The sequence below is a fragment of the Amphiprion ocellaris genome, chromosome 3 (assembly GCF_022539595.1).
Source record: "Amphiprion ocellaris isolate individual 3 ecotype Okinawa chromosome 3, ASM2253959v1, whole genome shotgun sequence".
NCBI classification, from domain to species: domain Eukaryota; kingdom Metazoa; phylum Chordata; class Actinopteri; family Pomacentridae; genus Amphiprion; species Amphiprion ocellaris.
The window spans coordinates 35,389,655-35,448,749 of NC_072768.1; the positions used below are offsets into that span (position 1 = coordinate 35,389,655).

The 59,095-nt window shown below is 37.0% G+C and overlaps 3 protein-coding genes across 3 annotated transcripts; 2 read left to right on the top strand and 1 right to left on the bottom strand.

Annotated features, from left to right (window-relative positions):
- Positions 1–2,184: 2,184 nt before the first annotated feature.
- Positions 2,185–20,277, bottom strand: uba2 (ubiquitin-like modifier activating enzyme 2). The gene is made up of 17 exons (XM_023270433.3): positions 20,056–20,277; positions 14,938–15,021; positions 14,747–14,817; positions 14,595–14,659; positions 14,406–14,506; positions 12,998–13,119; positions 11,072–11,139; positions 10,843–10,964; positions 9,925–10,024; positions 8,411–8,562; positions 8,026–8,119; positions 7,799–7,911; positions 6,901–7,056; positions 6,496–6,592; positions 5,036–5,141; positions 4,802–4,944; positions 2,185–3,380 (listed from the first exon to the last, which is right to left on the bottom strand). Exons 1-17 carry the CDS (start codon positions 20,194–20,196, stop codon positions 3,178–3,180), a joined length of 1,938 nt encoding a protein of 645 aa, XP_023126201.2. The 5' UTR covers positions 20,197–20,277; the 3' UTR covers positions 2,185–3,177.
- A 5,530-nt stretch (positions 20,278–25,807) lies between these two features.
- Positions 25,808–38,844, top strand: lcat (lecithin-cholesterol acyltransferase). The gene is made up of 7 exons (XM_055009366.1): positions 25,808–26,344; positions 31,058–31,214; positions 31,516–31,631; positions 33,371–33,466; positions 35,300–35,524; positions 35,670–35,865; positions 37,825–38,844. Exons 1-7 carry the CDS (start codon positions 26,197–26,199, stop codon positions 38,186–38,188), a joined length of 1,302 nt encoding a protein of 433 aa, XP_054865341.1. The 5' UTR covers positions 25,808–26,196; the 3' UTR covers positions 38,189–38,844.
- Positions 38,845–42,290: 3,446 nt separating this feature from the next.
- On the top strand, positions 42,291–58,521 carry pla2g15 (phospholipase A2, group XV). The gene is made up of 7 exons (XM_023291812.3): positions 42,291–42,580; positions 45,656–45,812; positions 48,369–48,487; positions 50,363–50,461; positions 53,604–53,828; positions 55,572–55,684; positions 56,674–58,521. The coding sequence occupies exons 1-7, from the start codon at positions 42,442–42,444 to the stop codon at positions 57,073–57,075; spliced, it is 1,254 nt and encodes a 417-aa protein (XP_023147580.2). The 5' UTR covers positions 42,291–42,441; the 3' UTR covers positions 57,076–58,521.
- Positions 58,522–59,095: the final 574 nt, after the last annotated feature.

Sequence of the window (59,095 nt, forward strand, 5' to 3'; positions counted from 1 at the left end):
TAGCTGAATTTTGAGAACATAAATCTAAATAAAGCCAGCTACAATATTTTTTTTTTCATTTTGTTTACTTATTAGAGCCTGGGGTATTTACAGAGGGGATTTTTGGATGTCTTTGGAGTAACCATTGTGAACAAAGTGTTGGGTTGAAGGAGCAACCATAGACTTAGGGAGATGCTACAGGTGAATAGGATAAAGGTATCACTATGAAAATTCAACAGTTGATTGCTTGCAATAACACTATATTTTTTCGTGTGTGTTTAAGTTTTCTGGGATTTCATGTTTATATATAGAAATTAGGCATTAGATATACAAAAATGGCTGAAATTACTGAAATTTCCAGAGCATAAAGCCAGCTACAAAAATTTAATTTCATTTTGTTGCAGAGATTTATGATATCTTTGGTGGTAAAAAAAAAAAAAGTGGTTTTAGTTGAAGCATGAAACGGTTAAAAAGAAGACCATAGACTGGTGAAAAGGACATAGATATTGTTATGAAACCTGAAACTTACAATGAGGCAATGTTTATAGTATTTTGAGTTGTTTTGAAATTGTATGTTTATATATGGAAATGAACCACTACATATCTAAAAATTCCCAAATTTGCAGACATTTTTAGAACAGAAATCTGAAAATTACATGGAGCCAGCTACAGATTTTTTGTCTTGCTTTGTTGAAAAGTTAGAGGTAGGTTTTGGATGTCTCTTTCTATCGCACCATAAATCAGATAATATTGTCAGCAGTCAGGGAAGAAAGAATTCAGCATGTGAAAGCTTATTAAATTCTATCCATTCTATTTGAAACAACAAAATAAGATTTTTTTGGACTAACACACTGCATCGCTGCAAGAGTCATCAGTCAAGTACACACTGAGCTGTATATGATAAAGAATGAGGTCAAGGAACAAATAAGAAATCAGTAACAAGTGTGTTCACTATTTACATCATGTACAGCTGTACATATAGAACACAGAGTTAATGAGTATAAAGGAGTTAAACTCAGCGTCACTTCAACCAGTTAGAACATCTTAATGCTGTTTACGCCTTGATGCAGCAGGAATAACAGTCTGAAAAGGTCACATTTAATAATATATCAGTCACAGGAGTCATTACAATACTTGTATTTGTTATGTTTTAAGTGATAGCATGTCTGTTTTTACTGAGGCAGTTATTTTAATTGAATATGAACATTTTATTTTTTGCATAATTTGATTTCAGCAAGTTAAACTTTCATACATTCTATATTCTTGAAACATAAAGCAAAATCTTCAAGCCTTTTTTTGTTTCAGTTTTGACGAGTATGGCTTCTAGTTCATGAAAATCAAAAATCAAGTAGAATATATGCTATGAAAAATATGTGCAGGTATGCTGAGTCTTCACCATGACTGTCTGCATGTGCTGAACAAGACCTGAGAGATATGCTGTATTTATGTTTGAATAGTAATTTACGCAAACTGTAAATGAAATATTCTAATAATTTGAGACACCAGATCTCTGATTTTCATTATTTATAAACCATAATCTTAAAAATTGTACCAAAATAAGGCTTGAAATATTTCACTTTAAATAGAATAAATACAGAATGTTTGAAAGTTTACCTTTAGGAACTAATTTCCCCCCAAAAAAGAACCTTTTCATAATATTCCAATTATTTATGTTGCACCTAATCTGACTCAAAGCACCCTTCTGTATGTTTATTATTATTAATTATATTATGTATTGCTATACTGTATTAGGACTTTTTAATACTCTTTATTATTGTACCAGCACCACCTTGTTCATTTCTTGCACCTTAACTTGGTTCTTCGACAGAATTTCCCAAAGATGAATTAAGAGTCTGTCTGTCTGTCCACCTACCTACCCATCTATATATCAATCCATCTACCTATCATCTATCTGTCTGTCTGTCCATCTATCTATCCATCCATCCATCCGTCTGTCGATCTACCTATCTATATATCTATGGACCTGTGTTTGGTCCTTTTTTATGTCGACCAGACACTTAAACTCAACTTTTTTCTGCCTCCAACACATTAACTTCAAGAACTGACCCTTTCTCTGCTGCCTAACTTATCCTACCTCTTGACAGGTGTAAATATCAGTATATTAAATCTAAATCCTTGTACTCAACCACCTGATTCTTGCCAACTCACAGCCCAAACCAACAACAAACTACACCACACATGAAGCCTCGGCAATTATTGACTTTATTGTCTTCATCAAATTGGTCCAAAGGCATCTCATGGCCTTTCAACAAGTCAGATCACAATGAAATATGAAATTATGGACACTGATGGAGGGTCGGACTGGAGCAGACAGCAGCTGCTACACTTTATGTTACTGAAGTGCACGACTCCACTGCCTGAACCGGTCCAACCTCCACAGTATGAAACAGAACGAACCGGTCCAACCACCACACCACCTCTGGACAAACTGAACCGAGTCCTACGAATATAAAGCAAGTGTAACACTGAACTAACGCTAGCAGGGGTCTAAGCTGCTGGAGCTTAGCCTGAGCCTCGAACAGGTACAGTGCAGTCGCTTCAAAGGAGCCACATCAGCTCCTCCCCGTGACCATTTGAGTAACTTTTAATCTGATTTCCGAAGAGCTGGACGACGGATCTGCGGCCGAAACTTGTTAGTTCTAGAAAAGAGGTAGCAAACTATCGCCCCTTGGCACAATCGAGCTCCGCAGCAGCGCCTCTGTGCTTTACCGTCCAGATTCAGTCCCGATTATCACAACCCAATCAAAGTTTTTTGGTTTTTAAATCTCAATTCATTTTGATAACAAAGCACAAAAACACCCTGACTTGAGTAGCATGAGAAATACAGTACGTTTATAAAAAATACAAAAAAAGCACTTTTTTCCTTTACTTTTTTTTTTAAACCATCAAGAGAAGCATTTCATAAGGACCAGAAATGAATAAAAATAACAAGAGAAGTTGTGTGTATTTTTCAAAACCTTTTTTTTCTTTTTTAAAACGTAGAATCTATTTACAGCATCATGTCAGAGTGGAGGGAGTATGAAAGCACAAACACGTCTGGAGGGGGAAGGAAGTGACGAAACACGAACCGGGGCAGTAAATTGTTCTTCATGAAGGTGTTTTATTGGAGCCTACTGTTGGTCTGGAGTCAAAATGACAAGTGTTCAAAGAGTTCTCAGTCCTTCGGAGGGGGGGAAGTCAGTCCAGAGCGATGATGTCATCATCGTCGTCAGTGGGGGCAGCTGCTGACTGGTCCGTTCGAGGGCGTTTGCTGGAGGTTTCGCCGGTTTCTGCGTCCGGATGTTTCCTCTTGGTGCCGCTGGTCGCCGCCACAGAGCTGGACGCCGCCGCCTCCTCCTCATCAGAGTCGACGATCATGATGTCGTCGTCCTCCGCAGGAGCTGAAGACGGACAGAAGAAGATGTTCGTTTGTTTTCACAAAATACAACAGAAAAAAAACAACAAAAAAAACCCAACTAGCTGCAGCTGGACTCTTCAAAGTTACACAATTTAGTCAGACATTATAAATCAGCACTCTTCAATCTTTATTAGCACCACAGACTGGTTTCAAGCCAAATTTGTACGGACCAATCATCATGCACATAAATAAATTTCATTTATAATCGCCTGAGCATCAATCCTGATAATCATATCTCCTAGAAATCATTAAGGCTGGACCCCCGCTGTAATGTTATTGTCATTTTTTTCAATGAAGATAACATTAAATTAATCAGAAATACAGTCTAGACATTGTTAATGTGGTAAATGACTATTGTAGCTGGAAACAGCTGATTTTTAATGGAATATCTCCATAGGGGTACAGAGGAACATTTCCAGCAACCATCACTCCTGTGTTCTAATGTTACATTGTGTTAACTAATGGTGTTGAAAGGATAACTGATGATTAGAAAACCTTTGTGCAGTTATGTTAGCACATGAATAAAAGTGTGAGTTTTCATGGAGAACATGAAATTGTCTGGATGACCCCAAACTTTTCAACGGCCGTGTGTTTTTATCGTATTTTACTGTTTTTCTTCACTTTATACCCCAATATTCTATGCCTTTATTGAACATCCAACTTAATTTCCCTCCATAGATTCATAAAGTTGTGTAAGTTCGGAGACGTTTGTTCTTTATTAATTTTGGCAGAAGTTAGATTAACGGCTTCATTTAACGGCCAGGCATGACAACTGACAGAGTCAAGTATGGGAAACAAGCACAGATGGAAGTGATGGGAAGACAATCTAGTCATTTTTCAAAATAAAACACCCTGCAGACTCTGCTGGAAATAAAATAAAAAATAAAAAGTTTTATTTTTTCTGCATAGCCCGGTAGTTGGGGCCTGCTGCTGTAAAAACCAAAAGAATGGTTGGATTCTTAACTTTCCAGCCGTCCTTGAACTACTCTTCTGTTTAACGTCATTCTGTCGAGATCTTTAACCAAACCGAAGCTGAAAAGCATAACATTTAATTAACATCACTTCATTCTGAGTCTTTTTTATTCTATTTTACTCTAACCAGATTATGTCAAAACAAAATTGAAAAACATTTAATTCTGCACGCCTTGGTGCAACCATGAAGCTGTTAATAACTCAGCTGCAACCAGTTATGCCACAAAAAAAGTCTGCAGGCTGTGTTTAACACTAGCAACAATAGCTCCTGAGGCCAAAGGTGTAGGTACTTTTTCCACAATAGAACCTAACAATTCTTCATGTTTTTGTTTGTGAACCTCAAATGTTTACTTGTCCAAATATGTACAAACAAGCAACACCTCGTATTTATTTCATGCTCCTATATAACACAGAAACTACAGTGATGCTCACCTTTGGAGGACGTGGACGGCTGGGCGGAGTCCTTGTTGCCGTTGGTGATGCTGTTCACCTCTTCCTGGTTATTCTGAGGGGGCGGAGCTTTGTCTGGGGCCTCGCCTACGACCTCGAACTCCACATCCCGCTCCAGTTCCTCGCTGACGATGAAAAAGATATTAAATATGAGCACATCCTGCTGTTTATTTCAGTGGATTTAACTCACGTATTCATGCTCGCTGAGGTACATACGTGTGCAGGACGTTGATGAGGAGTGTGTAGTCTTGGAGGAAGTCGTCGGCTTGGAGACGGCTGCCGTTACGGATCCCAAAGTCACCAAGAAACTTGTTGTTATTCGCTGGGAAGAGACAAGACAGGAATATTATAAATATAATGACAATCCATCCATTGACACACCTTTCTTGATCTCTAAAACACCAATTATTAAGGACAGTAAACAGCATCGTTTTGCAAAGTTTAATAATATTTTGATTTATTACATTTATTGAACTGTGCGTCAAACTCTAAAATATATCTAATTTTGTCAGTATTTCATTCTCAAAATAGCCTCCAATTTAGCAGTAAGTGAAAATAGTACAGCAAATATTTATGTTTTATCATGTACATCCTTTCTAAAAGCACAGACATTCACAAATTGCTCTTTTCAATCTCCTGCTTGTTGCAAATGTTACTAGAGCGCCCTCTACTGTCCAAGTAGAGACTTGCTACACTTCACTTTTCATTCAAACCAAACCACCAATAATCCAAATAATCAATCTCTATTGTTTTTTATTTTACAATTAATTCCATCCGAAAGTTTCCCTTAATTCAGCTCTGAGCTTTGTTTTACTTCCTGCTTCTTCCAACCATCTGTCTTTCTCTCCTCAGAGACGCAGTTACAGTTCTGACTTTCATCATCTTCTACCTTCTGCTGTCTTTCATCTGACTTCAAACAGCTTTAACTCAAACTGGAAACATCTCACAGCAAAACAATAAGAGTTGGGATCAAGAAGTTCCAGGTCTGTGCCAATAAGAGAAAAAACCTTATCACTTATTATTCTGCCAAGGAATGCAGTGAAGTTATGTGACGATCGGCTTCTGTCTGTCTGTCCGTCCATCTGTTTGCAACATCACTCAAAAACAGACTAATTTGGATGAAATTTTCAGGGAAGGTCAGAAATGACACAAGGACCAACTGATTAGATTTTGCAGTGATGAGGCTTATAGTCTGGATCCATGGATTTGTTATAGATTTCTGTATCATTGCGAGATAGCGACACAGCGTCACTGTAACCATGACAACAAATGAACCCTACATCAGCTGCCTGCTGACGATCACATGATTGTGATCCTACTACAAATCGCCCGTTACGGACTTATCCGTTGGAAATGATACAAAGAACAACTGATGAAATTGTGGGGGTGTTTCTGAGTCCCATCAATCCATCAATTTGCCCGCTACATATTTAGGTCACGTGACTCTGTATCTGTACATAATGTGCACATGCATAGCACACGCCTGTGCTCAGCGCAAGGTCGTTTTTTTTATTAAAGATTCCTTCCATCAGAAATGATACAAAGACTGTACAGCCTTGGCAGAGTGTTGCACTCTGAGTGCTTTTCTTGTTCTTGTAAAAAAATACCTTGTAAAATAGATAAAAATCCTAACAAGACTGTAAAAGTTAATTGAATTTATGCCCTTAAACCCTTACCTTCTGTCTCTCCTTCCTCTGAGGAGATGAGGATGGTTCCTTTTCCGTCTTCTATTTGCACATCTGGAGCAACCATCCCAAACCTCTCCTTCAGAATCTGAGCAGAAAAAGACAAAAATAAACATGTGAGTAAGACAACAGTAAAAAGCGAACACCACTGCAGCATAATTTTGGTCCACAGCGATAACACAGAATTGCACAGTTCCATTATACACCTATTTAGTGCTACAAGGACATGAAAACAGAAAAAAATAACCAACATCCGGTAAAAACATCTTTGTGGAAATGACAGTTGTTGATTAACCAAACGTCCACTGCAGCAGCACTGATTTGGAAGCTGTGTTTACTCTTAGTAACTCTTAAAAGATGTAAAAATGTTGTAATAAGCAGCCGTTGTGACGTTACCCTGTCCTGCAGAGAGAGGACTGTGGTTTTCTGGACGTTGAGCTTCACTGTGACTTCAGGTTTGCTAGCGCAGACGTAGCAGTTAGCGCTGGGCGGGTCCAGGATGCAGGGGACCAGCAGCTTCTTCCGGAGGTTGGGACACTTGTTCAGGAAGATCTGGAGGCAAGAAAAACAAAAAAGGAACATGACACAAAGATTCTGCTCATTTTCTTTAGTGTAAACTCCACTTAGCTAACATTGAGCTTCGACTGCAACTGGCTTCTTCTTATATTAACCGGTTTACTGGGATTCATGGCTAAATCTTTATCCTTTCATTTTCTTCAAACTTTTTTTTTTTTTTTAAATCGCATCCCACCACTACTGCAAACACACTGTGACATGGTCAGATGGTAATTTAAATTTGTTGTCATAACAGAGTTTTGCTGCATTGAGAAAACTCAAAGAGTTTTTATGAATATTACAAGTGTCAAAATGATAAGAATTTTTGTAAATTTTTTACGTTTCTAACCAGTTTTGCTAATTGGGATTTCATTTACTTAAGCACTCCAGTAGACTCAAGGCACTTTTGTAACTTTTTAAAAAAAAAAACAAATAGCCAGAAATAACAGGAAAAGTTACTTTCTGTTAAATAATTTTCATCTATGGCTCATATATTAAATAGGGCTCATACTGAGCCAGGGAAAACTCTCCACACACTATACTTCTTGCTGGTATATTATAATATACAGGTGTCAAATATTAAAGTAAAAAGCGCTCCTTAATCAGCACATAGACTGAAAACCAAATTAGCTCTGAACTTGCAATCAAACTACAAAAATAAAAGCATTCTGGAGGGAAAAAACCCAGTAAACTCCTTAATCTTCAATGATTTTAATCTGTTACGGACACTAGAACTGACCGTGCGACAGGATTCCAGCTCCCCAGACAGAATCTTCAGCCCCTCCAGCACGATGAGTCCAGCGATGACGGCGTTGGTTGTAGCGATGGCTGGAATGATGTTACCGGCCATCGCTGGAACAAACAACAACTCATTAATAACTCATCCTCTTGACTGGAGACATCAGAGTGTAAATATGCACCACTATGTGATGATATAAACTATTCTGAATCATGTAAATAACTTACACTTCACATCAAAGCGACTCTTCATGTTCATGCTGAAGATGTGCATACGGAGGTTTGCTGCTGCCGTAACGAAGTCCATCGCTGGAGGATCGTCCTGACGGAAAGAAGAGGAAGATGAAGTTAGTCAGTTTTTATTTCACTGACTGACAAAGAAAACAAGAAAAGCACTCAGACAGCGCAGTACTCCACCGAGGCTGCTCGGTATTTGTATCATTTCCGACAGATGAAATCTTTAATACACATGAAAAACAAACAACTGAAGTCGTCTGTGTGATTCTAATCGATCACCGAAGCAGGTTACTATCTGTGTTTAACCAGCACATGAGAGGCAGAAAGCTTCCTCTCTTCCACACTCCTTCAATATTAAACCATTTGTGGGTCTCACCTTGTCCCAGACCAGCTCAGAACCTTCTCCTTTCTCCTGCAGCTGTAAGCGCAGAGTCTCCACGCTGTGCTGGAACAGCTGGCAATAACCCCAAACACCCAGAACCTGCTGATCCTTCAGACCTGAGGCTGGACTTTCCTCCTGAGGACGCACTGGGACACAACAACAAACGGAAATAAACACAAACACAGTCAAGAGAAACACACACGTAAACAATAATGTGGCAATCTTTGATAGTTAATGAACCTTTAAAGCAACAAAACATTTAGCAAATTAAAGTCATCTAATGTGACAATATACAGTGCAGTACTTGCTGCAAGGAAAAACTATGAAAGGTAAAGCTTGGCAAAGTTTGTGGACAAGGGAGTCCAAGTTGGCTTAATTTTTCCAAAACACTTAGACACACTTATCTGTACTAAATGTTAATAATTCAGTCACACAGAGACTTTGATTAAGACCAGTTAGCGTCAGGTCTGCAACTAACATTAATTGTCATTATTGCTTAAGCTGCAGATTATTTTCTCAACTAATGACTGATTTAATCTACAGGACATCAGAAAAAAGTGAAAAAATGTCCATAATCATTTTGTAAAGTACAACATGATGTGAAAAAAATGTCTACTTTTGTCTGATCTAGAAAAACATGTGCTTTGCTATAATTTAAGACAAAGGAAAGCTGCAAATTCTCACATTTTGGATCAAACTATTGTTATATTTGCGCAATTTTTAAAAAAAAAATTGCCTCATTATTGCAATCCTCGTTAGCTCAATTGCCAATTATTTCTCAAATTCTAGTGAACTATAAACCTAAATACATCCCTCCAATGTTAGAATGCAATGAAAAGCACAAAATATCTGCAAGCAGCTGCACTAAAACCTAATATTTCTTGCATGCATCATCTAAAGTCATTTCTTTTAACTGAAGATTTTTAAAGAAGATTTTTTTATATCCAAATTGTTTCGAAGCATTTTGCCTCCACTGAAAATCAGACGTGTTATAATAAGTTGCACGAACACCTGACTAGTGGTCTCCAGTTCATCAGAGGATATTTAGTGAGGAGAAAAAAATAAACGAATATTAAGGTTATAGAAGACAAGTTGCTCTCTTGTTAAATTTCAGCACATTGCTTCTGTGCTTAGAAATGTAATTATCCACTTGGTTCTATTATGTTTGTGAGGACATTGTTGACGTTTTCATGCTCAGTGTGCTGACAAGTGAGGAGTTTAACATGTTTAACTGTTATGAAATTAAACTATCACACATAGATAAATCTAACATATTGTTTTTACAGGAGAATTACTGGTGCAATATGCACCAGAGTCCACAATGCAGGTTTGTAATTTACAGAAACTCTGAGGAAACATCTTAGGAAAGGATATCTGGACACATATTCTGACAGACACTAGACAAAATACATGTTGTGAACACTAATATGCCAGTAAATGTAATGTTTACAGTCTGCAGAGAGTACACAGTCAGTGCGCTAGTACTACATATACTTTAAAAGACATACTGCTATTCTCTAGCTGCTGCCAGTCCAGAGGTATTGGTGCTTTCCTCTTCTTCCACAGCTTGTCCATGGTCAGCAGGTACATGATGTCATCTTTGAAAAGCTGCGTAAAAGAGCCAATCACAACCCTCCTGTTAATGTACATCAGCAGTGGTAATAAGCTAACACAGCAATGATTACAAACAGAGAGTAAAACCAGAAGTTTATAATATTTTCACTTACTAAATCCCATTCTAAACTAGTACACATGTTCTACTGGGCACCTCTGAGGTAAAGCACAAATAAAATTAGTGTTAAATGTGACTTTTGTTTTGTTTTTTTGAAGTGGGATATGAAGAAAAAGTGAGAGAATCACTGAGCTAGCTGACTGGCACGTAGCACGATAGTCAACAACAAATGTAGTCTTTGTATTTGGATGTCAAACTGTCATTTTTTACTGTGTGAACACACTAAATTAGTTTTTACAGAGTTTACAGTCAGCCCCAGGCCTGATATATAAAGAACTACACGAAATAACATGAAAATAGAAGGTGCTTCATGCTTTTTATTAAGTCCAAACTTTCTAATATTATACCAACGTCAAAACCAGTATCATCTGTTTGAAGTAGAACTATAATACAGATTTTTTTAAAAACAGAAACTGAACATTAACTTCAGTGTAAACTAAGTAAGAAGAGTATTTGCAGAATCACAGTATTCAGTATCCCACATTGCAGCAGTGGAAAATGTAGTAAATAAAGCCCACATTAACAAGGTCTTTTAAAAAAAACAAAACGCTGTTCCTACACGTAGAAACAGTTTATAACCACAAGCTGGAACCAACTAAGTCACTGTGTGCACATTTATTAAATAAACAGAAGGTCTGTGCATCCCACTCATTTATCAGTCTGCATCAGAACAGTGTTTTTCTGTGACTGCTACCTTGTTGAAGAGCTTGACTGAGTCGTATCCGGTGGATCGAGCCCATTCCTTGGTGGAGACTCGCTTGATGTCTCCATCCTTTTCTGAGGCTGTGGCTCGAGCTGCCGTGTCTTCAGGATTCCCTGTTTGCAGACCAAACAGCTTTAACACAGTGTGGGGTGATTTTCCTTTAACTTAACGCGCTGCTACAGATAACCGACTAGATACGATGGAAGGAAGTGTTGCTCACATGCAGCCTCTGGATCTGCTGTATCAGGCGACACCTCTTGATCTGCATCCTCTTCTCCAAACAGCTGACTAGAATAGCAACAGAAAAAACACAGATTAGACATCAGAAAACTGCTGCTTCTGAAATATCAGAGATGTTTTCTGACATTTTAGTACCCCTGCAACAGAATCATATAGAATCTACATTACTACTGACTGTACGACCAATCAAAATGAGTTTATATCCAGTTTGCAGCTAGCATGAATCTGCAATCTTTGTAAAGATAACTTAATTAAATGAGGTGAAATGCACATTAACGTAGGGTGTAAATGTACTCAACTCTGAATGTATATATACACAATACCCCTGTACTATACTGTATATGTACAATACCCTTGTATAATACCTCTGTACTGTACTGTATGTATCTAGATACAGACCACATATCAAAGGGGAGTTACTGTCCATCATGGCTCTGTTTACATTATTCGCTGCTTGAATGACGGTTGAACTTAATCCTATTCAAACATCTTTTCATCACAGCCTTCTTTCCATTCAGACAAAGGTCACATTTAATGTTCCTCACAGCTACTTTCAGACACAACAGGGACTAAAAGGGACACAATACAGGTGTGAAATTCGTCTTACGGTGCATCAGGTGACTTATGAAGTGACTAAAGACTAAATCTAAACTGATAGCAGCTTATTAACTAACAGCTTAGTGTATTTATCATTTCCCAAAGACTGAAAGTCCTTTCTATGTGTAATGTTTATCTACAGGGTTTCTGCAGAAATCAGCCAGTCAAATTTAATGCTTTTAAATGCCATTTTAAAGCTATACTGTAAAACTTACACAGAAAAATTACACGGGTTTGTTTTTTTGTAAAAGATGATCTTTATATGAAAACTGTCCCTACATTTTACTATTTCTGAAGCTGGAAACACTGCCTGGAACACTTCAGAAAGGCTTTCATTAGATGCGTATGAGTGGTGCTTCACAGCAGTGTTCAGACACCAGAGCACCTCCACCTGCAGCGTTGCATTCGACCCAAAAGATGCCCAAAGACTGCTGGATTTTCCACCGGTAGCGGCGGCTCCGGTGGTCACTACAGCTGCAGTTGTGCTGTTTGTGGTGGTTGAAGTAGATGCTGAAGACGTTACACTGTTGGTTACAGGAAAGTAACTAGCCACACTTAACCGCTGTCTGCCTCTCACAGCCAATTTGTGGCCGTCGGACTGCATGTGAGATTTCATGGCGTTGACACGCACTGTACCAAGCTTAATTATTATTTTTTTATAAGCACTGCACAATCCTTCTCCGTCTTGACCACCAACAGGCTGCAGTCATTCTCTGAAATCCACCTTTTCTAGCCATTTTTTCTGGAATTTGCATTTCCCCATTTCCCAGCTCTCCTCCACCTGGTCCAGTCTGCCGGCCACTTTCCAGACATCCAGTTTAACGGCAACTGCACCCGACCGGACGGAACAATTATTACAATGGTTCTGCATGTTTACACTGATATACATATCTGTCAAATCACAGTCTATAATTATATATTATTATTATTATTATTATTGTTATTGTTATTGTTATTATTATTATTATTATTATTATTATTATTATTATTATTATTATTATTATTATTATATATTATTAAATATTTTTCTTAAAAACTGCAGAAAGAATTTTTAATGCCACTGAGAATCAAATTTAATGATTTTTAATGCCATTTAAGGCCTGATTTTTTTTGCAAAATCTTGTGACTATTAATGCTTTTTAATGCCCTGCAGAAACCCTGATCTAAAATGTCTCTCTCTGGAGACTATATTATGGATCCTACTGCTGTAGGTATTTAATAAACTGGCACATTGAGTTGTTTTTGGATTAATGGAAAGGAGGGCAGGTTTAAAAGAGGCTTTAGTTATTGAGTTGAGAATGAGCCTTACTTGAAGAGATACTTGGCCCAGACGATGCAGTGGATGGGCTCAGACGGTGTGTTCCTTATGGTGCATCCTGGGAAGGTCTTCTGGGTGGGCTTAGGTTGGCACTCGTAGCACTCGGTCATTCCCTGTAGACAGAGAAGGGGAAAAAAGATGAGATAAAGTCTTAGATAGACCATTCTCCAACACTGTCAGAACTGGAGAAGGTTCTGGCTGCTCCATTTATCATTCAACTGTAAGGAAAATACGCTGTTTGTTTGTACTTCTTAAAAACAATCACAGTAGTCTTGGGTTGGGTTAGCTACCATGCTTCACATCATGATGCTGCCACCACCATGCTTCACATCATGATGCTGCCACCACCATGCTTCACATCATGATGCTGCCACCACCATGCTTCACATCATGATGCTGCCACCACCATGCTTCACATCATGATGCTGCCACCACCATGCTTCACACCATGATACTGCCACCACCATGCTTCACGTCATGATGCTGCCACCACCATGCTGCATAGTGAGACTGGTGTGTTTGTGATGATCTGCAGTGTTTGGTGTCTACCAAACATCGTGTCTAGTCTGATGGCCAAAAAGCTCAATTTTGGGGTTTTAGTTGACTTTAGAGTCTCCCACATGCCTTCTGATGAAGTTTAGATGAGATTTAATATGATTTTTTTCCAACAGTGGCTTTCTCTTCGCAACACTTCTATAAAGAACAGCCCACAATTGATAACACAGTCCCTCTAATCTGAGCCACTGAAGTTGTAACTCCTTCAGAGGAAGTCATAGGAGTCTTGGTGGCCTCCCTCACTCGTCTCTTTCTCGCATGGTTGATCAGTTTTCGATTACTCCCTGCTCCAGGCAAATTTAGATATGTGCCATATTCCTTCCATTTCTTAATGATGAATTCAACTGGACTCCTAGGAATATTCAGTCACTTGAAAATTTCCTTGTATCTTCCTCTGACTTATGCTTTTTAAAAACCTTTTCACAGAGTTGCTTGAAGTGTTTTATAGTCTTCATGGTGTACTTATATCCAGGAGTACTGATCCACCAGTGACTGGACCTTCCAGATACAGGAGTCTTTGTAATACAATCACTGAGACACATTCACTACACTCAGATGATCTTTAATTCACTAATTGTGTGACTTCTAGCACCAACTGGCTTCACCTGTGTTGAATTAGGTAAACCACCTTAAAGGGGGCGAATATATATGTAATCACTTTATATTTTAATTAATTGACATTATTTTGTAGAAATCTATTTTTTGACACTAAACAGTATGTTTTTAAACTCTTATCTAAAAAGCTAAATTAAACTGACCATGATTCAATGTTGAAAAGGCACTGTATCTGCAGACAGAGTATTAAGGAAATGATTTAAGCACAGAGAAACTGTGAGTGTGTTACCTTCTTGATGACTGTGACTTGTCCCAGGTATCCAGCAGTGCCGCTCTCTATCAGAGGGATATCAGCTGCCAAACACATCCTGTTGACATGGTTACGGGCAGCTGGAGAGACAACAGAAGTTCTTTTAATCAAGTTATTTGAACGTGACGGCAGTTAGAAGTGACAGATAATGAGGGGAGGTGAGGGTACCTCTGTTATCCAGAGCGTTCATCACCAGCATGAACTTCCTGAAGAACTCCACGTTGTAATCAGGGCTGTCGGGGAGAAAAAAAACAGCGTGATTAGTTCTAAACAACTTGGCCAAATTTACAGATGTCTCAGTATAACAGGAAGAAACTGACTTCATGATGCTGTCGTGGTAGGCAGTGATGTTGGCACTGGGACAGAACTGCAAGGCGCTCTCCTTGGCCACCTGCAAAACAACAGAATTAAACTAACTGAGGCAGAAATGCAGGAAACAGCAGAGAATTTAACATGAGTTCAAACAGGACAGCTCTACAGCCAACAGTGATAGAGTGATTTGTTTACATACCTGCGCTTTAGACTTGCCAACATGTTTCTTCTGAAAGAGGAACTGACGGTTGAGGTTGCTGACATCGATCGTGTCCAAGTCGATCTGCAGAAATCAATAAGGTTGTAAATGTCAGTCGTATAAAACATGTAACATGATATTAATGACAGTACAACAAAATACATGGACAGAATTGTCTGCTTGTTCGAATAACAAATAAGAGCGAGGATTCTACATATATTTTAAAACTTGTCGATGTCAGATTTAATACATTTGTGAGGTGCAAACAATTATCTCAGTATCTCAGGGTAACCAGGAAGTGAATATACACCGATCAGCCACAACATTAAGACCACTGACGGGTGAAGTGAATAACACTGATCATACTGGTACTATGTGGTGTTCTGATGGAAAACCTTGGATTTTGGCGTCCGTGTTGATGAGACTTAGACACCAAAAAAAACATTGTCCCAGAACAAGCACACTCCTTCATGCAAATGGAAATCCTAAATGTCACCAACATACCCTCACTGGAAAATGCTTCTAATTAGCTATCTATTCTGTACATTTCCAATCTTCTACCTGTCAAAGCACTTTGTGAATGTTCTTCTGAAAGGTGCAAAACAAATAAAGTTATTATTATTGTTATTATTATTATTATTGTAAACTTCCTAGACCCCATTCTGATTAAGCATCAACAGGACGTAGTGGAAAAAGTTTGATTCACCCAAAGGATCCACTGCCATCGTCCTGGTCCAGACCCCATAGCACACCCTGAGAGGTCCTCTGGTCCACACAAGGGGGACCAACACAATACTAGGCAGGTGGTCATGATGTTATGTCTGATTGGTGTATGTTTAAAACTTTAATTTCCAACTGGGAAATTAGTCTTTAGAAACAACTCCTACGTTAAGTAACTGAATAATTGTTGAGATAAGTGTTGAAGAAGCACTGGATCAAGGCTGTGAAATGTGAGAAATGTTGCCCTTTTTGCGGGAACATTTGAGGGCTCCAGGATGATGAGAATTATTGTTTTATTGACCAAACAATTTACCCAGGAATTGCAAAGATAACTCCCAGATTGATTGTAAATAAAAATGTGTTGCACCGTACTGAAGGTTCACATACAGAACATATTCAGTGTCACCTGTTTGCATCGCACTCCACTGTTTGCACTGTTTTATATCTGTCTACATGCACCATTACCAGCTAACGGCACTGTGCTATGTGCACATACATATATGACCTAATTATATTTAATTCATTTTAAGCATATTCATATTGCACTGCTGCTGGTTGCTGTGACTTACCACACAAGTTTCACTGTATTTTGCACAATGACAATAAAGCCTCTGTCTCTAAATAAAAACTCGCTGCAATTCTACTTCTCTATGTCGTCCTAGAAAATCCTTCAAACTTAAATAAAGCAGTTCAAAGCAGGTGAGATGAACCAGAGTCTTCCCTCCTAAACTCTGCTTTCAGGAAATCTCGTGGCTTCAGTTGTGACTACAGAACTAAAAACATCTGCAGTCTGAAGGTCACAGGAGTTAAAGTGGAAACTGTCAGCAGCAGCACTGACGAGAAGAACTAATCACCTCAACATATTCATCAGAGTTCTACTGTTGAGGCTTCCACACTAAATTACATCCCTTCTCTTAACCGTAGTGAACAAAAAAATGACTGCTTCAACTAAAATATTCCCAATGTACACACTAATCTAATTATAGAAGAACTGCCACGCACCTTTTAAATGCTTATTAATGCTGAAACACTACAGGTACCAGCCTCTAAAAACATTTTGACTTATTCTACCACAGTTACGCGAATATCTTTTGCAGTTTGGACTATAAATCTGACAGACATAGTCATTTAAAGACATCACTCTGAGCACTAAGAATCTGTGATTTCAGACATTTTATAGACAATATATGTTAATAAACATTGAAAAACTGAAAGATAATGATTCATGAAAATAAATGGTATCTTGCAGCCCTGTCATATACTACACTAATATTTTTGTCTTGCTTCCTTGGCAGTTCAATGCTTCACACTCTGATTTATATTAGGACTTCAATTAATTCCATTTTTTTGCTTGATTGTGAGTAGTCTGACAGCAGATATGTTCCTCCTGAATGTTGGCCAGTTTGCTTTCAGTGCTTATTTGTATTTATTGTCTTTCTAGTAGACAATTTACAAGCACATTTAAAGGACGCCTTCAGGCCCCTCCCTGAAAAAGGGCTGTAACAAAGAGCTATTTAATTATTTTCTTGAGTAATCAGTGAGTTGTTTGGTCTATAATATGTCAGAAAATGGTTAAAATTTTCAATCAGTGTCACAGAGGAGTAAAGCAGTTGCTAGCTATTCAAAATAAAGAAGCAAATATCTTAGAATTTGGACTTTTTTTCATGAAATAATATTACCCAAACTGATAAACTGAGTATCAAAATAGTTGCTGATTAGTTACTAGTTGAAAAATAATCAATTACTAGTAGCAGCTCTTGTGATGAACATTTTATATACAAGTAACAAATCGATTAATTAAGAAAATAATTATCCCTTGCAGCCCCAGCCTCATACTGATATCAGTTTTTAATTCCCTTTTTTCAGTTTAACACATTAAACTCTACATTATGGCTGTTTTAGTAACATTTTTGTTGCTTAATCATTACTAGGTGTAGTGTAGCAGTCTTAAATGTTGGTAAGTTGACTTTTTTATTTCATACATTTCAGTCATTATTAGTGAATATCAATGTAGCAGACAATTTACCAGCTCATCTCTTGGACAGAAAAAGTGAATGATTATTTAAGCGTCAATTAACATGTCAAGTATTCTCTCAGTTAACTGATGAGTTGTGTGTTTGTCACACGACGTTTTCAACTGTCTTGTTTTGTCCACAAGCCAAAGATACTTAATTTACTTTCATAAAATAGTAAAGAAATCAGAAAATATTCACATTTAGGAAGCTAGAATTATACTTTTTACCCTTTTCTCTCAAAAACTACCCAAACTACCCAGATCTCCAAGACTGTGTCCCAGGGGACAGAACAGTACCTATTTTGAATTTTTACAACCGGTGTGATGAAGTGTGCCAGGATGATTTTGAGCTGTTGGATGGAGTCTCACACTCCTACACTGAATATGTGGAAGATTCAAATGACAGAAATGGCTGCATACAAGAAGATGATGGGGAGACTTCACGGGACAAATGACTCAGTAAAAGAACACTGAGATGGTTTCAGTAAATACATTACCGTTGAAAAGTTTGGGGTCACCCAGACAATTTCATATTTTCCATGAAAAGTCACACTTTTATTCAACATAACTGCACAAGGGTTTTCTAATCATCAATTATCCTTTCAACAGCATTAGCTAACACAATGTAGCATTAGAACACAGGAGTGATGGTTGCTGGAAATGTTCCTCTGTACCTCTATGGAGATATTCCATTAAAAATCAGCTGTTTCCAGCTAGAATAGTCATTTACAACATTAATAATGTGTAGACTGGATTTCTGATTCATTTAATGTTATCTTCTGCTTTTCTTTAAAAAATAAGGACATTTCTAAGTGACCCCAAACCTTTGAACTGTAGTATATATATAAAAAATATAGTGTCGAAAAAAGTGTGCAAATGACATAAGGAGGTGCAGATGAGTTTACAGATATAAAGAATAATGTTAGAATGTGAAATTTCTAGTATGGGGAGTTTCTGTGAAAAGAAGCTTGACATTAAGACAGAAGAAATAGTAAACAATAAAAATTAGCCCTAATTTTTATATATCCATCTTTCCGTCTAAAATCTGGTGCTTCTAAAGACATTCAGTCCTTCTCTACCACATTAACAATGTCTAGACTGTATTCCTGATTAACTTTAATGTTATCTTCATTGAAAAAAATGCTTTTCTTTCAAAAATAAGGAAATTTCGAAGCGACTCCAAACTTTTGAAGAGTAAATATATATCTGGGAATGTTAAACCTACTCTGTAAAGATGAAGGATGGTACTGCATTTCTCATGTTAATGTCTATTATTGTTTGACAAATAACCTGTCCTTGTGTTTTGTTGTTTTGTCTGTCAGCTGGATGATTATTGTCCCACTGAATATGGGAAATATAGGTTCATTATTACTGTATTATTGCATTGTAGAGTATTCATATTATGTGTAATAATCATGCGCAGAGCAGGTCTCTAACCACACAACTGATTCCACATTGTATATATGCTTACATTCTGGTCCATATTTGCTCTTTTGCATATATTTTGGTTCTATATATTTTCATTTTGTGTTTACTATTGCTTTATAGAGCTTATTTATTAATTAATGCTGCTAATATGGAGAGTGCTAACCTGATTTTCAATGTTATTGTAACAGTGACAATAAATACCTATTCTAATTTTTTGTTCTATTATTGTTTAAAATGCAATAAAATTTATACCCCCCCCCCTTTTTTTTACCCAGACTGTTTAAACGAGCATGGAAATAGTTGGTGATTAGTTCAACAGCTGACAACTAATTAATTAGTTGCTGCAGCTCTGATGATGAATCGTATTTAGTCACTTTATAAACAATTTCGAGCACTTTTTAATTTAAAAATAGCTAGCAGTAAACAGCTGAGAAGCATCTTCTAAAGACCCCTGGAGGCTGATCTCTGGGATCCACTGACAGAAACCAACTCTCAACAGCTGATTGAAAACACACATTCATAACTACTCACTACACACACACACCTTCCAGCTCTACTACACTCTGTGATAACATTTAGCAGCACAACATAACCCGACACAGCCGAACAAAGAGTTGTCCGAGTGTGTCTCTGCTGGTGTTCATCCAGTCTGCCGGTTAGCTGGCCGTTAAATCCCAGAGCTAGCTAACTTAGCAGTTAATGGCGCCAAATGTTAAAGCTACATTGCTGCGGAGCCGGTCCTATTTTTTCAGCTCCATGTCGGGGTATTTTCCCTTAACAATACAGGAGTAGGTACAAAACTACCACGGACATTGTTTTACATCTTTAAATGCCACGTCTCGTTAATTAGCCGGAGCCTGCACACCTCCATTCTCAGTCTGTGCAGCACAAAGACGGAGCTAGCGCCGTTAGCCGGCGAGCTAACAGCCACACAAACAAACATGAACAGGACGCACCACTTCGATGTTCTTGAAGCCGGTGAGGACGAGGTTCTTGAGCAGCTCGCAGCCGATTCCTCCCGCTCCCACCACCAGCACCTTGCAGGTGGAGAGCGACTCAGCCAGCTCTCGTCGGAGGGAACCCACCAATTGGACCATGTTGATCGGCTGAGAGAGAAGCGGGGCTGCAGCTCCGGGAGGCTAGCGGCTAGCTTGTTCTTCTTCTTTACGCAACCTCCCAGGTCCCGCCCACTTCCGGGTCACTGGACTTCTTCTACGGTTCATTTTGAGGCGCTTGTTTGTCCTGTTTGTTGTTTTAATGCCCTCCACTGCTGGGCTGAGGCGTTTCTAAGGAAATACTCAGATTATCATTAAATAATTGCACATTTTCAAGTTATTTTGGAGTAAACTAATATACTGAATAAAAATAAGAACAAAGTATTTAATAATTTATTAAACTTTATCCATTCTTTTTATTCCGCTGAACCTCAAATTTGGGCATGCTGTCTTTCAAAAAATATCAAAATTACACAATTTATCAGCCAGAATCAATCAGAATTGACAGATTTTCAATTCTCCAATAATCATTGAACTCCTCATATGACACTTTCTGCTACTTCAGGGAAATTAAGCAAATCTAAACCTCAAAATCACTTTATGTTAAATGTGTAATTTATTCTCATTTGCCAAAAATAAACCATTTGTTCTAGCCAGTTTCTGTAAAACCAAAAAATTCTGCACTCCTCAGCGCAACTGATAAGCCATGACCAACTCAATTGTGCTAAAAGTCACAATTCAAAAAAATTCAAGGGGCTTTTCGGCTGAAGTGCAGGCTGTGTTTAAACAGAGCAGAAAGGAGAAAAGCATGGAATTAATAAAGAATAAAATTAGTAAATATCTGTATTATGTAGAGCCACAGTTTATTTTTCCAGTATTGGTAACACCTATGAGTACTTGGAAAAATATTGTACAAGTTGATTCTTAGTTATTTAAATTTGGTATAAAAAAAAAAATCAACAAAATTCAACTTTTTAAATGTGATTTATGGCATTATAACTGTGATATACTACAAAAAAGACCATTTTTGAGTTTTCTCTCCTTCTAGTCATGATTGTTCTGTTTCCATTGAGTTGCATGACTTTATATTGCAGTGGGAAAAAAAGCCCACAGTGATGGAAAAATATTTCTCAATTGCTCAGAAGGCCAATTATTGTATAAATAACCAACTATTGGAACACAACAATCAATATTTATCATGTCAGATTATTTTGGTGGTATTTAAAGCATGCAGGAATGAGATAAATAGATCCTGGGCTATTCTTTAAATTAAAATAGTTTCTTTTTTGAAACTGTTTAAATTCATAAAGGTATGTTCAAAAAATAACACCAATGCTTCTAAATTGAGTTTAATATCTTTTCATTGAATTTTTATGAGTTTTTTTCTATTGCACTGAAAAATATACACATTTTCCATGTTGCCGGCTTTCACTGTCTCGTTTTATTTTAATATACACTATCAGTCAGAAGTTTGAACACACCTTCTCATTTAATGTTTTTTCTTTATTTTCATGATAATTTACATTGTAGATTATCACTGAATGCATCAAAACTATGAATGAACACATATGGACGGTGTAGTAAACAAAAAAATGTGAAATAAGTCAAAACAGTTTTATATTTTAGATTCTTCAAAATACTTTGCTTTGATTACTGCTTTGCACACTCTTGGCATTCTCTGGATGAGCTTCATGAGGTAGAACCTGAAGTGGTTTTCCAACAATCCTGAAGGAGTTCCCAGAGATGCTGAGCATTTGTTTTTTGTCTTCACACTGCAATCCATCTCATCCTAAACCATCTGGATTAGGTTTAGGTCATGTGACTGTGGAGGCCAGGTCATGTGACACAGCACTTCATCATCTCCTTCTTGGTCAAACAGTCCTTACACAGCCTGGAGGTGTGTTTGGGGTCATTGTCCTGTTGAAAAATAAATGATGGCCCAGCTAAACCAAACCAGATGTGATGGCATGTTGCTACAGGATGCTTTGGTATCCATGCTGGTTCAGTGTGTCTTCAGTTTTGAATAAATCCCCAACAGTCACCAGCAAAGCACCCCCACACCATCACACCTCCTCCTCCATGCTTCACGGTGGGAAACCATGCATCTAGAGATCATCCATTCACCTTTTCTACATCACACAAAGACACGGCGAGTGGAACCAAAGATCTCAAATTTGGACTCATCAGACCAAAGCCCAGATTTCCACTGGTCTAGTGTCCATTTCTGGTGTTTCTTAGCCCAAACTAATCTCTTCTGCTTGTTGCTTTTCCTTAGTAGTGATTTCTTAGCAGCTATTTGACCATAAAGGCCTGATTGGTTCAGTCTCCTCTGAACAGTTGATGTAGAGATGTGTCTGCTACTAGAACTCTGTGTGGCATTTATCTGGGTTCTAATCTGAGCTGCTGTTAACTTGCGATTTCTGAGGCTGGTGACTCGGATGAACTTCTCCTCAGCAGAGGAGACTCTTGGTCTTCCTTCCTGAGGAGGTCCTTGTGAGCCAGTTTCATCATTGCGCGTGATGGTTTTTGCGACCGCAGTTGGGGATACATTCAAAGATTTTGCAACTTTCTAGACTGACTGACCTTCAGTTCTTAAAGTAATGATGGACTGCCGTTTCTCTTTACTTAGCTGATTGGTTCTTGCCATAATATGGATTCTAACAGTTGTCAAATAGGGCTGATGACTGTGTACCAAGTTGACTTCTGCACAACACAACTGATGGTCCCAACCCCATTAAGAAGACAAGAAATTCCAAAAATGAATGTTGACAAGGCACAGCTGTGAAGTGAAAACCATTTCAGATGACTACTTCATGAAGCTCATGGAGAAAATGCCAAGCGTGTGCGAAGCAGTAATAAAAGCAAAGGGTGGCTATTCAGAAGAATCTAAAATCTAAAGCATGTTTTGACTTATTTTACACTTTTTTGTTTACTACATAATTCCATATGTGTTCATTCATAGTTTTGATGCCTTCAGTGAGAATCTACAATGTAAATAGACATGAAAATAAAGAAAAACCATTAAATGAGAAGGTGTATCCAAACGTTTGACTGGTAGTGAATGTGTTTTTCCTCCATAACATCACATTAATCTTACCCTTAGTTGCTCATTTTGCTTCTAGTCTCTCACATTCACTATTTAAATAAACTAAAATGCTTCAGTGGAGCTAAAAACAACACATTTTGCTTTTTATTGACACATTTCCTGACATGTGGTTGTAAATTTGTGCTTTTCTTTATAAGCTCCAGTCACCCAGTGACAGATTGAGGAGGTGCCTCGGTTTCTATACTTTGGACGTGTTTTCAGGTTTATTCTGGGGGAAACTCCACGTGACATATATGAGGCATCGACCTTGTGGCCCACTTACAGCAGCCAAACATGTACACTAAGTTCACGCTCTGTGGTAACCTCACATGGACGTCTTCGCTTTCAGACCGGACTGAGGATTGTGCAACCGGCCGGGGCACATGTCGGTGGGAAGACTTCACGGAGGCCTGGATGTTGGTTGTTGTCGCTTTCAGTTAAAGCTTCAGCTTCACGACCGAATTAAAGTTTAACGGATTTAGAATCCTCCCGATGCAAACAGACGTCTCTGAGGAGCTCTAATTAACGGATGCTTGGAGCAGCAGCTCACCTGCTGTGATGCTGAAGCTTCCTGGCAGTTGTTGGTACTCGGTATCCATGGCAACAGCAAGATGTAGCAACGCTGTGATTTGCTTCAGGCGTCGTCTGAATTTGAGATTAAAAACGACTCAGCAAAGTGGCTTTTTGTGTCCGTAATGAAGCTTAAACATCTGTGGTTTTGATATTTAGATACAGTCAGTGTTCTACTTTTTTTCTCTATATGTATTTTACTTCTTCTACTTGTATTTAATCTTTATTCTTTAATCTAACAAGAAAAAGTCATATTAAGATTTAGATCTCTTCATCAAGAGATAAACTAAACTTACAGTGTCCATTAATGACATGTTAAAATTATAGTAAACTAAAATTCATTCTGCTCTAATGAAATGTCGTATGTAATATGCATGTTTTGTCACCATTAAAATATAGAAGATGATTGTTTCTAAAAATTTAAAAACAAAAAATAAAAACAAAGTTGCATTGTTTTTGTGTTTGTGTTGTACTACAGGTACACTTTAAAAAAAAAAGAAATTCTTTATATTTTTATAATACACATAAGTATGTTTTGCTACCATTAAAATACAGAAAATGATCTTTTTCTAAAAAATAAAGTTATATTCTTTTTGTTGTTTTTTACTACAGGTTGAAAAAATAACAAAATAATTGAATTTCTTTTTTCTTAAAAATTATTACTTTTTTAAACAATAAATACTGCAAACAGAAAATTTCTGGTTTTTATTCATTCATTTTACTACAGGTACACTCTTTAAAAAATACAAATCCTTTATATATATTTTTTATAATAGACAAATGTATGTTTTTTACTATTAAAATACAGAAATTTATCGTTTAAAAATGTTTTTTTAATTTTTTTTACTTAAGGTCATTTTTAAAAAAAAGTTCATATATATATATATATATATATATATATATATATATATATATATATATATTACAATAGAGACTGTGGACACGCTGCTAATTAACTTAAAATTTCTATTTTTAATTTAAGAATTTTATTGAAGCTATGCCATTAATTTATATATTTTTTTAAAATGTCAGTTGTCAGTATTTTTTTTAACTATATTTGCACCATTAAAATAGTTTATTTTGCTGATGACACACCATTGATCTAAATATATATATTGTTTTAAATTATGTGGCAAAGTCCATGTAATGACCTTGTTTTATTTGCTTTCTTCTGTTGTATTATGGATTTAGCATTAAATAAAAGGAAAAAAAATCCATTTTTATGATAGAAACTCTGTAAAAATACAGAAAATGTCCTGTTTTGTTTAATGTTGTTGAAGTTTGTTTAACTGTTAATAGTTTTAACTTCAATGCATTTTCTGCTATTTCATGGTTTTGCTTTACATACTTAACATTTGCAATCTTTTTTATTGTAGATATATTATTGAATAACAGTGTTTTGTATTTTTCCTGTAGACACACAAGACAATATCCTTTTTGATGTTTTTATTATAGATGCACCTTTAAAAACAGAAAAAATACTATAGAGTCTCCATTAAAATACAGAAAATGTCCTATTTTTGCTTCTATTGTTTGTTTGTTTTGTTTTTTATTTGTTTTTATTTTTGAACAGATTCTTTTTAATGTTATTTTTTATCACTGTGTTTTCTGTTATTTCATATTTTTATTTAACACACATTTGCAGTTTTTATATGGCAGATTTACATTATTAATAAACAGAAAGTGTGATTTATTTCCACTGGATGTAAACAGTTAATTCATAGATGGTGCCTTCTTTTTTCCCATAAATGAATAATAGAAAATTTCTTTTTCTTTCTTTTTTTTTTACTTTTGTGTTTTAAATCGTTTTTCTGGCACATTTGCTGCCAGACTTCCACTGTTTTTCTAGTAATTAGTTTTTACATTGTTTTGTTTTACAGTCACGTGTTAGTTTCCTGTTAACCCTTTGATGTGTAGACCACATGAGGAGATACCCATTTTCCATTGGATTTGGGTCACTTTTGACCCAGGTTATGCATCAAAGGGTTAAGGCCCATGTTCCCCTGCTGGTGCTGTGTTTTCCGGGGTCCGTGAAGGCAGCAGCAGCAGCAGCTGTGGAGGGTTGTTTCTGATCCCAGCTGGAAAGACCAGTGAAAGAAGTTTGTGTTTTTTCTGCTCAAAGACTCTCTGACATCTGCTCCAGAGGACTCAGACTGCTGCCAGCGATCATTTACAGCTAGGAAGCAGCTCCAGAGGGAGGAGAAGTCCTGAAATGTGACCTTCTGTCGATGATTCACGGCGTGTTTGAGTAAATAGAGGGTGATTAGGAGGATCGATAGGACAATGAGTAACCTGTCCACGTTTTATCTGACTGCAGACCAGCGAGTCCAGCAGCTGTCGGGCTAAATGTGACTTTTCCTCCGGACTCACCTCGACTCTTCTCTGGTTTTATTTTTTACCCGCCTCCAGCTGCAGCTCACCGCCGACTCGAAGCTCCTTCCCCCGGGATGAAGATGGGTTCCGGGCTGCTGCTGTCCTCTCTGCTCGCTGCTCTGCTGCTGCATCACTCCTCCGGCTTCTGGATCATCAACGTGGTTTTTCCTCCAGCAGCCAAAACCAGAGCTCCGAGCAACAGCACTCCTCCACTCATCATAGGTAATAATAATAATAATAATAATAATAATAATAATAATAATAATAATAATAATAATAATAATAATAATAATAATAATAGGACTCGAAGTTTTCAGAAACCTAAGAGAGGTCTAGCGCTTCTTCTTTCTATTTTTTCAAGAATTTTATAGGTATAAATTTACATGTTAATCATAACAAAAGAGACAAAAAGCAAAAATCAAATTTTTTATTATATTAATTATTTATTTTAACATTTGTTTACTGCATGCCAACCAGTAAAAATATTGCTATTTTACATATATATACTGTTATTTGAAAAAAAAAAAAAAAAAAAAAAAAAAATATATATATATATATATATATATATATATATATATATATATATATATATGTAAAATGCCAGATAATATCTTGCATTTTGATATGCAATCAATTGTTTTTGTTAAAACAATTTTTTAGTTTATTTAATTCAACTTTAGAATTTCACAAATATTTACTGCTATTTGAAAGAAAATGAATGCACAGAAAAGAGGATTTTTAAAACAATTTTTAGTGTATTTAATTCAACAACAAATATTGTTATTTTACACATATTTGCTGTTATTTAAAAGAACAAGAATGCATAGAAAAGTTTATTTATTTATATGTTGACTGTAAATATATAAGTGCAAAACAATATTTTTTTTACAGATTTTTGCCATTATTCAAAAGAATATTTTCAAATATTACTTATTATAATTTAAAGATTTTTTTCCTGTTTTCTAAAATGACAGATAATATCTTGCATTTATAAATGAGAATTTTTAAAACAATTTTTGCATATTTAATTAAACAAAAATATTGTAAAAATGCTATTTTACAGACTGACTTCTTTTTAGGAAATTACAGATAACTTGTTCAATCACAGAAATAAGTATTTATTTACATATTTATCATGAAATAAATAAATAAATGCATCCGGCCAAAAATGTAAATAATGTTCAAATTAAAAACTCGCATTTTTATATTTTGTTCCTTTACAGCGTTTGACCATAAAATGACACTCATTTTTATTGTATTAAAATCAATAAAGAGTCTTGTTATTTTACAGATACTTTATATCATTTAACAGAAAACTGTCTGTGTTAGGGACTAAAAGAAATATAATTTTTGTTCTCTTACAGATTTTCCTTGTTTCGTTTAATTACGACAATCACCAGTAAAAATCACAGAAATAAATATTAAAATAAAACAATTTTTTAACAGTTTACTGTTATTTCACAGATTTTCCCTGTTTGCGATATTACAGATAATAACTAGTACAATCACCAGAAAAGTAATAATTAAAATTTTTGCAGTGAAGCTGAAAATAATGTTCACATCAAAAGTCTGTATTTTTATAAATAGTAATTTATTATTTGACCATCTTTTTGCTGTATTTAAATATACAATATGTGTTGTTATTTTATAGATATTTGTTATTTTATGGAAAAAATGTCTATGAAGGATTGAAAAATTATTATTGATGTTACATTGCAGATTTTTCCTGTTTTTTTTTAATTACAAAATCTAGTAAAATTGCTTAACAATATGACTCAACAGCAGATAATGTCCACATGAAATAGTAGACAAATACAAATTACAGTTAAAATAACAATTTCATTGGACTTAAATCAGCTAAAAACTCAATAATTTAGCATTTATTTGCTGTCATTTCCACAGTTTTCATAATTTTTTTTAAAGTTACAGTACTTTTTAAATCTTTTTTACAGATTTAGTTTTACAGTGTAGGATTATTATTAATGACCTGGTGAAAATCCCCTCAGACTTTCAGACATTTCTGGTAAAATCCAAGCAGACAGCATTCCTTGACTCCCAGTTCAACTTTGAAAACTATCAGTGTGTGTCGCCCTTTAGTTGTGTGTGTTTTATTGAAACTCTATTTGTGAAATATGCAGCAGTTAAACACAAAGTAAGCGACTGTTTGGACTGTGTGTCCACTGAAAGTATGACTGAGGTCAAACGCTGCACGTTTAACTCCGTGTTTTACTGTTTGTTCATTTGTGTCATACGGAGACTTTCCAGGAAAAAACGTGTTTTAACACACTTCCCACTAATCGCCCACACCTTTATTTACTTTTCACTGCTTTGTTGAATTAAAAACAAATAACTAGCGGTCGAAAAAAAAAAACTGTTTTAATTTGCTAGTTAACTGTAAAAGCCCCCAAAACAAAAACAGGCAAGAAAGTGTCAATAACTTTGACATGAAAAATCTGCATTCTCTCAAATAGTAATTCATTCTATACACAGTTTTTACTTGACTAAAATCATCTGAAAATACCTTTATTTTACAGATATTTGCTGTTGTTTGAAATTAAAATTGTTGTTAATTTCAAATTATGTCTCGTAAAATCACAGCAAAAAATTATTAATTTGCATGTTGACTGAAATGTAATGAAAACTACTCTCTAAAAAATAATTGTTAGGGAAAGAAAGAAAGAAAGCACTGTTAACATCAGTCTTATTACTCTGCCAAGGAGGCGGAGCCTCAGCAGAGTTATGTGATGACCTGCATTTGTCCGTCTGTCAGTGCATCTGTCTGTCTGTGCATCTGTCTGTCTGTTAGCAACATTACTCAAAAACGGACTCACAGATTTGGATGAAATTTTCAGAGAAGGTCAGAAATGACACAAGGACCAAGTGATTGGATTTTGGCAGTGATGCGGCTTATAGTCTGGATCTATGGATTTGTTAAAGATTTCTGTATCATTGTGAGATAGCGACACAGCGTCACTGTAACTATGACAACAAGCGAACACTACATCAGCTGCCTACTGATGATCACATGACTGTGATCCTACTACAAATCTACCACTGTGGACTTATCGGGACTTATCTGTTGGAAATGATACAAGGTGGGACCCGGCCCCCTTATGGCTATGGGGTGGCGGGGGTGGACCATCATCCGTGTTGCTGTGGCTGGGGGGTCCCCGGGACCTGGGGGCTGTGGTCGGGGGGGGTTCTCCTGCGTGCCCGACGGGTCCGGGCAGGTGCGACGGCTCTTGGTGGGCTGCGGGGGCTGGATTGGCCGTCCTGGTGGGCGCTGTGGCTGTACTGCGGGCTGGTGGCATGTGGTGGCTCTGTCCTGGTGGGTTGTCAGGGCGCATTGCGGGGAGTGGGGGCCCTGGGTGTACTGCGCTCGCCTGGGGCCTGGTGCGGGGGGTATGCGGGGTGCCTCCCTGTCGGCATCGCCGGGCCCCACCACACTGTCCATTTTTACTCTCTGGACTCGCATCGGGTCCCGGATCCGATTTCCTCTGGCCGGCTCCCGGTGGTGGCCTGCCTTGTGATGGGCTGGTTGCCGCCCCTTCGGTGGGCCGCTCGGCCCCTGTGTCTGGCTTCCTGGCTGTGTGGGGCCGTTGGCCCCCTCGGGGGAGGGAGAGGGGATGGGGGTGGGCGGGTCGGGTGGTGGGGTGGGGGGTTCGGTGGGGGCTGGGGTGGGCGGGGTTGGGGTTTGGGTGGCGGGTGGGTCCTCGTGCCCCGGGCCGCCTGGGTCGGTCTGGGCGCGCTGGGGGTGTCGGTAGCTGCTCCCTCTTGTTCTCTGGGTCCTCGTCGTTCACGGTGGCCCCGGTGGCTCTCTGGGGGTGCCGCCCTGTGGCTCCTACTGCCTGGGGGGAGGGGTGCCCTGTTGGCTTGGCCCTGCCTTGCCGTGATTGCTGTTCTGGGCTTCGGGGTTCTTCACACTTGCATGTTTGATCAGGTCTCGCCAGCTACTGCCGAGTCCCATTTCAGCAAATGATGGGTCCCGCCAGAATGTGCTGAGAATCTCTCCAGTCTCTACCCTAAACTCATTCTCTCTCGCACTAGCATTCTCTTCTGGCCTATTCTATTCTATTCTATACTATCAAGACACACACAATTATGGTGCTCAGTACCGTTTGTTCATTTATTATTGAATCTCTTTTTCTTTTGTGTTGGTTTGGTTTTCTTTTCTTTTTTCAAATTTTTATTTTTTTTTCTATTGATGGACAGTTAGTAGTTGGGCATAACACACCACCTTACAATCTTTAATTGCAATAGCAACGCCTGTTATTTTCTATCCCTGTTCATCCTGTTCGTCCTGTTCGTCCTGTCCAGTCTTTGTTTCCCCCACACATCACTGAGGTGTAGCACTGCCCTCCCTGGCTTATAACAGGGAATTCTAATAAAGAAGGTCTGCTTAGCTTTCAGGGAGGGCCGGTGATGGTCACACACATGCACTAAATATTAAAATATTTGGTTGCAAGACTAAAATATGCATCAATCTCATATAATGTTGACTCCCCTTTTGTGGAGTTAAACAATGAGAACAAATGCAGACAAAAAAAAAAAAAAAAAAAAAAAAAAAAAAAAAGAAAAAAAAAAAAGGAAATGATACAAGGAGCAGTTGATTAAATTGTGGGGGTGTTTCTGAGTCCCAATACAGTCCAAATACATTAGTCTGTTTTTGAGTAATGTTGCTAACAGACGGACAGACGGACAGACAGACAGACAGACAGACGTACGCTGATCGTCACCTTGTTCCTTGGTGGAGTAATAAAGGTCCTGAACGCGTGTTCTGCTACTCGGTGTTTGCATCAATGTTTTGTTATGTTTCCTCCTAGTGGTGAGAATCTGTTGATGCATCTTTAAAGATGAACTGCAGCTCTTTCTATTGACGTATTGATAAATACCGATACTCTGATGTCATATATGTTCGTGTGATTGTGTTTTCAGTTCCAGGGAACTTGGGAAACCGACTGGAAGCAAAAATAGACAAACCGACGCTGGTCCACTGGTTGTGCTACAAGAAGACGGAGAACTGGTTTCCCCTGTGGATCGACCTCAACATGCTCATGCCGATTGGTTTGGACTGCTGGATCGACAACATCAAGTAACACCTACCGTTCTCACCTTTTACCTTCAGCTAGTTTAGCTGTAGACACTTTTCTATACCACGTTCCTTCAGTGTTCTCCCTACTGGTCTCACTTCCTGTTCATGAACTCCTGTCAGATTTGAAAATAAAGGATTGAGGACTTTGTTTCCTTAAGTCTGCCAGTTTGGTTCAATCAGCCACCCCCTGACGGACCAATTAAACTGGGGACACCGGAATATTTTTGTTCTTTTTCCAAGGTTTTAAAGAATGTTGTTGCCAAGACTGATTTTCTGAATGTTCCTGTCCGGGTTCCCCCAGGCTTGTTTACAACAGGACATCTCGGCGTTCTTCCAACTCACCGGGGGTTCAGGTTCGAGTGCCAGGATTCGGTCAGACGTATCCCATCGAGTTTCTGGACAACAACCAGCTGGCTGGTGAGCAAAATAAGTTTTTGCTGTCGGATCTAGAGGCTCTGTCAGAATCATATGTAGGAAGTTGTGTTGTTTCGTAGCAGGAACATTCCCACAATATTCAATAACATTACCTACAAGTTCTAATACTTAAAAAAAAAGATGTTTCAAGAACGTTTTCAGGATATTTTCAGTTCCAGTAATGCTACTATAAAGTTAATTCAATGTTAACATTCAGAGGATGTTGTCAGAAACACAGATGTTCTGTGATAACAAAGAAACAATGTTCTCAAACCAACACAAAAAAATTCCAAATGGTATCGAAGCCTCAGATGAATTTTCTGAAACATTTCTGTAATGTTATATATTAACAAAAGTGGAACATTCTGGCTGCAATCTTCTAAAGATGTTTTGGGGATGTTCTTAATGGAACGTGTTCTAGAAAGTAATCCTGTAAAGCATTCTCACAATGTTCCATGATAACAAAGGAAGAACGTTCTCAAACAACATTCAGAAAAAGGTTGTCAGATGTTATCGAGGCCTCAGATGTTGGAAAGTTTCTTATAGAGAATGTTTTATAGTGTTCCCATAATGCAATATGTTAAAGGTAGAACATGCTACCTTTTTTTTTTGAGGGAACACGTTATAGAATGTTCTTCTATAAGAAGTTTTACAATGGTAACAAGGGAAAGATTTTTTCAATGCAACTAAAAAATACATTTTCAAGATGTTATTGGGACTTCAGATGGCAGAACGCTCTTTATAAAACGCTCCTGTAATGTGATATATCAACAAATGTGGAACATGTGGAACATGGTGACTGCAATGTTCTGTGAATCTTTTGGACTTGTTTATGAAGGAACACATTACAGAACATTCCCCAGTAAAGCATGTTATCAAGCCCTCAGATGACAGATTGTTCTTTATAAAATGTTCCTGAAATGTGATATATTAACAAAGATGGAATGTTATCCCTACAATGTTCTCGAGGGAGCACATTGTAGAACGCTCCCCTGTACAGCATTCTCTCAATGTTGCATGGTAACAAAGAAAGACTGATCTCAAACCAATACTTCCTATAATATAACATATTAAACCAAGAACATTTTGACTTTTTGTTTAGAGAGCACATTGTTGAATGTGACTGACTGCGATATCTTAACAAAGGTGGAACATTCTGGCTGCAATGTTGTCAGGATGTTTTGGGGACGTTCTTGAGGGAACATGTTATTGAATCCAAAGTTGTTTAAATCAATCCAACTGGACTTTAAGAAGGTTCCTTGAAGACGTTTCACCTCTTATCCAAGAGCCTTCTTCAGTTCTGGTGGTGGTTGATGTTGTCTCAGCTTATAACCTGTGTGAGGTGTGGTCAGTGCTATTCACATTCCGACAACCGTTGCCAAGACCCAGTGGTCAAGGAACTTTCTTAAAGTCCAGTTGGATTGATTTAAACAACTTTGGATAACCATGACCTGGATGAATGAGAAACTACACAGACATCGTGTTATCAAATGTTCTCCTCCACAATACAGGATCTATATAAGGGTTCCACAATGTTCCACAATGTTGCATGATATCCAAGGAATAACATTCTTAATGCAAATATCTGTTTTGAGCACGTTGGAGCACACTCAAACATTTTTAGAACATCTTCATTTCCTGTCTTTAAGGAGAACTTAAAGAAAACTTCTCACTGAAAACATTAGTAGAACTTTACTGGATGCTTCAGTAGACTGATTAACTCTGTTGCTGTTTCGCTGCAGGTTATTTTCACACTATGGTGCAACATTTGGTGAATGCCGGCTACGTCCGAAACGAGACGGTCCGTGGAGCTCCGTACGACTGGAGACTAGCACCGAGTGAGTAGCTGGTTGATTTATGAAGGCCTTTGTGCTCAACATGCAGCACACATTAACCAGAGATATTTTTATCTTAGGACAATATGTAAATTAAATGGTCTTTAATTTTGCATGGTTTGGCCCAGACATATAATAAATGTATCAGATGGGAAAACGCAATATAAAGTCCTGCACCTCTATGGAAACAGCGAAACCATGACTAGAAGAAGAAAGAAGAAAGAACTCATGTCTTTAATGCTGTAGAGCACACTTATAATACCGTAAACCATAAAAAGTTGAATTTCTTTGATTATCTATTTTAGAAAAATGTAAAAACCAGGAATCAGAATCAGGTACAATGAAATCTCATGACTATCAAGGTATTCTAGAGAGAAATATGCTGCCCAGTGTCAGAAAGCTTGGTCTCAGTCGCAGGTCATGGGTCTTGCAACAGGATAATGAGCCAAAACACACAACTAAAAACAGCCAAGAATGACTAAGAGGAAAACATTGGACTATTCTGAAGTGGCCTCTATGAGCCCTGATCTAAATCCTATTGAACATCTGTGGAAGGAGCTGAAACATGGCGTCTGGAGAAGGAACCTTCAAACCTGAGACAACTGGAGCAGTCTGCTCATGAGGAGTGGACCAGAATACCTGCTGAGAGGTGCAGAAGTCTCACTGACAGTTACACAAATGGTTTGATTGCAGTGATTGCCTCAAAAGGTTGTGCAACAAAATATGAAGTTAAGGGTACCATCATTTTTGTCCAGGCCTGCTTCATGAGTTTATTTTTTACAATAATTCTGTTGGACCACAGTTCAAAAGCAATGTCTGATTTTCATTGGTTAATTTTCATAGAATTTTTATTTATTATTACTTTTGTCAGATTCAAATTATTTCTGTGACCATTGTGAGTTATTCTTTCATTAACCGAGGGGTACCAACAATTTTGTCCATGTGTGTAGGTGTTATCAATACTAGGTTAAATGGTGGTGCCACATATTATAGATTTTTATTTATTTATATTCTATTTTTTACTCTACTCTGCACGGCAAGTCTACAAACATGTATCACCATGCTGAATGTATCTTCCAACAACTTCAGTTTACCGTTTTTGAGCCATGCTGTATTCAGTTTATTGATCACATGTACACGGCCTGCAGTTCAGCCAAAAAGTCTCAGAATTTTTGTGACTTGACTGTTGATTGCAGCTGGTCGCATCTCATGGGTTTTCAGTTCACCAAAAAACACAGAATTTTTTGTTTTCTTACATGATTTGATTTTGGCAAATGATTTATTTTTGGAAGATTTTTGAATAAGACATGTAAAATAAATGACTTTTGTAAAACATCACAATTTTAGGTTAAACTTGAAAAGTGTCCCATTACAACTCATACATGATTAATTTGAAAACTGCCAGAAAATTGTCAATATGCAGTTTTTTTTTTTTTTTTTTTAAAGCAATTCCTGGTTTGATTAATGGTGTAGTTTGGGTTTGGCAGGTTAAATAAGACCTCTTTTAAACAAAAACTACTTTACCCATCAGTTATTTATTTTTTTTAGTTATTTGTGTGACAGTGGAAAAATCTGAAAACACAATACTGACATACAGCAATGTCAGCTATCAGAGTTCAGTTCAGTTTAATCCAGTTTTATTTTTGTAGTCTTCATGCTAGTTTCAGTAACACTGAACGGTGCCACACAAATAAATTTTATTATTGTGACACATCAGAAATATGGGTTTGCCCACTTGTTGTCAAATTCTTCACATCACATGTGGACAAAACATTATGCACTTACTGAAGTTGACGTGTTCAACCTGCAGATTTCTTGTCGCTGTTCCTTCCACAGATGAGAATGCAGAATATTTCACAAAGCTGCAGGACATGGTTGAGGAGATGTACAACCAGTACCAGCAGCCCATTTACCTGCTGGGACACAGCATGGGCTGCCACTACGTCCTCTACTTCCTTAACCACCAGCCTCAGGAGTGGAAGAACAAGTACATCAGGGGCTTCATTTCCCTGGGATCTCCGTGGGGGGGTGCTGTAAAAACACTCGGAGTCATGGCTTCAGGTAATGGCAAAGTGCTTAAAGTAGAAAGCAATATTCGACGTGGATTTGCACCTGGTGCTGTCAGCAATGAAAATGTTTCTTGTTTATATTATTACTAATATAGAATTTTCATTTTACCACCTGTAACTGCTGAAACTCATTGTAGGTGAAAACGACGGCATCCCGATGATTTCTAAGATCAAGGTCCGCGAGGAGCAGAGGAAGATGACGACTAATCCCTGGATGCTGCCGTTTGAGGATGCCTGGCCGAAGGACCACGTGTTCATCTCAACACCGAACTTCAACTACACCCACCGCGACTACCAGCGCTTCTTCAAAGACATCAGCTTCGAGGACGGCTGGTAACTAACAGCTTTAATGTTTATCTACACAACTGAACTGACCAGACTTTGTTATCCCTATGTGAGGCTACGTAAGCTACAACTACAAATCCAAACTGAATTGCTTCATGGGAAATACATTCAATCAAAGAAGGAGGATAGAGGTTTGGAAAACAAATCTCAGGCTCTGCTGCTTCAATGATCTTTACTCTCTATTAGTGCAATCAAAAAGTTCTGAGATTGCCTATTAAAATGAAGAAACAGTTACATTTGGCCTCCGTATCCATCAAAGGAGTTGCCTTGTGCAGCGTTGTGGTACTCTTAACACTTGTACAATGATTGTAATGCTACCTGGTAGTAATGTAATGTAAGCACGTTAAGAAGAAGCCAGAAGGAGTCACCGAGAAAGAAATCTGGTGAGTAGGGGAAGTGGAGAGTCACCAAAAAAACCTGTCTGTAAACACCACATTGTGACCGGGCAGACGGCACAGTGGAATGTCTGCATGGTGTTGAGCCATATTTCTGGTTGTTTGTGTCAAATGTTTTCCCGCAGATGCCTCGGGACGTTAGAATAGAACTTTGTGTTGAGTGTTCAACCCTGGGGGATGAATTTGTCAATTTCATGGTTTACAGTTGACTGCGAAGTGTCCAGGATGAGAGTCAGCAACTCCAAGGCCGTGGTTGTCTACTGGTGGTAGATTTCTCCCTTTGGTTTGGGTCAGTTGCTGCCCCAAGCGAAGCAGAGTTTATATATGTTCAGATCTTGTTCGTGAGTGGACAGATGGTTTGGTGCACCGTTAGCAGTAATGTAGGCGTTGTATTGGACAGTTGTGGTGAAAAGTCAGCAAAGTCAGAAGACAAAGCATTTGATTTACCACTTGAGAAAAGTTCAAACCCTCATCTATGGTCTCAAGTTCCAATCTAAGGAATTCAATTCAATTTTATTTATATAGCACCAATTAACAACATATGTCATCTTGTAGCACTTAGCATAGTAAGGTCAAGACCTTACAAAAGACCTCCAACAGAACCACGCTCATGGAAGATGACCATCTGTATGAGGTTGTGGATAAGTGTTTCCTCTGTAGGGTGGCTAGGCTCAGCTTTGGAGATAGGATGGGGAACTTTGGCTCTGAATAGAGTCACTCCTCTTACATCGAAAGTAGCCAGTTTAGGTGCTCAGACACTTGATTTGAATCCCTCCTGGGCAACTTGCTTGGTAGTTTTTTTGGGCACATCCAACAGAGAGGAAACCCTAGGGCAGACCCAGACCATATTGTCAATAGAAAAAAAACAATAATTATGCATTTTATGACTGTAATGTGATATATTAAAGGTAGAACATGTTGCCTTTTTTATGAGGGAACACATTATAGAAAGTTTTTCTACAAGATGTTCCCACAATGATAACAAAGGAAGGTTGTCCTCAGTGAAGTTATCAAGACCGCAGATGGTAGAACTTTCTTTTTAAGGTGTTCCTATAATGCCATATATGATAACCATGGTCGAAGATTCTGGCTGCAATGTTCTGAGGATGTTTTGTAGATATTTTTGAGGGAACACATTATAGAAGGTTGTCCTGTAAAGCATTCTAACAATGGAAGAACGTTCTCAAACCAGCATTCAAAAAATGTTTTCCAGATGTTGTCTTCTAAGGATGATGTATTAAAGGTGGAACATTTTGCCTTTTTGCTGTCAAAACACACGTTATCAAGACCTCAGATGACAGGAACTTCTTAAGATGTTCCTGTACTGCAATATATTAACAAAGGTAGAACACAGTTATGGAAACTGCTGGCTCTTCCACAATGAACGGGTGTTTCTTCTATTGGTGGTAGCCACAGACCCACCAATCATTGCCAGTGATAATCAATGAACAGTCTCAGAACTTTTTGATGACCCCTTTATAATTACTGTTTTTATATTAATAATTAAGTCTTTGCTTCTGTACCAAACCCGTTGTCCTCACGTTGGTTCCAGGTACATGTGGCAGGACACAAAGAACCTCACCGCTGCTCTCCAGCCGCCTGGCGTCGAGGTTTGGTGCATGTACGGCGTCGGGCTCCCGACCACAGTGACATACGTTTACGACGAGGAGTTTCCCAATGGAGACCCAGTGGACTTTGTTTACGGTGACGGGGACGACACAGTGGACAGCATGAGCATGGGTCTTTGTAAGCGCTGGGTGGGGCAGCAGAAGAAGCCCGTCCACGTAACAGAGTACCGAGGACTGGCCCACCTGGACATGGTGTTCCACGAAGAGGTGCTCAACCAAATCCAGCAGATCCTGGAGGGCAAACCAGACACGCCCAAAGAGATTGATGTCAGGCTTTCGACTAAATAGCACGTGACGGTTTGAAAACACAAAGGGGTGCTGGATTTTTACGCAGCTGACTTTTTAGCAATGTCAAGCATAGAAACAGTGATTAGCACCTCCTCTTAGCTCAACAGCTCCAAACCCATCTGGATTTGAGGAGAATCTAGACCCGACCCCCGTTTTTTAAACTAAAGTCTGACTGATGACTTCACAGTGTGGGTTTGACCCTGATATAATTATTTCTATTTCAAGGCTGTGTTGTTATTTTTTCTTCTTCTTTTTCTTTGTATCTGCTTTACATGTGTTGTGATTATAATGAAAACATAATAATCACAGTAATTGCAAACATAGTAATAGGCTTTTTTTTTTTATTGTTTTGAAGGTCCTGTTACATCATGTTTTTGGTTTATCATTGATAACTAATCACATAATCATTATAGAGACAAGCTATTTTTATTGTGTGTGATATTACTGTAAGATTTCATTTAGGATTTATCCATTTTTAGAGATCTGCACAAATGTTTCGAAACATTTATGATTGGATTCTTTTTCTCCAGGCACGTAGCCTGCATGTAAAACCATAATTGTAAAATGATAAGGATGTTTTTACAGCGCTGTTGTATAAATGTGTGAAATGTATTTTTTTAATGCTACCATTTAAAATAAAGCATTACATATCTTGACTGTGTGCCGATGATTAGTCTGTGAAGATTCTCAGTCATCCAGATTATAGTAATCCTAAATGCTTCAGCAGAAGGCACCCGGATTTCAGTTTTTTGTTTGGTTCTTGAAGACTTTTCACCTTCATCCAAGAGGCTTCCTTGGTTCAAACTGACTGATGGGAAGTTTCAGGTATTTATTGTTACCCTCAAGTCACATGGTTCATGGCCTGTTAACAATCCAAGACTCACGTGATTTCAGTCGCATTATAACTTTTTATTAGTACTCTTTAGTGTGCCATGATGATTTTATACTTCACTGTACGTGGGTAGTTAAACTGCCTTGTGAGGGATCTAAAGACTGCATTATAAGTTCCTGGTAAGTGGTGTTGTAGACTCTCCATTTGTGTAGAGTTCAGAGTTTAACATAATTGGCGTATTTCGCACTTCAAACCATCTAATTTTGCTTGTGGTTTAAAACTGGATAAAAAAATATCCTGTGTTGTAGGTTTATGTTTGTAGTTTAAAATAAAATAACAGAAAAAGGCCTGTTCTTGTTTAGATTGCTTTTATGTTCTCGGTGTTTGTTTTCACCACAAATCCCATGATGCATTACCCATTAGCAACTTAAGACCCACATGCTATATGTGAGGATGGCTGTGAAACTGCCTGGTGAATGATCTCAAGACTGCATTATAAGTACCTATAAGTGATATTGTAGACTCTCATTTGCGTCAAGATGGTTGTTCCAGTTTACCATAGGCGGGTTTGAAACAGGATAAAAATTGCCTGTTTTGTCAGTTTTGTTTGTAGTTAAAAAAAAAAATTATGAAGAAAGGGCCTGCTTTTGTTTTATTTTTGTGGTTCTCTGTGTTTGTTTTTACCCTCAAGTCATATGGCTCATGTCCTGTAAACAATCCAAGACTCCGATGCATTCAACTGCATTAGAACTACATTAGTATTATTTAGTGTGCCATAATCATTTGATACTTCACACCACGTGGGTGGTTAAACTGCCTGGGGAGGGATCTCAAGACCTCATTATAAGTACCTGATAAGTGGTGTTGTAGACTCTCTCATTTCTGTAAAGATGGTTGTTCCAGTTACACAGCAGTGACCTGTGTTGTAGGTTTTTGTTTATAGTTTACAATAAATAACAAAAAAATGCCTGTTTTTTGTTCCCGATGTTTGTTCTCACCCCAAATCATGATGCGTGACCCATTAGCAACTTAAGACTCACATGTCTTATGGTATGGACAGTTGTGAAACTGCCTGGGGAGGGGTCTAAAGACTGCATTGTAAGTATGTGATAAGTGGTGTTGTAGACCCAAATGAGTATAATTCATAGACAAGGATGAACTGCTGAGTCTCAGTTGTTTGATCTCATCTATCTATTATAGTATATGTTTTCTATTAAAACATCTAAAAGAATATTATCACACTATTATCAGGCTTGTTCTGCAGTAATAGAATATCTCTGGACCTGGAACAAGAGTCATTTTCCATAAAAGCCACATCAGCTTGACATTTGATAGGAATCCAAAGTTTTGATAAGAGACACCGTGAAGTGAAACGTGCACTCCCCATAGACACCATGTGTAATATGAGTGGCGTACATGATGCTTTCTCGGTTTAAATAAGCATAAAAGGTCCAGATAAGTTTTATCTTATCAGTCTTTGGGTAGATTGATTCAGCTTTTGTTTTATTTGGAGTAAAAGTCAAGTATGGTGGAAAGATCTCATCTGCTGCAGTTGATTTCATGCCACAGTCTACAGGTCTGAGCACGTCTAGCTGCTTTGAAGAGTGTTCATGATAAATTATAATACATGTTTACTTCTGACATGTAGCCTATTTTCTTCATTTGTGGTTAAAAATGGAATAATAATTAAGGGCTTGTTTTCTCAAAAGTGTTTTCAACAAGATCTCTATCTATCTATCTATCTATCTATCTATCTATCTATCTATCTATCTATCTATCTATCTATCTATCTATCTATCTATCTATCTATCTATCTATCTATCTATCTATCTATCTATCTATCTATCTATCTATCTATCAAGCGCAAAAAAGGAAGTCAAACAAACGTGAGAAGAAGCAAAAAAAGAAGGCTGTTAATGTTTTGAAAAGCAAAAGTGCAGTATTTAAAAAAATAAGACTAAAAGCAGATTAATGTACACCTTTTTGTAACTTTTACACTGTCACACAGAAATGCTTAATTTCCAGACAAAATTAAATACACATCCGATTCTCTATTAGACTTAGACTTAGACAGACTTTATTAATCCCCAGAGGGAAATTCTGTTGTTACAGCAGCTGGATATTCAACAACAAGGGAGTAAACAACAAGACAACATAGAACATTAGGGTCAGGTATAAAGTGAAGGTAAGATAAAATAAAATGAAATAAAATAAAATAGGTTAAAATAGAATAAAATAAAATATGATATAGAAAACAAATTAACAATATATACAAGAATATAGAAGAGTGAGTGATACAGAAGTGTGCAAATGAACAGAATATGCAAATGAGGATGTGTTTAGATGTGCAATAATATAAATTGGTGCAGATAGTTTACAGATATTTATTTAGAATATAAGGTGCCCAGTATGTACAGTGATTTACACAACTCTTTGCATGTCTTAATCCTAATAAAATAATTGTGTAACCATAACAATCTCATACACTATATATACATGTGGTTTTAAATAGAATAAAATGAAAAGGCCCAATGTAAAAAACGTTTTTGCTTGCTTGACCTGTTTTAATTTTGTTGCTTTAGCCTCCCATGACCTGGCATCCACATATGTGGGCATCTTTTTTTTCCAGAAAGAGCGTATTGTTAATAATAATAATAATAATAATAATAATAATAATAATAATAATAATAATAATAATAATAATAATAATAATAATAATAATAATAATAATAAAATAAATTTAATGTAAATACAATTTAAATATAATAATCAGACATTAGACATTATCCAATTATCATATTTATTGGTTATTTCTTATCCCAAATAACTGGAAGAAATCTAAAATGCAAGCCCAACCAAAGCTCGGGTCTTAGGAGGTTAAAGCGTAAAAGAAAGAAAAAGGATCTAGTTTTATTGTTCTTTCGGTTTCGGTATATCACGGGAATAGAAATTATACTTTGGAACCACGACCTCTGAGTCTGTAAAGCTCCTGAACCATCACGTGATTTTTACAGGTGACAATGAACACCTGAGATTTCCCACCTGTCAGCTAGAATTGAAAAGGACTTCTTCATGAGAGGTTATAAACGTTGTCTAAGACCAAAAACAAACAAAAAGTAAAATAAAATAAAATAAAGCAAAAATAAAAAAAAGTGTGAATGTTTAGTTCTTCTGAAGTACAAAATGTTCAACTTTATTCTCGTTCGACTACATCTGCGTTCGATACTTCTGGTCTGGATCTGTGAAGTTGCGGGTGGATTTTTCTGTGATCTGCACCTCGTGACGGTGATGACCGTCGGCGGAGGGAACAGTGTGTTAAAATGATCCGGGGCGTTTAAACGCGGATCAGAGGAGCCGGGCTGCGGACCTGAACACAGCGGGCAGGGGACGATGCTCGGTCGGCTATGAGACACAGGGAGCCATGGCGGGCTGGCACCGGGAAACCGCCTCTTCTGTCGGCTTGTTGTTGCTGCTGCTGTCGGCTCTGAGCTCCGGGAGACCGCAGGAGAAATGTCCAGGAGACAAGTCCTGTCAGTCCCCGAGGCCCCCCGTCGTCCTCAGTAGGTGTTTTTATTTTATAGATTTATGCAATGTTTTTACTTTTTCATCTGTTGCAGCTAATGACAGCCGGAGCTAGCTGATCAGCAGCTAGCTAAAGTCACGTCACACCAAACTCCATTTAAAATTTAACCGTTTTTAAATCTTCTCTCTTGTAGCAGAAAATAATTAGGTCTAAAAACAACCTTTAACACTTTTCCTATTATAATTTATCTAAGCTTTAATTCGGCTGTAAAATATCTGTCCAATTCTTAAATACGTGAGTTAAATTACAACTTTTGTACATGTTTGGCCTGTCCGTCCAATGAGCATCTTCTGGCTGAAGCACCTGGATACTCGTCGTAGATATCGGTGTTTTATGTTGAATTTTACTTTAATAAATCCACATTTGAGTGCTGCTTTTGTGTCATGTCGATAACTCTTAACTCTCTTTCCGATAACGGCATTATTGGCTGTTTTGTTGAGTTTAATTGTCGCTTTCCTTAAATTGAGAGATTTCTGAATGGAATTCGGTTCCCAATGGAGTGAGGTGGTATTTTTCTGATTAAAAACACACTCATAAGCTGACTAATGTCGGCATAATTGAAGAGATTGAGTCAGGACTTAAAGCTTTCTGTGTACAAACATGCTGCTACTTGTTGTGTAGTGAGTCTACAGTGTGTGTGTGTGTGTGTGTAGGTGTGTGTGTGTGTTCCCAGTGATTGTTTACAGTCCAGCAGTCCTCTGGTCATATGACTGACTTGGAACGGGATCTAAGTCTGCAGCTCAGCCATCCGTTAATTTCTCAAGAAAACAGTCCCGGCTTTGACTTTTCTGGATTATAAAATATCGTGTGTAGCTTCAAAATGTGTGTTCCAGGCTCAGATCTTTAAATTCCTCCACTGAAAAGGGTCTCTGGTTGACAGAAGTCTTATCTGTGTTGCAACTGCAGTCTTTCTGTCCGTCTGATAAGTCCGTAGCTGCTTGACCCACATCGATTTCAGTCTGTCTGTTTGTCCTCGTGGTGAAACAGCACACGTGTCAACATTAAATTATCTCAAGATGTGATCAACTGATTCCATATCTTCACCGATTTCACCCAAATCTCCTCTTAAGATCCCAAAATAACATTTTCAGTGAAGATAAACGTGAATAATTCTGACTTTACGGCTCACATCGTAATGCTGCTGTCACAAAACAAGTCCTTACAGGTTGAATAACTGTCATAAAACTCAAATCAGTACAGTTAGAACATACTGCTGATCTTTAGTGCCAGATACTGATGGTCCTGTGAGGTATTTCCATTACATGTTGCTCACAGACCACCTGTAGAAAAAAACATTACAGCTTCTGCAAATATACAGGATAAACTTGTAAGCAAGCTAAAAAAGTGGAAAAATTGTGAAAATTCTTTACATTTTCTACATATTGCCAGTAAATCCTCTTACTGGTTCATTGGGCAGTTTGGTGCAATAATACATCAAAAGGAAATAAATATAAACATTGAAATACCTGAAAAAGTAAAGACTAAATAGAATTTTCATTAATAACATATACTATGAAAATGGAATCAAAACTGAAACTTAGGAAGTTATAAAATATTTAAATATGCAATATTATAGTTAGAAAATATCCAGTGTGCAAATGTGGCTGGTGTATTTGAAAAAAATCAGTATAACATTGTAAAAATACATATTGTACAGAAATGCATTTATTTTTAACACATGTATATTTAATTAACTAGTTGATAAACATTTAAAGTTGTGAAAATTCTTTTTAAAAATTATATATAATAAGTATAATAAAAGAAATTAAAATATAATTGTGCAGTTTGGTTCAAGAATGTGCCAGAAGAAAATAAATAAAAACATTATAATACTTGGTAATTAAAAAAAAAAAAAAAACTAACAAAAAAATAAAAAAGAGAGCATTTTTCCATTTTGTGGCTTATGAAAAATGGAATAAAATTCAAAGATAAATTAACCAGAAATCATTCATTATTGCTGTCACATAAATAAACACATACTGAAGATTTTAAAACATCTTAATATCTTATTTATTTATTTTAAAATATCACATGTAGAAAATATGCAGTGTAAAAATATATGTGTAAAATAAAATATACACATATATTTAGAGACATTTATGTTTTTTTAAACATACATACATACATACATATATATTTAATAGACTAGTTTAAAAGGGGGAAAATTATGATTTCTTTTTTTTTTTTTTTTTTTACATCTTGTATTGAGGAATATTCTTCATACTGTTCCATTGTGCAGTTTGGTGTAAGAATGCCTCAAAATAAAAATAAATAATAAATAAAAGCCTTAAAATACCTTAAAAAGTTTGCACTTGGACACAATTTTCATTTTAATAATGTCGTCTATGTAATTACAGTTAAATCTAAAGATATATTAACCTGATTATATTAACTTGAAGCTGTCCGTTTTTACTTGAATGCACGAAAACATGCATATTTCTGTACATCTATGTAAATATATCTACATATATTATGGACTAAATACGTAGGAGGTAATAGAATATTGTTATATATAAAATATATAAAAATATCCGTGACAAAAATACAGTGTGCAAATATAGTTTGTACATCTAAAAATCACTGTATAAATTTTAAAAAAGATAAAGTAATAATAAAAATGATTAAAAAAATATATGCAGTAAATGGCTTGATAAAGGGGAAAAATTGTGAAAATTCTCAACATAGAAAAACATTAAAGTATTTGGAAAAATTTGATTGACTAGAATTTCCATTTTGATAGCGTGCTGTGTAAAAGCAATAAAATTGAGCTTTGTATTAACCTGGAACCATCTGTTATTGGTTTTTTGTCACATCAAAGTCTATAAATGAGGGAAATGTCTCGTCTTTAGTCATGTAGACATATTTTAGTTGGGTTTATTCTCATATATATATCTTAAATTTCCACCAATTATCTGCTTTTGTAAACAAAATTTTCAGCGCTGAAGTGTTTTAGGATTCCTACGTGCTTTAATTTGGACTTTAGGATAAATATTATGCTGCTACTGAAGTAGAAAAGCTTCATCCTGACGGCCGTTTGCTGCTGATGTTTCAGTTCCAGGAGATCTGGGAAACCAGCTGGAGGCGAAGCTGGACAAACCCAGCGTGGTTCACTACATCTGCTACAAGAAGACCGACGTCTACTTCACTCTGTGGCTCAACCTGGAGCTGCTGGTTCCCGTGGCCATCGACTGCTGGATCGACAACATCAGGTGGGAAAAAACACGCTGTTTATTCACCAACGAGGGATTTATTCACCACTAAATACACAGAAGAACATCCTCCTGTTTATTGGCATCACTGCTGGTCACAGACTGTAAAATTTCCATGTTATAGCTGCACTATTCCAAGTTATTGTGGCGTAACTCTGCAGCTAAATATGTTTTTGTAGAAGAAAAGTAAAGTACAAAGTCCTGCAGCTGCTGTCAGTAAAATGAATAAAGATGACCTGGTTGACTTTCTGTAAAAAGTTATTGACTTGCTCAGGATAAATTAACCTTTGACTCCTTCAATAATCAGCTAAAAAGCTCAAAAACACGTCAGAAACTGAGTGAGTGAATAAAAAATAGCACTAAATCGTTGCTCTGCTTCTTGTTTTCCAAATTTAAGTTAAATAATTCAGGTTTATATAATAATAACAGCTAAAATAAAGCTGTTAATTGTTACCTAACTTGTTTTTTTTTACTTGTAGTTGCAGGACTGATGTGTTAATTTATGTTGAAATCATCTTGACTAACAGGAAATTACAGACAGCAGTTGCAGCACTGATTATAAAACATTAAAATCTACTCAAATAAAGACTAAAACATGCTAAAAACTCAGAGGGAAGTGGTAAATACTTTAATTTTTAAAAAATGTATAGTGTACCAATTATTAAATGTAGTATAAATAATTTATGTGGAAAGTGCCCACAGGTGTTACCAGCACACATATTTGCTCACTCACTTTTGGTTATATGCATTTATTTTTTATTTTTTTCCACACTTGTTTTATATCTGTTCTGTGTAAACACTGCCTGCAGTTCAGCTGAAAAGTCCCTGAATTTTTGCCACGTGACCGTTAATCACACCTGAGTCACTAAAATCTTCACGATTTCACCAGGAAACACAGAATTTTTAATTTTTTACAGAATCTGGCTGCAGCAAATGGTTTGTTTTTGGCAAATTTTGAAAATGAAACATGTAGAATAAAGTGATTTTGGTGAAACATCACAGTTTTAAGCTTAGACTTGGTGATGATGCGTTCAAGGACGGTCGAAAAGTCAACAATCCAGATTCTGGCTGTGATATATGATGTTTTTTTGGCAAATTTTTACAATCTGCTTTGTGGTTTAGAAATTGGACTTATCTGAAATGTGATTTTTCTTAAATTTGACAAGAATGTGACAGATTTTTTTTCATTTTTAACAAGTTTCATGACTCTTTGCAGGATCTCAGAATGAGTAAGCACATTTCTAGCAGCGATCCATCTGCTTCTCACACATTCCCACCCTGAGCAGTGACTAAACAATGTTTTAATGCTAGTTTAGCTCATCAGGAGTTAGTTTATCGAGCTAGTCTGACTGGTTCAGTGACTGGCAGCTCGTCTTGACTGGGTAGAGCTAACTGTCAGAAAACCTCAATTAGAAACAACCAGGCTGGTGTCCAAACATCAGTTTCCACATAAAAAGAACAAAATCCTGCTTTAATGAAGGTTTGTCATTGAAAGCAGGTTTGGTGGTGAAATTTATTCCAAATGCGTTAAAGAAAGTTCAAGTATTTATCTAGCAAGCATTTCTCTGCCGTGACTCACTTTTTTTTCTTTATTTTGTTTTCATTATACACAGAACCAGTCAAAAGTTTGGACACACTTTCTCATTCAGTGGTTTTTATTCATTTTAATGATTTTCTACATTTTAGATTAATACTGAAGGCATCAAAACTATGAAAGAACACATGGAATTATGTTGTCAACAAAAAAAATGTAAAACAAACCAGTATATGTTTTATATTTGATTCCATGTGTTCTCTTATATCAACAAAAATAAGATGCAAAGTGACATAAAAGGAAGACAAAATGACAAAAATAAGACACAAAATGAGAAACAACTAGACACGAAATGACAACAACAAGATATAAAATGTGAAATAAAACAACACAGACACGGCAAAATGACAAAAAAAAGACAAAACTGAGACGACATTAGAGACAGAGAGGAAAGTCAAAGCTACTGAATCGATAAAATAAATGCATCATGGCTCAGAAACAGTGAACAGAGGAGCTAGTTGTTGGAGATACATTCAGCATGGAGAAACATCTTTGTAGAGTAAAGGTTGTGTGAAAAGCAGCTTGTAGAGGCTGTAAAAATGTAAATGGTAAAACATTTATAGCATTTAAAGTCACCATTTTTTGAGTTCTCTGTACTTCTAGTCGTAATTGTTCTGTTTCTGTTTATTGTATTATTATTATATTTGCAGTGAAAAAGCTTTATTGATAAGTGAGCTCACACACACGACGCATTCGTCTTGGTAGCTGAAACTTCCAGTGATCACATTATAGAGCAAAGACTCACTTCTCCTTAGCGGTACTCGGTAATTTTTTCTGACGTGTGTGAGATTTAAAGCCACCAGACTTGTGGAAGTTGTTGTCGCATTTAGCTGACCAGACTGTGGAAGAACAGAGAGCTGAAACAGGAAGTGTCCGTGGAGAATCGTAGTAGGACGTGTTTCTGAGTGTTTGCGGTTCACCACAGATGCAGAAGTGACTCGTCCTCGGTTCTCCTCCTGCAGGTTGATCTACAACAGAACCACCCACAGCACCGAGGCGCCGCCCGGCGTCGACATCCGGGTCCCGGGCTTCGGCAAGACGTTCTCGCTGGAGTACCTGGACCCCAGTAAACGCAGCGTGGGTGAGTCACAGAGTCCGTTTACTTCAGGACATGCAGCCGTTTCTGGTAAAATGAAGGCACACTGAGTCACTTTCCAGTAAAAGTCACAACAGAAGTCTCACCAAGTCAAACCTGTTCACGTTTCTTTATTACTTTTTAAGTCTGAATGCACAAAAAACAGCACTTTGAGTTGTATGAACTGTTTTAGGGATGGAGTTTCCCACATTTCACCTGCAATATTTGTCCAAAAACACCACAGAGAGACTCTTTCCTGTGAGTTTATTAAATATCTGCAGCAACAGGAATCGTTAAAGCCAGAAAGCTTCACAGATTTGCACAAATTGTTTGTAATTGATCCAACAGCGAGTCACAGTCTCTGCTGTTCTTCACATCAAACAGGGCCTGTGTAGAAAATGTACGTTTTTAACAGTTTTAACCCTCCTGCTGTCCTGGGGTTCCTTCTGATAATAATCATTTTAACCCTCGTGTCGTCCTGTAGGTCAAAATTAACCCATTTTAAAGTTTGAAAATGTCGGGGAAAAAAATATTTTCACAGTGAAACTTCTGATGTCCACATTTTCAACGTTTTTGGGAAATCTTTGAACATTTTTTGGTGGAACAAAAGAAATGTTGAAAATGTTTCTTTAAGAACATTCACAGAAAAATCAACCAAAATCCAGCGAATTTCGCTGGATTTTGGTTGATTTTTATTTTAATGTTCTAAAAGAAAATATTAGAAGTTTTACTGATAAATATGGAATCAGTTTAGATATTTTTAGGACTTTTTTTTTTTACTCATTTTTTGGAAAATATTTACAAGAATTTTCTTACCAAATTTGGGGGATTTTTTAAAAATAAAACTTTTAAGGGAAACCTTTAAGGAATTATTGGAATTTTCTTTCTGAAGGTTTTGCACATTTTCAGAAATTTGGGGAATTTTTTCTGCTGAATTTTTGGAGTTTTTTTTAGACAAGGAAACAATATTTTTTTATGCCCATAAATGAGGACAACAGGAGGGTTAAAGTGCAATAACCACGTCATACGGAGCATTTTACTTGAATCAGACACTTTAAAGCAGACGTTGCACCTCATGGCACTATCACACTTTTACATTTTTTTAAATACTTGTTTCTCTTTACTTGTTTATCTATCTATCTATCTATCTATCTATCTATCTATCTATCTATCTATCTATCTATCTATCTATCTATCTATCTATCTATCTATCTATCTATCTATCTATCTATATATATATATATATATATATATATATATATATATATATATATATATATATATATATATATACACATATATAATACTTGTTTTAGCTGTTCGTTGTTTGTTATACTATGTTGTTTTTTGGGTTTTTTAGAAGTGCCAACAAAATTTCATTGCAGAAATGCAGTGACAATAAATAAAATAAATAATCCTTGAATCCTTGACCCCAAATAAAATCTTTTGCCATCATATACTTTCATGTAAACAAGGTCTATTGGCCTTCAATTCCAAAATGAAGGGAAAAATTAGTGGTAATAATGAGTTGGACTGAAGTAAGACTAAAGGTGTAGCACAGATTTGATTGACAATTTACACTCTCTATTTTTGACCTCAGAGGACTAAAGGTGTATGGCAACTGGGAGGACATTATGAGGGTTGAATTTTATTTCACAGCTTAGATGTATACTCATAATAATTAGTGAAATTGCAGAAAAGAAAATAATAATCACAATGTTGACTGTAAAAGAAACTGACAAAATCCAATGTCCATGTTAAAAATCTGTATTTTTACAGATTTTACAATAAAAATACATGATTTTATTGCATTTAAATCAGCAGAAATACGATTCTTCAGTTTCTGAATGTTATTCCACAGTTCTGAACCCTTTTTTTCAGGCATGTACTTCTTCAGCATCGTCCAGGCGATGGTGGAGTGGGGCTACACCAGGGATGATGATGTTAGAGGAGCGCCGTACGATTGGAGGAAAGCCCCCAGTAAGTAAACAGACACACAAAAACACACAAAAACAGGCACACACATGGTCAGAAGAGAACCACACAGCACAATAAATGTCACAAAAAAACTGACAAACGTAATCAACATCCACTATTCTCTACTTCATTTCACAAACTGATCCAATTCTCTCATCGATGTTCAGTAGAATTATAGGTCAGGACTCGTATCGATCAATCAATCAGTAATTTATTTATGTGGCATCTAACAAACAAACAGCTTAAAGTGCTTCACAAGCAACTAATCAAACATGGGAGAGTAAAAATAGGTGTAGAGACTCATGTTCAGCAGAACAGTGGAGGATTTGCTGGAAAGTTAGGATGAGAAAAGCGAAATCAAAGATAATAAAATCAATAAAAATGGCAATAAAATTACATTTTAAAGTACTACACAGAATGAATTGATCAAATATAACAGTAAAATTTTAAGACATTCAAACATTCAAATATTAATACTTTACCCATAAAATTGTTTACAATTATGTTATGTTTAAAATTATTACACTAAAACCAGAATAAATAGATTTTTTTTTTTAGTTTACATTTGAAAAAAATCAGTATATTCAGCTCCTCAGATATCATCTGTTTGGTTGTTTTGGAGGGAAAATGCTGAAAGCAGCGTCGCCATGTTTTTGTTCTGCTTTGTGGAGAAGAACTGAAAGATCTGATCTGGTTTACCGACCAGACAGCATTTTCTGAGAAGTACTCTGGTGTAAATACATGTAACATCTGAAAAACTAATAAAAAAAATGAGCCAGACTTTAATAAACTTGTAAATAAACATGTTCCCTCTCTTTTGGTTTTCATTCAATAATCATGCAGCAGTATCTTGAATTTACTGATTTTTTTAATCTTTTGGTGGATTAGAAAGAACACAATTAACTATAGTCGTTATAAAAATGTCTTTGTGTTGCTTAGAAAATGAGAAATCACCTCTTTTTTAAAAATGTTTTTCAGAAAAAATACCGTCTGGATAGGAAATGTTCAGTTCCATACATTCCTCTAAAACTACTGCATTGTTTCTGCTTTGTTTTCCTTTAAGTCTGTGTGTAAATACATAAAAACAATAACAAAAATTTGAGAAGTCTTGTGAGTTGATCACACAACGGCTCATATGACTTTTCCTTGAGTCACATGAGTCGTATTAGTGAGAACCTGTCTGATGCTGGTGCTGCATGATGCGTTTCTGTGTTTAATTCTGCTTTTATTAAACTTTTTTTGCCCTAAGAAAAACAAAAAACAGACAGGATGGTGGTAGTTATAAATGTGAGGACATATTTTAACCCTAAAACCCGTCAGTGGGTTTGAAAGGCAGGTTATCTTTAAAAGGTTGTCAATTATAAGAGCTGGAAATTGTGAAAACAGAAAGAATTGTCTGATTTCCAACTGTACAACGGTCCTTGAACTAATCATCTATGTAAAATGAGTGTAACCAAATCTAAGCTCAAAATCAATATCCCATAATTCTACATGTTTCATTTAAAAAACTGCCAAAAATTAACTGTTGGCTCTAATTAAATTCTGTAAAAAACTAAAAATTTAGCGCTCCGTGACGCAGCTGAAAAGCCTCGACTGACTCAGCTGTGATCGACAGTCATGTGACAAAAAATTCAGGAACTTTTCAGCTGAACTGCAGGCTGTGTTTTTACACTAAACAGAAAGGAAACGAATTAAAGTAGTAAAATATCTGTAGTATTTAGAGCCACCATTATTGTTCCAGTGTTGGGAAAATGTTGTAGATATTGTTTTGAATTATTTTTAGTTTTTTTTGTCAAGTAAATAATCCAAAAAGTTCCACTTTTATCCTGCTTTATTGTGATTTATGGTGTTATAGCTGAAGACATGTTTGAGTTTTGTTCATAGACTAATCAGTTTGTGTATGTTTTCTTTTTAAAACTTAGCTTACTTTTTAATCCTGCTGGTGTGTTTTGGGGGATTTTAAGCATTTAAACTGTAAAAGTCCCTAATTTGCACATGTAACACAAGAAAGACACCATTTATCTGTACAAACAGAATGAATTTGCTCTATTTCTAACTTTCAGACGGTCCTCAAACTAATCATCTATGATGTTCTGTCTGTAAAAGTCACAAAATCTAAGCTTGAATTTGTGATATTTTGTCAAAAACATATTCTTCTATAAGTCTCACTTAAAAGTTTGCAATTAATTAATCGTTTGCAGTAACCAGATTCTGTAAAACAACAAAAATTCTGATCTCATCAAAGCAACTGTGTAGCTATGACTGACTCAGCTGTGACCAACAGTCCTGTGACAAAAATTCAGAGTTTTCAGGTTGAAAATCAAACCTACTGGATCAATAAAGTAAATGCAGTATGGCTCAGAAACAGTGAACAGAGGAGCAAGTTGTTGGAGATACATTCAGCATGGAGAAACATCTTTCTATGGATGATCAGCAGAGTAGAGAGAAAAAGCTTATAGTGGCTGGAAACATCGAAATAGTTAATTATTGATAGAATGTGGAGACAAAACCCCCACAAAGAGACACACAATGACATAAATGAGACACAAAATGGCAAAAAGGAGACACAAAGCAACAAGAATGAGACACAAAATGACATAAACAAGAAATAAAACGTCAAAAAACAAGAAATAGAACAACACAAATGCGACAAAATGAAAAAAGACTCAGAATTTAGACAAGAGAGACTGAGAGGAAATTCAAAGCTACAGGATGAATAAAATAAATGCAGCATGGTTCAGAAACAGTGAACAGAGGAGCAAGTTGTTGGAGATACATTCAGCATGGAGAAACATCTTTCCAGAGTAAAAGTTGTGTGCCAGAGGTTGGATCATAACGCAGCTTGTGGAGGCTGTAAATAGTGAAACATTTCTAGCATTTAAAGTCACCAGTTTTTGAGACATTTCTGGGTTCTCTCTACTTCTAGTCTTGTTTGTTCTGTTTCTATAGAGGTGCAGGATTTTAAAGTGCAGTGAAAAATGATCAGTAGCAGTAAATAACCTGGAAAGGATAGAATTTCCTGTCTTATTGGAGCTCTGCTGTCCAATGAGGAAATAATAAAATGTTCTGTATGTTGGGAGTTTCCAGCTGTGCAGGTTGAGGCAATTCTCACCGTCTCTGTTGCTGTTTTCTGCGTCTCCTCCAGATGAGAATAAAAAGTACTTCCTGATGCTGCAGCAGATGATCGAGGAGATGGCGGAGAAGGCCGGGGGGCCGGTGGTGCTCATCGCTCACAGCATGGGCAACATGTACACGCTGTACTTCCTCAACCAGCAGCCGCAGGCCTGGAAGGACAAATACATCAAGGCCTTCGTCTCTCTGGGGCCACCGTGGGCCGGCGTGGCCAAGACCCTCCGAGTGGTCACCTCTGGTAGGACATTCAGCTCCTTTTTACACTGTAGAGCAACTAAAAACATCCAAACTGTGACTTACTGCATGCAGACTAATGAGTAATGCTTTATATTTTTAAAAGAGCTGGATAGAAGCAACATACCTGCAAAACTAGACAAAATACAAATGTTTTCTCTGCCTGTTTGACACCATGAACCAATACAGCACCAACAGAATGCTTTAGAAATGACAAATTACTCTTCTAATTAATAGATTTATGTGAAATAATAATGAAACTTGAACTCCAGAGTGCAAAAATATAACTTCACTCCCTTGATTAAAGACACTTAACATCACTTATATACAGTGCCACGCTCAATAATTCAAAGATTTTTCCTTACTTTTGCAATTTTTTACACTGTAGAGCAACTAAAAACATCTAAACAGTGATTTTCACACGATTAACAGAATCACTAAATGCCTCTAAACCAAGATGCCATTAAAACTACATTTTATCAATAACAAACTTCTCTCCTGTTTGGCAGATTTATGCATTAAAATAATAAAACTTCAACTCCAAAGTGTAAAAATCGAACTTCTATGACTTGATTAAAGACACTTAACTTTGCGTATTTACAGTACCACACTCAGTAACTCAAAGTTTTTCTTTATTTTTGCATTTTTTACACTGTAGAGCAACGAAAAACATCCAAACTATGACTTAATGCATACCAACTAATGAGTAACGCTTCATAATTTAAAAAATCGTAGTACATAGAAGCAACATACCTGCAAAATCAGACAAGTATAAATGTTTTATGTGCCTGTTTGACACCATGAACCAACATAGCACCAACAGAATGCTTTAGAAATGACAAATTAAACTTCTAGTTAGCAGATTGATGTACAAAAGTGATAAAACTTGAACTCCAAAGTGCAGAAATATAAATTCAGTCACTTGGGAATTGATAAAAGCAGCTTAACATCACTTATTCACAGTGCCACACTCAATAATTCAAAGGTTTTTCATTGTTTTCTCCACTATAGATCAACTAATAACACCAAAACTATGATATATATTTAGAATAAGACCACAAATCATGCACTTAAAGCATGACTCATGATGATTTAATGTATGAATTTTCATAGGATGCATCATGACTTCATGCTTCATAGATCATCACTGAAGCACTAAATAGTTTCTTGATGCAACAACTGCAGTGATCTGAATTTCAGCTACAAAAAAAAACTAGATTTCACTTCCTGTCTAAAAGCAGAACTATGTCTGCTCTATTTGAAATATAAAGGCTTTTTTTTTTAAAGCAAATTGCATATATTTATGTAATAAATATGAATATGTTCACATAAATATTTTTTATGTTACTGAAATCCTGCTAACTAGGAAAATATTTGAGTTAACTGAGTTTGAAATCCACATATGATTTTCCAGGTAGTTTTACTGCTGCTGTAGTGCAGCGACATGCACCATAATAACATGGACTAGTAGTCTTTAAACATTTTATTACCTGGGCAGCTCTCATCCTCTTTCTTCCTCTATTATTGCGTTGAACTTATTGCTCAAATCTCAGTTACTTCAGATCCTGTCTGTTGCTAAATGTTTTCCTGAAGAATCAAATCTGTAACACACTTTCACTCAAACTGCAGCATATTTCAGGTTTGTTTTTCAGGACAGAATTAGTTTTTCCCCTTGAAGAAACCACACAGTGAAACTCTCGGCTCTCTTTCACTTCTCTGCCTCTTGTTTCTTTTTCTCTTCCTCCAGGTGATAATAATCGCATCCCAGTGATCAGCCCTCTGAAGATTCGCACTCAGCAGCGAACTGCTGTTTCCACCAACTGGCTGCTCCCTTACGCCCATTCTTGGCCCAAAAATAAGGTCTGTGTGTGTTTATGTGCTATGCTTTTACAGTTTATTGTTTTTTTAACCATCTGAACCTCAAAAAGCACCAACAACTTTGAAATGGATGTTGTTGTTGTTTTTATCGCCAAAATTACACCATTTTTCAGAGCTACAAACTATAAAAACGGAAAGAATCGTTGGATTTCCAATCAAAAGGTTCAAGTCCTTGAACTGCTCATCTGTGACGTGAGATTCTGTCCAAAAACATGACCAAGTCTCGCCTAAAAACCAGAGCTCCACTGTTGTAGGCGAGTTGAAGCTGTTGCATCCGTCTGCAGGTGGTTTTAATGTTGTGGTTGATTGATGTAAGTTGCAAATCAAACAATGGAGAACACCTGTATCTTTTACCATTCAACACTGTCGCAACCAGAGGAAGCAGTCACTTGGACTACTGGCAGTTCTGTGTTGGCATTGAGGGAGTTTAGCTAGTAATGGGACACCATGACAAAGTCTCTTGTGATGCTTAATGCCCTCCAACCAGAGATTTGCTATTGTAGGTGAGATGAAACTGTTGGAGCAGTTTTCTGTCATATGATGGTAATTAGAGAGGTTTAAGGGAGTTTAGGTAGTAAAGGGCCACCATGAGGAAGTCTCATGTGACACTTAATGTCCACCGGCCAGAACGGAATTGTTGTAGGCCAGGTGGTTTTAGTGTCGTGGCAGGTTGATGTAAGTTGCAATTCCAACAATTAAGAACAGTTATTTCTTTTACCATTCAACGCTGTCGCAACCAGAGGAGGTGGTCATTTGGACTACTGGCAGTTCTATGTTGGCAAGCAGAGAGCATTGTGGGAGTTTAGCTAGTAAAGGGCCACCATGACAAAGTCTCATGTGACATCTAATGCCCACCATCTGGAGATCTACTGTTGTAGTCAAAGCTGTTGCATCCATCGGCAGGTGGTTTTAATGTCGTGGTTGATCTAAGTTGCAAATCAAACGTCTGAGACTACTTTGTCCACCTCCAGGTGTTGGTCCAGACGCCCAAAACCAACTACACCGTTCAGGACTACCAGCGGCTCTACTCGGACATCGGCTTCGAGGACGGCTGGCTGATGCGTCAGGACACCGAGTCGCTGGTGGCCGACCTGAGGCCGCCCGGAGTGGAGGTCCACTGTTTGTACGGCACCGGCGTTCCCACGTCCGAGGCCTTCCAGTATTCGGACAAGTTCCCCGACGTGGAGCCCACGGTGGTGTACGGCGACGGCGACGGGACGGTGAACCTGCACAGCGCCATCCAGTGTGGACGGTGGGCCGGGAAGCAGAAACAGCCAGTGATGCTGAAGGAGCTCTCCGGGAACGAACACGTCAACATGCTGTTGAACTTCACGACCGTGGCTTACATCAAGACCGTGCTGTTCTCGCCGTGACGACGCCGGCATGGAGGCGGCGGCATCATGCTCGCAGTGTAATATTTAAACTTTGTACTGACAGGAACCGACTCACCTCACCTCCAAAAACACTGACTGCCAAATATTCCCCCCATCCTTGTTCACGCCTCATCGTTTCAATAAAAGTGTTCAGATTTTATAGGACGGAGGTAAATTTTAGATTAATTTTATATCTAGCCGCGGTCCTACAGTTTACGTTGATGTCAGGTTGTTTACCGTCGAGCAAACCAAAATGCAATGACTTTTATATCGGTCTCAGATTTTAAATATTTAACCAACGTGCTCTGATAAAGGAAAGTCTAAAAGCAGGGATCCACTGTTTGTGCCACTTGATCCCAGTTTTAATAATAATGTTGTGAACGAGATTTCTGAGCTCCTCTGACTGTAATCGTGTTAAAATAAAGGTAAATAGTAAAGCACAGACTGTATTATGATCCCTCTCAGTGCGACTAAATGATTATTTTTATGACAACAGCTTGCGTTATGCTTTTCCAGTTTTTTGTACTTTGATTTCTGTTGATATTTTTGTTGATTTTATTGTTTTATCCACGTTAGACGAGTCGAGTGCTGAAGGATCGAAAACAAAGTTGCTTTTTTAAGAGCTTTTAAGTGCATTTTTGGAGCTTAATCAACGGAAATAGGTGCCAAAGGCCACGAGATGCTAGTGAATGTTCCAGAAAAGGCTACCAAGTGGACTTTTTTTGTGTTAGATGACAAGATTTTGACAAAGAAATCTGTACTTACTGGCTTTTCTCATGTTTAGGTGTCACTTTGGTTAAGCAGCTCATGAGAAGTAAGTGAAAGCAGCAGATAATCTATTAAATTGAGTTCTTATTTAGTCATTTCACACTTCCTGGGATCTAAAAATAAGCTTTTACAGTCACATTTTAACAGTTTAGAGAAGTTAAACTCCTGCTTTCTGTTGTTTTCTTTGCTAAATTGAAAGTGATGGAGTGTTTTTTTAATGTTTAATCAAATAAATTCGCTATATTGAGCATAGGAATATTTGGTTTTCATCATGAACTCCTGCATATCAATCACAAAGGAACATCTCTGACTTTTTTCGCCGGTTCTTTTAACATCTTTCCTGGATTTATTTCGACCCAGACTGGACTCGCACTTGGATAAATGTGTGGACTCATAATGAGGATCGTGTCTTTTATTGTTATTATTTGTTGATTCCTCTGTGTTTTGACGGATGTTCTGGTGGAAATGATTGCTGTGCCATGCAGCCCTCACAGGGTGGACCAACACGAGGTCACGTCTGCTGTGATGTGTAACGTCATGAACATGTGTTGCCTTCTGTAGAGTGAAATATTTCAAATCTCACATCCGGATGCTGAGTTTTTAATCCGGTTAAACGTTGGTCTCATTTCAAGTTGAAAAACTGCAGAATAAAAACATAGTTTCTTCATGAACTGGTCACTTTTGAGATTTTAGGGTGTTTTTGTGTCAATTTTTTACTTCTTTATCTGTTGGATGTTTATGCAAATTAGTGCATATTTAATGAGATATGGCCTCATTTGAATATTTAAACACACAAATTCTGTTATTCAGAAGGCAAAAAATATTTATCTTAACATCAGTAACTAACAGAGAAAATTCATGTTCAACTTTCAGGTAAAACTTTTACACATAAAAACTGGTTGTCTATAAAAATATGTGGAATTATATTAGTTTATAATAGTATTTTCTAATATTTTCAGCCATAAATCTCCACTTCAGCATCATCTTAATATCTCAAACTTTACAATTTTATTTCAAACTTTATTCTAAAAGTTTTGTTGGCGGAATTTCTTCATAAATCATTAATTTTTTTCAATTATTTATTTTTTTATTTTTTTCATATTTTATCCCTATAATCAGTTAAAATGTTTATTTTTGGCAGTTTTTTCTGATTTATGTATTAATCCAAATTCCCCTCAGTAAAAACCTTCAATATGTAAAGAAAAACTTAATTTTCAAACCTTTTTTACTCTGGAAATTAGTGCAAATTAAT

Coding starts and splice junctions, on each gene's coding strand:
- uba2 (XM_023270433.3), bottom strand. CDS start 20,196: ATGGTCCAATTGGTGGGTTCCCTCCGACGAGAGCTGGCTGAGTCGCTC. Junction 11,140..12,997: donor TGGGCCAAGTATCTCTTCAA/GTAAGGCTCATT, acceptor TTGCTATTCTAG/TCAGCTGTTTGGAGAAGAGG. Junction 5,142..6,495: donor AGAGGAAGGAGAGACAGAAG/GTAAGGGTTTAA, acceptor GTCTCTTCCCAG/CGAATAACAACAAGTTTCTT.
- lcat (XM_055009366.1), top strand. CDS start 26,197: ATGAAGATGGGTTCCGGGCTGCTGCTGTCCTCTCTGCTCGCTGCTCTG. Junction 26,345..31,057: donor CACTCCTCCACTCATCATAG/GTAATAATAATA, acceptor TTGTGTTTTCAG/TTCCAGGGAACTTGGGAAAC. Junction 35,866..37,824: donor ATCAGCTTCGAGGACGGCTG/GTAACTAACAGC, acceptor CGTTGGTTCCAG/GTACATGTGGCAGGACACAA.
- pla2g15 (XM_023291812.3), top strand. CDS start 42,442: ATGGCGGGCTGGCACCGGGAAACCGCCTCTTCTGTCGGCTTGTTGTTG. Junction 48,488..50,362: donor CCCCAGTAAACGCAGCGTGG/GTGAGTCACAGA, acceptor CCTTTTTTTCAG/GCATGTACTTCTTCAGCATC. Junction 53,829..55,571: donor CCTCCGAGTGGTCACCTCTG/GTAGGACATTCA, acceptor CTCTTCCTCCAG/GTGATAATAATCGCATCCCA.